At 43.1% G+C, this 71,229-nt stretch overlaps 4 protein-coding genes across 6 annotated transcripts; 2 read left to right on the top strand and 2 right to left on the bottom strand.

Annotated features, from left to right (window-relative positions):
* The first annotated feature begins 8,588 nt into the window (after positions 1–8,588).
* On the top strand, positions 8,589–17,865 carry LOC117778255 (ETS-related transcription factor Elf-1-like). Of its 2 annotated transcripts, XM_034613706.1 has the most exons (7): positions 8,589–8,765; positions 8,942–9,068; positions 13,354–13,458; positions 13,698–13,853; positions 13,967–14,041; positions 15,398–15,593; positions 16,169–17,865. In XM_034613706.1, the coding sequence occupies exons 1-7, from the start codon at positions 8,706–8,708 to the stop codon at positions 16,740–16,742; spliced, it is 1,293 nt and encodes a 430-aa protein (XP_034469597.1). In that variant the 5' UTR covers positions 8,589–8,705; the 3' UTR covers positions 16,743–17,865. The 2 variants fall into 2 exon arrangements, with proteins under 2 accessions (XP_034469597.1, XP_034469598.1); XM_034613707.1 differs by lacking the exons at positions 8,589–8,765; positions 8,942–9,068 and adding an exon at positions 10,253–10,408.
* A 1,329-nt stretch (positions 17,866–19,194) lies between these two features.
* sugt1 (SGT1 homolog, MIS12 kinetochore complex assembly cochaperone) lies at positions 19,195–40,670 on the top strand. 2 transcript variants are annotated; one of them, XM_034613792.1, is made up of 13 exons: positions 19,195–19,324; positions 19,423–19,471; positions 20,147–20,237; positions 20,582–20,651; positions 22,258–22,328; positions 24,688–24,741; positions 25,971–25,999; positions 26,220–26,242; positions 26,505–26,601; positions 27,948–28,055; positions 37,937–38,027; positions 38,938–39,110; positions 39,885–40,663. In XM_034613792.1, the coding sequence occupies exons 1-13, from the start codon at positions 19,311–19,313 to the stop codon at positions 39,984–39,986; spliced, it is 972 nt and encodes a 323-aa protein (XP_034469683.1). In that variant the 5' UTR covers positions 19,195–19,310; the 3' UTR covers positions 39,987–40,663. The 2 variants fall into 2 exon arrangements, with proteins under 2 accessions (XP_034469683.1, XP_034469684.1); XM_034613793.1 differs by having other exon boundaries at positions 19,213–19,324; positions 19,426–19,471; positions 39,885–40,670.
* A 941-nt stretch (positions 40,671–41,611) lies between these two features.
* Positions 41,612–49,497, bottom strand: LOC117778305 (leukocyte cell-derived chemotaxin 1-like). The gene is made up of 7 exons (XM_034613794.1): positions 49,403–49,497; positions 49,027–49,167; positions 47,549–47,689; positions 46,816–46,929; positions 43,707–43,857; positions 43,214–43,326; positions 41,612–42,516 (listed from the first exon to the last, which is right to left on the bottom strand). Exons 1-7 carry the CDS (start codon positions 49,472–49,474, stop codon positions 42,292–42,294), a joined length of 957 nt encoding a protein of 318 aa, XP_034469685.1. The 5' UTR covers positions 49,475–49,497; the 3' UTR covers positions 41,612–42,291.
* Positions 49,498–50,816: 1,319 nt separating this feature from the next.
* On the bottom strand, positions 50,817–55,083 carry LOC117778645 (protocadherin-8-like). The gene is made up of 3 exons (XM_034614364.1): positions 52,162–55,083; positions 51,801–52,026; positions 50,817–51,688 (listed from the first exon to the last, which is right to left on the bottom strand). Exons 1-3 carry the CDS (start codon positions 54,610–54,612, stop codon positions 51,336–51,338), a joined length of 3,030 nt encoding a protein of 1,009 aa, XP_034470255.1. The 5' UTR covers positions 54,613–55,083; the 3' UTR covers positions 50,817–51,335.
* Between the last annotated feature and the right edge of the window lie 16,146 nt (positions 55,084–71,229).

Raw genomic sequence — 71,229 nt, 5'->3', positions numbered from 1 at the left:
TGTCATTTGCTCTTTTCTTCTTACATACAGGTGCAACGTTCTATCAAGGCTTCAACGCAATTTATGGAGGACGAGCAGTGAAACTCTAACGTCACTTTTATTGGTAGTAGGAGCCGGAAAGTGAAGATGAAAACTTGAAGCAGATAAATGCCAAAAGGTTAATGAGAGAAAGTGACCTGTTTAGTAATAAAAATTACTCTAAGGTTTTGATAAATTCAGCGTGTGAGCTTGGCTGGGATCTTCTCTTCACTCCACAAACACTGTGGTCTCACTTAGCCCACTGAACTCTGGATGGACCAGTAAGGCTCCATGTCCTTCTCCAAACAGAAACACACACACACATTCTTGTACTACTGTCTTCGTGAGGACACTCATTGACTAGATGCATTCCCTAGCCCCTTACCCTAACCTTAACCAGGACCTCAGAGATGACGTTGTGCCTCATTAGTAGGATTTAATTAGGAATTCGTTACCCAACAGTACAGCTTTCTGTACTTTGCTCGCTCTACAAAACCAAACAATGTAACTTCACCTCCGGGAGAAAAATGCATAGTGAAAAAACAGGTACAGGTGGCGGCGTGCACCTTAGAGTTGTTTGCTATCAACTGTAAACCGAGAGAGGAAGAAAACGCCAACCATAGTACTGGCTAATACCCTCATCAACAGTGGACAAGAAGATTTTCTCCAACCATAACTCATCCAACTGACACATAAATTATCTGAAGTTGATGCCGGTGAAGCTTTGCGCAAGTTTCGTCATCCATGGAAGGTTCAACTTCTTCGGCGCTGGCTGCAGGCGTGCTGCTAACGGCTGCTGCAGGGGACTTGGCTTTCAGGCTATCAAACACTGTTCAGCTTTTAGATATATTTTGTGTTTAACCAGGGGCAAATATTGCTGATACTTTTGAAAAGTGTAACCACACTTCAGATCGCTTTCAGCTCGCCTCTGACTCCAATTATCAACACCATTGCCTGATGCACACCTTTCCAGAAATGTAGCGTTGCTTGCTTCGTAGATACACAAGCGCATAAGTACAAATGCTTAGGCCACTTGCATAGACTCTCATTAGTTTGTACTCGCTCTCTCACTGATTGATTTAACAGGAATCAGTGCTTGGTTGTACCAACGTAATCCGGGCAGTACCCCTAAAAGTAAAGAGCTCGGTACCCAACCTTATATGCATGGGACTGGGCTTTGGTCCCCATGAGGTGTACTGGTCCTGACAAGGTCTTTGTTTATGCTGGAAAAGTTCCCTAAAGAGGCAACAAAAAAAAGTACACACACATACGTGAAGTATATTTGGACGCCACATATGGTTCATTCTTGCCTTCCAACAGTTTCAGGAGCCAGCAGAAAGTGCTGCAGCAGGGCTGGACCGGAGGGCTGATAGTTTTGGGTCAGGGTCTCAGGGGTTGGGGAGTGAACAGACATGGTTTGGCCTCTTTCACTGTCATTTTTTCTTTTAAATTTTGTATCCTCCCATTAGCATTTTTACACAGCAGGTTCAGCTGGACTTCCCCCCAGCAAATTGCATTCAAAAACAGCATTTGTATGAACATGATGTTTGACTTAACTTTCAAATATCTGAGAGGATGCACATAGCATTGTCTAGTATATCATAATTTCCCATCTAAATCCTATAAGCATTTAAACTGATATTTATTGTACTTGTACAGCTGTCTCTGTTCTCACATACCTACCTTCTTTGACTCTCCCGCCTGTCTTTTGATGTCATCTGAAAACACTGAAAGATATTTAACAGTTTAAGAGCATGTGCAGTGTTGACGAATAAGACTTACTGGCCTTCTTCATTTCAGAACATTTATTCTGAATTGATAGCATAAGGAGGAGAGCTTTCAGTCTGGCATAGCCTCTGCTCACATTTGGGTAGAACAAAGAAAATATGCTTTCATTATGAGCATGGACGGACATGTGTGTCTGTGAGTTTTTGCCTGTGTTCTGCTCAGCCATGGAAATACTTCAAGGGAAAAATGTTGAATCAAGTTCAAACTTAGACACACCGCCTACAAGAACACACAACAAAGGTATGAGAGCTGAAGTCGCTGCATATGCATGTGAGTGTGCACGTGTATGAGACTCATTGTCTAATTTGATGTTCTGTTTTTGGTCACACACAATTGATTTCACACTCATTGGAATGGTTGATGAATAACACTAAACATATTAATCACACCCCTCCACAGATTAACAGATGAGGCCAACAACAGGAACTCAATAGACTGAAAAACCACAGACAACAACTTTTTTATATATATATATAACAGGGGCTGTTCAAATTATCTTTGCAGAAACTCTTCCTAGGAACGTTTGCAGGAACTCTGCGTTTCCACCACTTCCTCCCATCAACCCTACTGTGAAGTCTATGCCTGCAAAACACATGAACATGTACAGATTAAGCACTGATCGAAGACGACTTTTCCGTGACTCGCTCACTGACTTCTGGCTTTCGTCTATGCTTAAGCGGTGTATGTCTCTCCGACCGAAGACTCCAGTCATGGGCAGTGACAGCACGGGCAGGGTGTGCACAGGCAGACAGGTTGGTAAGTGACAGACAGATTCGCCAGCCAATCATGTCATTCGGTTGATGATTGAAATGAATAGTTTCAGACGGCTTTATTAAGTGATGGTTATCTGGACGTGAAGAGGATTTCAAAAAAGTTTTTTCAGGAACAATTTATCAACCCTACCATGATTGGTTGAGTACTCTGCAACTCTGTACTCCTTACTTTAAGTCGAATATTTCGGGTGTTTTGAATACGCTTTTTTGCTAACTCAATAATCCCCTTTGCAAAGCAGTCAATCACGTAAGGAATTTTTACTGTAGATCCTGTTGTTGTCTATTATTGTTGTGCACTATTCTGCATTACCACCACCTGGTGGACTGGAGTGGAACAGCTTGTTGTAGCCTTCAGGTGATGAGGCATCTAATTTGCCTGATCTGAGATTAAGCAAATTAGATTATATTAGTCATCTCCTTGGGTTTATAGACCGTAGTAATCATTGTTACACTGTTTTTATTATTCATTTATTTGCCAATTCCTTTCTTGAATTATTTGCTCTAAACCTGCCTGTTACAGTTTTCCAGAGAGCAAAGTAACAGACCAGAACCCAAAGAAAGCCAGTTTACAATAGACAGCTAAAAAAACAAGCATATATTTACTTACTATTTGATCGTCTGGAACTCATGAAGTTTATTAATTTTGACAGAATTGTTCTCTGGCAAAGTTCAACTTTATAAATTCGGGGACAAGGGAAAATTGTTTGTTTTATGTTTTAATATAAGACTAGAAAGTCATAAACGATATATACATTTAAGATGACCCTTGTGCTCGCCCCAAAAAAATCTGTCCACCCAACCCTCAGCCAAAAGAAGATTTACAATACCCTCCAATATGTTTCCACCCTCTTCACACCTGAGAATTTTTCTACAGTCCACAATCATTTCAGCTTTACACAGTATGTATGTGATTCATTTTCCTGACAGGGCCCTGGGCTAATTATATTATAGTATCTTAACTAAATAAACTGTACCTGCTTTCCAGCATTGAATAAAAACAAACTCATTTTGTGATTATTACATCACAACTAAAACTGATTTTACCTCAGAGTTAGGATCTATTTAATTTCTTCTCAATAACAATACCACTCTCCATCTCTCTATCTCAAACACACACACACACACACACACACACACACACACACACACACACACACACACACACACACACACACACACACACACACACACACACACACACACACACACACACACACACACACACACACACACACTCACACTCACACATTGTAATAATCACACCCTGCCCTCTGCCACTTTATAAAAAAAATAAGGGAGTTTTGAGCCAAACCAGCACATTCTTGAAGTTGTCTATGTTGCAGAAGTGAGGGAAAAAAGAAATGAAAGAATGAATGGGAGTCGCAGATTATTTATTTATTTTTTCAGTCTTATCAGATCAACTCCACCCACTTACATGGGACGTATAGAGATCAGATGCATGCTTGCTGTTCCTGGCACATGTTTCAAAGATTCAAATGTGAAACTCCTGGCGTTAATTTGACTCTTACAAAATGAAATTCTTTGCCAAATGTGTCTATCTCGCAACATTATGCATACTCATAAATCATCTCACATTCTTCGGTGTTGAAAAGAACCTCTGGGGAGAGGATAGAACACAATTAATGGTGACTTTTGTCAAAGAACCAATCACGCATATTCCATTCTTATCATGTATTTGTGTACATGTGATGGCCGAGCACGATGCAGGATGTGCGACGAAGTTCACAAAGGGGATAGTTACGCAACAGCGGGTGTACAGGGACAGCAGGTCTGGCTGCGGAGGCCCCACTTCTCATGAGAGAGCTAATGACTTCCATGAAACAGTGGTGACAGTGATCGCATAGAATGTAAAAGACCCCTGAGTGTTAGTGGAACCCTCAGGGTGGATGGTCACATAGGCTTCTGTTCCATTTGTTGTTAGAGAAACCAAAGGAGGTCAATGAGGGTTTGGATCAGACTTGTTGTTAAGGGTGTCGGTGCAAGATTTTGCCACTAGGGAGCATCAGGGACTGGAGAAAGTGTCTATCCGCCTGGCTGCAAGCCTTTTTTGTAGGTTTGCCCATTTTCTTGTCTCCATTTCTCAGCCTATATTCATAACACTCACTGTCAATGGTGCCAAACAGAGCTTCATCATACTGCAAATCTTATTGAGTTTAGTGGAAGCAGCTCTAATGATTTAATATGCCATTTAGTGAGCTCATCACACACATCACACACTGGCTGTCCACCCTCATAAAAAACAAATGGTTGTTTGCAGATCAGCTGCATGGCTCTCTGCTGCTTTACATTGCAAATACGCCCATGTTTACATTTGCTCCACACTGACAATGATCACTATGGGTTACCTTGACTCACAACACAGGTAACCAATCAGATCTCATGGAGGGGGCAGTTCTCTGACAAAAAAAAGAAAGAAGAGGAAGCAATATCCTGACAAGGACTGAAGGGAGCAGGGGAAAAAAAATCAACACGATCTCCACAGATCTGAAGTATGTGTGGCACTTTCTGGAGACTGGAACAGTAACTGATCCCAGGTCAGGTCTGTGAGCACATGAAGGTTTATGTTTTGCCAAGAAGGGATGAGAGCAATTTCCGTTCCTCACTTGGATCCTCCAGGCAACTGCTGCTTTGCCACATACAGACACATGCTATAAACAAAAGGTAAGCCTCAAGCTTTGTATTCCATTGAACACATCTACTCTTTATAGTGGAAAAACATAATAACAACTGAAGAAAATTAGACTTTATTTTGTGTGACATGTGCTGAAGGGAAAGTGAAAGCATTTTCGAAGTGTGTGAGTTTCTGAGGAAGTGTGAGACTTTTTAAATCACTCTGCCAGAAAATAACTACTACAACATACAGCTATATGATTTTCTTTAAATGACAGCCACCCATACACGGGTGTGTTGTGACCACCTTAATTCCCTCAATCTCCTCCTTCCCTCTCTTTCCCCAAAGGTAGCCTATGACACACACACATACGCACACACATACGCACACGCACACGCACACACACGCACACACACGCACACACACGCACACACACGCGCGGCATATTTCACTGTGTTCATTTAACGAGGCCCAGTTACCCCAAGCAACAGGAGGGGCTTATCAGTGCCTCCCTCACTTTCCATACTGTTATCAGCCTGGCCTAGTTCACACACAGACACATACACACTCTGTGGCCTTTTCTGTCAAACACACCCGCGCTCGTTCTATCTCACTCGTTGAGTCGCTCTCTCTCCCTCTCTCCCTCTCTCTCGCACACGCAAACCGGGGAATGAATGTTATGGGGGCTTATCAGTGTCCTTAGGGGCCTGGCAGCCACTTCACAGACTCAGATCCCAGTGCCAAGGCCACAGAGACAAACCTATGTGACCAGAGTGCTGATGAACAAAGCCTCTATACTGTTAAAGACTCTTCAATAGAAGCAGCTGGCTGCGGGGCACACTAACAATGAGCATATGCACGTGACACAATGGCAGCCAGCAGTGGCTACAAGTCGAAGAAAGTTTCAGACACGCTGATGTTCTGTTGGAGCTGTGGCATCAAAAATGCCAGCTGCTCTCTGCATGTTTTGTGCTACATTTATTCACTGCCACTAGCATTAGCATGACAGCCTGACATACTTTACACCCAGAGCCTGATCGACAGGTTAGGTAGTGGAATGCAGCAATCAGTTAATTATGTTGAGCAAACAACTTGAAAAGAAAGTCAGAGTAGGTGTGTAGAGAAAAACAAATCAGTTCATGTTAGTTCATTTAAACATATCTGTGATTTGCTGTAGACGAGAAACGACCTGTAATGTATCCATTCATCCATTATCTATAAACATTGTCCTTTTATAGAGGGTCACGCAGGTAGCTGGATCAAATCCCAGCAGACATTGGGCGATCGCGTATCACGGGCCCAACATACAGTGACAAACAACCATTCACACTTACATTGAATTAGTCTCAATTAAACTACATTTGTTTGGACTGTGGGAGGACAAGCAAACTACACACAGTAAGACCCTGGATTTAAACCAGGCAATAACTTAAAAAGGGGAAAACTAGAATGCCACTTGTTAGAGCGCATACTTGCACCAAGGCCCAAAAGTCCACTTAAGTTCAATAAAGCTGCACCAAATTTCACACACTGATAGCTATCAGATCCTTAAATGTACCAAATATTTGTGTTTTTTCATCAAGATCCAAGAATTATTTCCTGGGGGAAATTATTTGTTTTAAATCCCGCCCCCTGATCCAGAGCCATACAAAAGATGTTTGGGTTTTTCCCTGACTCCTTCTACATCCTTCCACCAAGTTTCATGATAATATGTTCAGTAGTTTTTGCGTAATCTTGCTTGCAAACAATCAAACAAACAAGGAGGTAGTAACGGAGGTAATAACCATATTGCAAATGTGATTGAAAAAATAACATTAATACAAATGGTTTTGGTGTGAAGTGAAGTGTTCCTATGTTTCCCACCCATGTAGATTGATTTGAAAATATAATTAGATTAGTTGAAGGAAAAATATTAGAAATTCTAAATGGATATAGATTATAGATATATTATCATAAATTAGTTTAAATTGGTCTAATCAATAATCTAATGTTTCAGCTTTAATTTCTCCGTACATGAAGCATTGCATAGTGCACACAGACTATTATTGGCTACTGCCAATATTGAACTAGTCTCCATTTCCCTTGGATCCCACGTTGACGTTAATTTGCCAAACGACTGCTCACGCGGTAGGAAGTCGAGAGCAAGGGGGTCACTGCAGGCAGAGATGCTGGCAGTGGTTTGGCACAGGAACTCAGGAAGCGGTGCCTCTAACTGAGCTGTGCTTCCTGTGTGATAACTGACCCAAACATGTTGTGGCTCCATGACACACACACGAAGACAAAGAAAAAGACACTCGCACTCTGCCTCATGTGTAACAGCTGGGGTATAAAAATATTCTTTTTTAAATTGAGGACAAATGGGATCAAAAAACAAGAAACTCAGTGGTTAAACTTAGCATCTTGGAAACAGCTGGTTCACAGAGCAAAACCTAAATGTTCATGTGATCTTCGACAGAAAGAAGCTGAGGTTAATTGCAGTTTCACTTCAAGGCTACACTACTTCACTTTATCAGAATAACTTTAACGTGGAGTCCAGAGGAGCAGGGCAGGGCCGCAGACTCAGGCAGGAAATTAAAAGAAAGGACTGAAAATGATTTAAAGGAATTAACAGTGAGGTGATGGCCAGACAGCGAGAGAGGAGGGGAAGAAAAACAAGCGAGGGGGAGAGACTAATGGAGGGGAGTTTGTTTCGTAGTTCTGTACTAAATGACCACTTCACAGTCATGTCGTCAGGAATGTGCTCATAACGGCCTTAAAAACCTTGAACGTTATGTTTCAAGCTGCACACCAGTTGCCTCCCCCGTACTCGTACAACACACACACACTCATGCACACACACACACAGCCCAGGCACACACACAGCCCCGTCACACATTGCAGTGCAAACGCTTCCTTCCTGTTGCTGGTTTAGCCTCTTTTAGAGGCAAGATAAGAGCAAAAGAATGAGATATATGAAAGAGGGAAGCAAACTGGACTGTTTTCTCTGCGCCTCAGATCGGCCTGACCACATTTCTTTATTTGGATGTTAGCATATTTGTTTTAGTTTTTTTTAATCTGACTTTCGCTTGCTGCAGGTGTGTTGTTCTCACTGCGTGCTGGGCCTCGCACATTTGCTCTCGTTTCTCTTCAGGTTCTGTCAGACCACACGACGGTTTAGCAGTCCCCGCTTCCTCATCGAGAGTCGAAGCAGAGCGAGCGAGCAAGAATGAGTTTCCTGTAACGTCTCTGAGTCTCTGGTCAATTAGTTTACTCACATCACTCTTCAGTGTTGATTCACCCTGCATGGAAACACAGCAGCCTCGACGGATCCTGGTGGGAGCTCTCTGGTAGATCTGCTCTGACGGCCGACGGGAGGTTCTCTCCAAACACTGGACCTGTCTGGACACAAAAAAACATCAGACCTGTTCCGTTATTAACTTCTTCAGAGAAGAGCTGCGATGCTGTTTTCACCCAGTTAGAGTTGCAAGTGTGTGTTTGGGATATACAGTACAACCATGCTGCAGCAGTCAGAGCTCATCTTTGACTTCGCCAGTGACCACATTAACATGTCACAGGTGAGTGTTGTGTCTTTATGTGTCTCGATGCGAAACAAATCACAATCACACTGTAATCTGATCTAATTTAATCTGATTTTAAATTTGTGTGTGCTGGAACACACATTTCTGAGGAATCAGTTGTTCATTAATTATAATCTGGTGTAATCTCAATGCATTTTCTGTGCGTGTTGCAGTTGGTCAGTCACTCAGATTACCCTGCGGTGATCGTGGAGCAGGTTCCTCATCCACACCTGCTCTCATATACAGGACTAGCGTATGAACAGCCACACACAGAAGAGGATTACCAGAAGATGCTCAAAGGTCAGTGAGTGCACACGCACACACACACACACACACACACACACACACACACACACACACACACACACACACACACACACACACACACACACACACACACACACACACAGGGGTGTCTCCATGGCTTCAGGTAACATTACATTGATTTCCTGGGAACTTACTATCAATGTCAATGTCAATGTCAAATTTATTTATATAGCACATTTAAAATTACTTGGTTGACAAAAGTACTTTACAGGTGTAATGGTACAACAAAAGGACAGTAAAACGTAATACATCATAATGCAAGTAATACAAATTAAATTAAATTATTAATTAACCCTAACCCCCCTTAAAATACTATAACCATAACCCTAACCTTAAAGCATGTCCTAAACTTTAATGATTTATGTTATTAGGGCTTTTTGTCCCCATTAGGAAGAGAAGTCCCCCTAATGTGGCTGTGTAAACAGATTTAAGTCCCCAATTCATAACAACACTAACCTTAACCTGACTAGAATTCACATCTGACCTCTAACCTTAACCAGGAGCTCAGAAATGAGGTTTTTTTCTCATGATTATCAGGCTCTGGGCCTGACAAGGTTAGTGTTTGTGTTGGAAAAGGTTAAAAAGAGGCTGTAAAATTGTGATCACACACACAGTTGTGTCTCCATGACTTCAGAGAACATTACATTGATTTCCTGGAGACCTTAACCCTAGTTACTACTGAACTTGACTATCTGTAACCCCAACCTAAACATCAATCTTAACTTAACTCTTAACCTATACTTTACCTTAACTATAAAACATATCATGGGATCCTGCTTTTAGTCTCCATAAGGAAAACATGTAGGCTAATACCTGGACCACACACACACACACACACACACACACACACACACACACACACACACGGATGTGCTGCAAATAAGCCATAACTCTGTAACGACTACTATAGAAGGAGGGACATCACAATAATACTACTGTACAATATCAGTACAGAACACAATCACAGGTGACACTTACTCTAACCTTAACCGTAGTCACCTAACCTGCTGCCTCGTGCTCATATCTTTTCATCATTGTGACCTTTGCTCTGAGAACTCTCATGATGTCTCACCCATGGACTGTACATAAAAAGGTGTCACCAGGTACGGGAAGAAATAGCCCGGGACCGCGCATGCGCAGTCGGCCCTCTCGCACATGGACCACCTCCGCAGAAATCCCGGAAGTGAAACAAAACATCCCGAGCTTGTGTGTGTGGGAGAGAGTTAATGAATCATATTAGGATGTAGACGAGGTGACGTCTGGCTAAGGGACACATGCTTTAACCTGTGCCTCGCCGCTGCTGCCAGTTCAAAGTAAGTTTCCCCGCTGTGCCGACCGGTTTTGTACATTGTGGTGGTTGGAGGGAGCAGCAGCTGGGTGTTGGGACATGGCGAGGCGAGGCTCACTTAGCACAGTAACAGCAGCAGAGCAGCTCGCACATACGTGGAGCATGTGCAGGACGTTCACTGCCGTTGAAAGGCAGCGGTCCACCTGTCGCGTGTCTGTGGACAGGTCCGGTCGGTGTGACAGCTCGCTGCTGGGGTTTGCTCTGCGGCTCAAGGTGTCCGAGCTCACAGCTGTTAGCTAGCAGATGTTTTCTGACGCTTCAGAGCCGCCGCACGTCACATGTACCGATGCGCACAAAACTGTAGACCCCCCCCTCCCCCTCTGATCATGTGTGGACTCGAGCACATACATGTGGTGAGATGTATGCTGATTGATCAGTGGAAGAAGTTCACATCTGATTGTATTGTTTATTGTGGAGTAGAAAAGATATAAGTATTGTCTGTCTAACTGTGTGCTCATGTGTATTGAGTGAGGTTTATTGGCTGTTTGGAGCCATAACTAAGATTGTTGATAGATCATATAGCGAGTTGTGTCATTAAAGGTCCAGAGTGTAAGATTTAGCTGAAAGGGATCTATTGGGAGAAATTAAATATAAATTAATCCTAGTGATGTTTTCAGGAGTGTGTAATCATCTATATTGTTTTCTTTACCCTTGAATGAGCCCTTTATATTTAATTACTTTATATTTACATCAGGAGCCGGTCCTCTCTATGGAGGCCGCCATGTTTTTTTACAGTAGTCCAAACTGGACAAACTAAAAACTTTTGAGTTTTTATTACAACTGAAGGAGGTTCTCTTTCATGTTTGATAAGATAAAATAATCCTTTATTTGTCCCACAATGGGGCAATGTGCAATATTACAGCAGCAAGAGTCAAAAAGTAATAAAAAAAGTAATAATAATTATCATGCAATACTTAAGTGTACGGATAATGATACTTAAGTGTATGGAGATGAAAAAAATATGGAAAAATATGAAAGGGGAGGGTGAGGTGAGGGGTATTCAGCTGCAAAATGCAACTTCCCATGTGACAGCATTGCAAAATCTGAACGTAAAATCAATAATTCTTGCTTTCTAACTCAAAGACCACACTCTTGAAGAGAGATAGGAAAAAACCCATAGACCCTCTGACTTTTAAGTTTATTCTGAATCGCAATTAACAGGTGTGAAAGGGGCCTCAGACCACAGTCCGGACAAACAGACATAAATTTTGTCCCATGAAAAGAGGTAGTCTCGGTCCTGATCAAACTGAACCATGCTTTAGTTCATTTTTTGTGTGAAAACTTTTTTTTGTATCGTGGTTAGCAGGATTGCTTGTAGTCTTCATTTTAGCGACATGGACGTTCATTTTGTGCCTTGAAGTAGGTGATGCTGGGAGTGAAATTATAGAGATATTACAGTGTCAATGAAAGTAACAAAATTAACCAGTTCATTCATTTTCCTTATTCAAATGGCAAGTCTACTTTTTTTTTTAAATGCACTTTATTAAAAAAACTTAGGAGCCCACGTAGGTGATGACGACAGGACGTACTTATGTCATACAACGATAAATATCTCACTTCACATTTATTTTTGGACAGATTTTTGCTCCTGAGAGAAGGTTGTGTTTTTTAACTCTCCTTTATGAGGAGAGAATGACACAGAACATCTTACAATCTGAGGTAGATCAATAATGTGTCCTCACTGTGTTTCCACAAAGCATCAGCATTATGTTGATATATATTGAACCTTTGTGATATTGCTATTGACGAAAACTATATTACAATAATAATTGATATTGTTTTATTTCCTAGCTTTTTTATCTAGTGTATTAATTTCTCTAACAATCTGATCATATTCCAGCTAAGTTAGAGCGACTGTACAGGACACACACTTCAGCTCCCAACCAATTCACTCATGAGACAGGAAAATTAGAAAAAGGAGAGGATAAAATAAATGCTCAACCGCTGTCTCTCCAGGCGGCAAATGCCTACTACTTTAATAAAGAAGCCTACATTGACAATTACTGGATCACTGCAGCCACTGATTGATCTTAGCCACTGTCTCTACATTGAATTACTACTGAACAATTACAGGAAAAGCCCATCCCATCTTCAGAGGGGGGGCACATTGAAGGGTTGCTTGAACCCTTCGGTTTGGTGTGCAAGGTTAACATCACATAACAATGTTGTAACCACTGCACATGTAGATAGTAAAGGTTTATATACTGGGGGATTTCCGATTTCTGTCACTGAAATATTTTGCGTCACCCCAGTAGAAAGTAGGTGAATAGAATTTTAATTTCTGATGCTTATAACCAGGTATAGGTGATATAGATAAAGTCATCTATATTGAAAAATATAGAGTTATAGCAAGTTAATAAAATGTATCATTATAATGTCTATTTTTCATCAATCCAACAAGTTATATTCAGTAGCATCAGTAACAGGCCTTTTGCAAGAAGGTATTTTGACAGGTATTGTATGTCAGGAAAAGCAAAAGTGTTACTTATAACATTAAAAAGGCGGAAAACTGAAGCAGCTGAATGATACCGGTCTTTTGCTATTGTGACACATCAACATGTCTGGTGTGAAAAAGGCCTACTCTCAGGTGAACTACTTTCTGCAGTAGGAAGAGTCTATTTTAATAATAGTTTAGTTTATCCAGAGTAGTGAGACATTATGGAAAGATGTATTGGTGTTGAATTATTTTTACCTTACCTTTAGCACCACAAGTGAAATTCCTTTTGGCCTCATTGTATTTAATGGAAGCAGAAAACACACATAACTGAAATGAGAAATAGTTACATTTCTAGATACCAATGAAAGACAAGAATGTGTTTAATAACTTGGTTAAACATTTTAACAAACTTTCTTCTCCCTGAAGTCCACCCTCCTCCACCCACTGAACATGTTGTTGTTCTTTGTCTAAAGTGGAGCCATGTGAAAGTGGAGAAGAAGAGACCATGGAGACGCTTGTTGCTGCTGACTCGCTTCTCAACATGGACTGTTCTGACACCCTCTCCCTGGAACACTATTGTAAGTACACACACACACACACACACACACACACACACACACACACACACACACACACACACACACACACACCTGAGTTAACGTTAGTAGAATGCACACCAACAGAGAGACGATGTCCCAGTAAAACCTCACCCCCTCTTCTTTTTGATGTAGGACATGTTTGACTGTGGGATGTTATTTATAGACACAGTGGTCACAGTGCTGTTCTCTTTCATTACATCTGTTTATGCCCCCTGCAGCCCAGACCTTCCTACCATCACTGGGTGATGTCATCACAGCTCCTGTTACCCAGGTGACTGTGTCAGCAGAGGGGATAGTGGGACCTGTTGACCACTCACAATGGCACTCGTTGCACACAAAGAAGCCTGCGGCACAGCTGCAGACCAGAAAGAGAGGTCAGCCACTTATTTATTTATTTTCTTATTAGAAAGTCTTCTATGATTATAGCTTGTATGACGATATTAAATATCTCAGGTTAATTATGTATTTTTATTCTTCATCAACTCAGGTAAAAAACGTCGACATCGCAGGGCAGAGTCTCCCACACCAGACATCACAGTGAAAAAGGACAAATACAACAAAGGTACTGTGACAAAAAATTGTAAAGACACTGTCAGACATTAATCTCATTACTTAAGTTTTATGGGACTTACGTGTTGGTCACATGTATAAATAAGCGTCAGAGTTATGTTTACGTAAAAATGTCACAACAGCAGTCTCAGTACTGAAGGGCAGACTTTAACGTGTACTATAACATTTACATAACACTTTGAATACTGCCATGGTGCCATAAATACCACAAGGCTGCAGAGATACAATCTATACAGTGCAAATTAAATGCACTGTCTGAAGGGAAGCTGCAATTTATTATAATCTCATGCATATAAAAAAAAACAAGGTGTAAGGTAAATTATACTTTACAGTGTGTGTAAACCACACAACACCTTGAATCAAACGTTTATGTTAATGTGAATTTAGTGGCAAGTGACAGAAAATGTGATCATTGATCGATCATTTATCAAACAAAAATAGCAAAGATTCAAATGTTCAGTTTTTATTTCATATATATTAGTAAACTGAATATCTTTTGGGTTTTGGACAAATAAAGCAAACAATCTAAACAAGGCTGATTGGACTGTGGGAAACTTTATCAGCCATTTTTCATTATTCTTTATTTTTATATAGACATTCAGTTATTGTGAAAAAAAGAGCCTAACATTTTTATTTTTCCTTCATGATATCTGTGAAAGGAAAATGTAAAACATCCCTCCAATCATGTCCCAAATGAGTGACATAAAGAAGAGACTGAAACTGCGATTTTTGGATCTGAATGAGTTTATTGCAGTCTATATGTTCCCCCTATGGGGGTCACTAGAACCCCAAACCAAATCAATGCCAGTTAGGGCAAAAAAAACTAGCATTCACTGTGAACTGCTTGGATAATGAATAAATAAATAAAATGCAAGATATACTGTATCTAATGTCGAAGTAGTTTAAATTAGCTATTGTAATGATCTAAATGTTTATACCGAATAATGAAATGTTATTTGGGTTATCACTGTAAGAAGCGTGGGTAAACATCCTTTGAACTCATGAAAGTCATTAAACTCCTCAGTGAAAAAACAGAAAATTCAGCTTTCAAAGCTTTTTAGCTTGTGCACCAGGTGACAAGTATCACATTGACATGTTGCTCTTTCTGTAAATGTCATGTCATGTCTAAATAAAGTCAGAGGGAAGTTTTATGTAAACGCTACAGATGCCTGAGTGTTAAAAGTCAACACATTAACAGAAAGATGAGGACAAAAAATTCTGGGTCCAAAAAGGGATTTAGATGGCTCACAGGGGATGAGTCACTTTTGTAACACAGCCTTTACAAAAGTAATTTTCCATGTTGTGTCCTTGTCTTTCCTTCACCACGTTTCCTGTGTTTGTGCTTCAGGAGGAAACACGCTGTACCTGTGGCAGTTCCTCATGGAGTTGCTACAGGATCGACAGGTCTGTCCCCGCTACATCAAATGGACTAATCCCCATGCAGGCATCTTCAAGCTGGTTAACTCGAAGGCCGTGGCTCGACTCTGGGGCAAACACAAGAACAAGCCAGATATGAATTATGAGACAATGGGCAGAGCTCTCAGGTGTGCAACACACAAACATAACATCACATGTTTATAAGTCACATGCTGTTATCCTTATTTCAAAAATGATGATTTAACCAGACCAGTTTCCCAATAATGATTGATCAAGAGCATTGCTTTAAACACTCAGTCTTTCATGTGTTTCTCAAAGCAGTAGTTAAGAATGAGAGCACGTCCATGCTGGTGGTCGCCTCTTAAGGAGTGTTGAACACCACTTTTAAGTAACATAGTATTTTAAGATTATTTTAAGTAAAGTATACAATATAAATACAAATATTTATTAAGAAATTATTATTAAATACATAATTTTATTTTACAATGCAAAAACTGTAACTGTGACTCAATGCTATATATTAAAAGTACATAAATCACAAAGAGTAGATGTTGTAAACAAAACTATAGAAACAGCTGCATTCATATTATTGAGGAATCAGTGTCAGTGATCATGGTAAAAGACTAAATGGACAAAAACAACATGGATTTTACTCTATGAGGAACAGGGGCTTAAAAACAGTTCTGACTAAATGTGATGCTTGGTTTAAGTTTGTTAATGTTGACTCTTTGTATTCATGTAGGTACTACTACCAGAGGGGGATACTCAATAAGGTGGAAGGCCAGCGTCTTGTGTATCAGTTCACCTCTCTGCCAAAAGACATGATTTATATCACAGATGTAGACAGCACCAAAGAAGGAGAAGAAGATGATGATGATCACTACGACAATAGTGGCAACGATGAAGGTGTGAGTGATGACACTGATGACTGCGCGATATCCTCCAGTGACCAATCGGTGGAGGAGGAAGATTTTCCACCACCACAAAAGAAGATGTCATCTAGTAGCTCCGTGAGAGCCCCAGCCGCTCCGCGGACCAGGCCGGCGCCCAGGCCTCCAGGCCAGCGTGAAACTGTCCTGCGGCCCACCAGCAACAGCCTGATCCAGGAGCAGCACTTACCCATAGTGTCTGCTGAGATGCTGCGGACCCTCCAGAACCTGGAGAAGGTCCAGTCCCTGCAGCCCGCCGGTCACGCCTCAGTCTTTAAAACGGCTCAGCTGCTGGGGAGCCTGTACGAACGTCAGGCCGCCGCTGTGGTGGCGGTCGACATCGTGGGTGCACCCGACATGCACGATGAAAAGTCCCACCAAGGGTAGAAAAAGTTCACAAGTAGAGACTTCACAGCTGGTGCCTTTCACTAGCTCTGACCAATAGAACAGAGCAGCCCACAACCAAAAACATGCACATACACTCCACTGTCTCAGGTCCAGTTACAGAGCTGCTCTTTGCTGCGGCATCGAGTTCACACCAGGGCCTTTATATCATACGTGTGTAAGAGCAGAGTTATTGATCTAGGATTAATTTTGTATTTCAGATTTTTTTATTCAAAGGTAACAAAGATAATTCTAGCTCAGTCCTTCCTTACTGGCGTTTGAGTTTAGAGGAAATTGGCAGCGATCAGTAGTTTGACTTCTCAGAAGACAGGCAGACTATAAAAGTCCTTAATCTCAGCCTTTTGTTATTCTCTGTACAAGACACCAAAGACAGACATGCACTGGAATCTACAGTCTCTCTGCAGAAACACGCGCTGCTTGCACGTGGGCTCCACTGTCATGGAGCTAATTACCTGATCTGTGCACACTGTGCCCTCCGTCTCTGCCTTTTCTCTCGCTCTTCTCTTTTTTCTTTTTACCGTCACATGCTGAATCATTTCTCTGCCTTGATGCACTAAAGTTTACCGCTGCTGTATGTTTCTTCTCTTAAGTGCCTGAAGATCTCAGACCACCCTCTCCCCCGCTTCCGCTGTTCCTGGAAAATCGTGAGGTTGTTGAGGGAAAACATTCCATATTATTGTATATTATTTTTTAAGATTACTGAATTATGTTTGTATTGTGAAATGTTGAAAAACAAGGGATCACTGTTATTTCTAGAATAGGAATTTAGCACTGCTGCTGTTTATAGCTGATGTATGTTCAGTGGACCTCGCCTTTTGTTGACAATCACCAATGAAATTATGTCATAGCCTTACTTAGCTACAGCGCCTCCTGTAGTGTAGCGTCTATGCCACGCACATATTCCCTTTAGTTACCACACATTGCATAAAGTACAGCATATGAGTGCTTACATGGACTTCTAAAGCATATCTTTGTATTGTGTGTTATATACTGTATGTTTGTGAACATGCTTGACTTTGTGCCTTGTTTCCATTTTCTCCCTCAGGTTTGTAAAAATTTGTTTTGCTGCAAAGACTCTATGCACTCTATGCAAGTTAGTAAGTAAGTAAAACAACCGGCCCTTTATAAAGAAGTAATGCTGAGTTCAGCATTTTCTCTTCACTTGATCTTGCTTTAGCCTCAGAAACCCAGACTACAAAGTTCTCTTCACTCCAAATGCAAACTGCCGGGTAAGACTTTTATGCTGGCGTCTGTGAGGCTAAACTTGGTTAGGAGATGTTTCAAACTGTGCCTTTGCCCCTCCCTGGAACCCCCTATGCAAAAGTGCTTTTCACTTAATGACAGAACATTTTTTATTTTGGAATCCTCCTCACTTTGCCTTATCTGGAGCTCCCTTGAGATTTTTACGTTTTACTGATTACAGATTTGTGAGCTTGTAGCAGAGGGAGAGGTGGAGTTTTTGTTGCTGTTCTTCGTATGGTTGCCTTCGTATGTTTGCCTTCAAGCAGGTGTTGAAAAGAAAATGGTCGATCATACGAAATAAACTTAATTTTGTCTGTGTGAAACTCGTCCCTGCTCATTTATTCACCCACATTTTGTTTACCAGCATCACTGGTGGAAAGCTCATTTACTAAAGTGTTCTAGGTAACACTTGATTTTTTATGTTACTTAATATTTCTTGTGCGCCACATGTCAGAGGGAAATGATTTTATTACATTTACATGTAACTACAAATTGAGATTTTACTTGCCAGATAAGTATTATTGTCATACAACATGATGCATTGCTATGGGTGAAAAGGTTCAGGATTAAAATAGGGTCATATTTGCAACATCATTAAAAAGCTGCCCATATGTTATCAGTGCAAATAATCCAGTAGTTTAATATTTACAATTATTTAGAATCTGACATTGTAATATTTGTTTGCTTTAATACAAATAATCCAATATATTAAAATCTACAATTAATATGACTCTTACATGCTAATTTGTATTGCTTTAATGCAACTAATAAAATAATCTAATATTTACAATGAATAGACTGACTAATTTGTATTGCTTGAATAACAATGATCAAACAATTTATAATTGCAATTGATAATAAGACCAACATTATAATTTACATTTCTTTTATAAAAATAATACAATAGTTAAACATGTAAATTTAATGATAAGACTAGGAAATTGTCTTAGTAGACGTGTTTTTAATTATTTTAAAAAAAAATTGCTGCAAATATAAAAAGGTGTAAAAAAAAAAAAAATTGCACAACCGTATGATGTTGAGGTATTAACGAAGCAGCTGAATACTTGCTCCACCCTTGACTGTTATCAAGTTGAGTTTATCAATGAAATAAAACCAGGTGTATATTTATGTCTTTAGAGCTGTGTCGCTTCACTGACTCCTCCAGGCCGATAGGTGGCGCAGTGACGGTGGGCGCAGTGTATAGTCGGATGTTGACAGGCCCGCTGCTCGGCTCCAGCCATCACGTTTCCAGCTGCCTCCTCATCGAGAACTTTCCGTGACTGCAGAGACTCTGTCCGCGGCGAACACATGGCAGCCGAAAGGCAAGTTTCACCAAACACACCGGGTAGTTTTTAAAGTATATTTGAATGTGTTTGTTTCCATTCGGCTGTTTAATGGTTGCTCTTTATTTCCGCTTTAGCAGCTTCCCCGATAGCTTCATTGACGACGACCCACAGAAAGCTCTGGAGGTAAACACAGCATTTAGCTAACCACAAACACACCACAAGCTCGTTAACTCGATATGTGGACACTCTTTCTAGATGTCGCTTCAATGTTAACTTTGTCTGACGAGACGTTTCAGTATAAAGGGCATAATGTGTGGTGTTGGTGACACATCTCTGGTGTTAGCATAGGTTTTGCCACTGTTACTAGCCTGCAAAGTTAGCTAACGTTTCCTTTTAGCATCACTTTGCACGTACAAAACAGGTCATCGTAGGCTACATCTGGAACATCTGGAACCGAGTAGCTTTGTTTTACTTTGCCTTTTGAAAATGCAACATTTCCAAGTCATGAGCAAATTTCACAAGCACATTTTTAGATATGTCAGCCTGTAATCACCCGTGCAATGCCATGTCAGCAGATGGTAATATAAATTATTTACGCCTTTACTGTTTAGACATTGTTTTTTAACGTATTATTTTAAATACACTCCTTTTAGTGACTCCTGTATGGAGAGTATTACAGTTAGCATCTCATTTCAGGTTATACATTACTCACCCATCAGTGCCTCTGAATCGCCTCTTCCACTCTTGGATAATTCTGTTCGGTGTCATTTGCTTCGTGTTACTTTTCTACCACTAACACAAATCTTTCTAAATTGGCACAGAAGTCTGTCAATTTAAACGCCTCGTCTTTTCTTCTAGGCACTGAATGAGGCCTTGGAGGGAGACTCTGACAACGCTGAGTGGTTTTGCCAGCGTGCTTATGCCCACATCCTTCTCAAAAACTACAGCTGTAAGCCCACATACTACATGAATTGAAAATAATGTTCAGGAAATAGCCTTTAAAAATAACTTTGCATGATTATACTTGCTTGCAGTACATATGAATTTCTCAAGATAGTCTACAATATTGTGTTTATGTATTTTATTCATACAACCTTGTGCAAAATTAGAATCAAGTATTTGTCTCCTCAGACTTCATAAACTGCTTATTAGACACAGTGATCCAGAATGTTGGTTAGGGTAATGAGTTGAGTAATCTTGTATTACTTTGTGTTCACTTTGTTGAATATTAGTCTTCTAAATGACATAGCTTATATACTGTATAGTAAAAATGTATTTTCCTTTTTTTGACAGGTGCCGCTGATGATGCCAAAAAAGCACAACAGCTAAAACCCAGCCTTCCTCTGGCTTTCATGCGAACAGGGTGTGTACTGCTTACTTTTACACAATAATATCAGATATTAAAGTGAATAAGGTTTTTCCTGTTGCTTCTGACTGATGAATTTGATGAATGTAACATTAGGACAAAGTTCTTATTCTTGGTGATTTTAATACCTATGTCTGCTGCTGCCTCCTCCTCCTCGTTTATCTCAGATTTTTTTTAACTTTTAGATTATTTTAGTTTGGCCCAATATGTCAAGCAGCCCAGCCATGTCGAAGGGCACACTCATGACCTTGTACTCTCCCATGGCTTTTGTGTGGGCAATGTGAACCTGATCAATTTTTCAGACTCAGATCATAATGCAGTGCTCTTCCAGGTTCCACACCTCTCACTTGACTCCAAACCTCCCACTATGTTTTTCTTCCGCCCACTAAACTGTCTCTCTGTTCCTCACATCTGTCAGGCTTTTACTGCTTTCCACACAAGTTTTACTTCAAGTCAACAGCAGGCCCTCTCTGTTGAAGATCTTGTCAGTGTTTTTAACATTGCACGAATATATTAAATTCTATAGCATCCACCTGTCCCTCTAACTTTATTCCCTCTTTTTTTTTTAGCTATTCCCCTAAGACTGGTATTTTCCCATACCATTTTAAACACGCTACTGTTTATCCTCTTTTAAACAGCCCTCCCTAGTCCCCTCTATTGTAAGTAATTTTAGACCAATGTCCAAGCTTCACTTTTTTCGACAACAGGCTGTTTCTAAATTTGAATCCTCCCTGACCTCACCTCTTCATTTGACAATAGACCAGAATGTCTTGATCAGCTGTCTGAAAACGTTGTTGGTATCAGAGATGTGGTGCTGGATTGGTTTATCTCCTGTCTGTCTAATAGGTCCTTTTCAATAATGGTGGGAGGTGCTTCCTCTTCTTGTGTGCATTCTCTTTTGTGGGGTACCCCAGGGGTCTATTTTGAGTCCTCTGTTGTTTATCATCTATATGCTACCACTGGGGCAAATAATACATAGCTATAGCGTTGACATCCATTGCTACACAGACGATATACAGCTGTATGTCCCGCTACAACTTGGCTCCATTGATGTTTCTTGCATTATGACCTGCCTTACTGACAATAGAAATCGCATGACCAAAAATGTTTGACAATTAATCGACTCCAAATCAGAAGTCATCATAATTACCCCCCTGGCCCTAGTGCTAGCGACATTAACAGTCCCTCTAGTTTGGGTGACTTATCTAATAAAGTACATAGAGAGGCTGGCAATCTAGGTGTTATGTTAGATTCTGGCATTCATTCAATGCTCAGGTTACCAAAGTGCTGCAGTTCTGCTTTGTCCAACTGACACAGTTAATCAGGTCTTTCCTGTCTTTTGCAGACATGAAAAAGGTCATTCACACTTTTATTTCTTCCAGGCTTGACTATTACAAGCCTGGTATCAATAAATGAAACATTAAAACAATGAAAAACACCGCTGCTAGGCTTGTAAGGCGCACAACGAGAAGCGATCACATTACACTTGCTGCCCTTCAGTGGTTACCTGTGAGTTATAGAATTGATTTTAAGATTTTTCACTGCTTGTTTTTAAAGCCCTCAATGGCCAGGCATGTAACATGTTCTTCTGTCCCAACTGCAGAATAGCAGAGTACTACCTGAACCACTATGAGTCAGCACAAGAAGCCTTCAATCAGGGACAACAACTCGATGGTGAGTAAAGCCTGATTTGGCCTCGAGTACAATTTTTTTTTTTTATCGTCCAGCTTGTTACCAACCCGTTTGCAGCAGAAACCTGCTTAATTCACTTCATTTAATGCAACGCTCTCCACTTGTGTCCTTATGATTTCATTGTATTGCTTATACAATGACCTCAAAATTCTTTTCTTTTTATATGGCAGGTATAGTTAAAGTGTTTTACAGGATACCTCCAATATTTTGTAAAGTTGTGTAACAACTACACTAAATAGCTATGCGATATACAAATTATATCAAAATGCATGTATCACAGTACCAACATTTTTACATTATTACCATTTAATTCAAGGCTAACCTAACTCTGAAGCAAAACAAACAAACAAACAAACTGCTGACAGTTGGAGCAGATTGTCCAGATAATACACTTGCCGTTGCACGAGGACTCTTCCTCAACCATCATATTTTATTTCAGGTCTCTTTTTGTTGTGGGCCCTTGTTTACAATCTTGTTTGAATTTGTTTTTAAATACTGGACTATAGTGAAAACTGATAATGTCACTGATATGCTGTGTCATTGTTAAGATGTTTGATAGTAGCAGCAGTAAATCTTCAAAGTAAAGACAATACTTTCCCCAATAGTTTGTTTCTGGTAGCAGTTGGACAATGTTTTATATAACTGTCCATTTGGTGTTGTAACAGATGTAGCTGCATGTTTGTAACTGTATATGACTGATATATTTGACTTTGCCATGACAGATTACAAATGTCAAGTTGGCTTTTTAAGTTGTAAAATCCAAATTTACAGCAGAATTTAGGCAGATCCACTTTAAACTTCCTCTCTTTTAGAGAACCATAATTTTCCATGTGTGTTTTTGCGTTCCATTCTGATTGCATGTTCATAAATACAAGTGAACCCACTTTTTATATCTTTTCACTTATTATGAAAAAAGCTCAAACTAGAAGGGTGCTTGGAGAGCGCAAATGTCTGCGAAGGCTAGTGTCATATCTATCATGTTAAAGTAAGTAGGGAAAAAAATGTAGATATGCCCTTTTATCTGTATCTTGTCCAAAATTTGTTGGGCTCTCCCTTGGGTGATGCCCCGTCCCTCCACAAAATTACATGGACATTTGTTCAGTGGTTTTTGCATAAACCTGCTAACTAACATCGTGCTCTCTTTTTATTCTTTTCTCATTAATTCCGTAAGCATTTTCAATCTGTTATATGTGATAAGAATTTAACAAGGAAAACAGCGGTTAAATATCATTAAAGTACAGCCTTATTAAATTATCATAAAAGGCTATTTTAGAATCCTTTTTGTGGTTGAAGCTGTTACATCACAGTGTCCAGCAGGGCTTAATGGGTTAATGACTTTGTTTCTTGTTGTGTAATGTCAGTTCATGTGGGATCAATGTTACAAAAGAGCTGTTGATTCAGGGCTTGAAGACCAAAAACAGGGATTCCTCCAAGATGTCACTTAAGGAAATTTTTAAATCATTAACTTGAGTAATGTTCGTGCAGTTTTGTACAAAACACAAAAGCCGCAACAACACACAGATACTCACTGCATATCCTGTGAACATGTACAAGAAAATGCTGTAGCTATGGCTATAACAGCATCACTGTCATTGAGAGTTAATGGATTTTAGTGGACAAATTTGAAATATTTATTTCATTATAAACAAGCTCTGTTATGAAAGATGTTTTTTGTTGTTGTTTTGGACTATTTCCCCTACAGGGTCCAAGTATCATTTAGAAGCAATCAATGAATCTGTGGTCAGATTTAAATCAACCAAAAATTGTTTTTAAAAAAAAGCAGGGTTTCAGATTGGTCTCAAAAATTTAAAGTAAAAAAAAAAAAGAGAGTAAGTAAAACTAGAATTTATTTATCAGAATTTAAAGTCTTAAATATGTTAAAATATGATGTAATAGGTCTTAAATTAGTTTGAGTAGCGCTTAATACATTAACGTTATTTTAACGCTACTCCTGTCGCGCTTTTAATATTTTTTAAAGAGATGTGTTTAGCATGCATAGTTTGAAATGTTTCTGTTTTTTGTAGTTTTTTCTCAACAATATTAGATATTGGCACACTGTTATAAATCTACAAACAAAACCAAAACTTTTTTTACTTAGTTTTACCCACCCCCAAAATGTATTCCCATTTCCTTTAAGAAATTTCTCTTTGGAAACAAACCTGTTCAATTTATGACTTTGGCATCTCCTGCACTTAGTCAAACAACTTCAGACCTAATGCCCGAAAATCTTTTCTCTAAATGATCTAATAATACTGTATTTAAAATAAACCTACATATATATATATTATCTTGAAAGAAAAGGTAGAGTAAAAAGATTTATTCCTTTCTGTATTTTCCACAGTTTCTGACACATCATATGAGATTTGGATCAAGCGTTGTGAGGAGATGATGGGGGGTAAGTGAAACATTCATGTCTGTTTTAACTCGAACTATATTTGGAGCAGATTGGTTTAGAATATTAAATTCATGGGGATATTAAACAGTATTTTATTAAAATGGTTGAATTAATTTATTCAGAATCTTCAAAAGCATTAAATGTTGTTACACAATATTCCCTTTGGCGGCTTTACTTTAAAAAGTTTCAGACTTTCAAGTCTATAACCAGTCGCACTCTTCTTTGCAGGGTTTTTATGTAGCTGCTATCAAACATACAGAATACAGATACATACAGATAAGCGTACATACACCCATGAATCTACAGTTTGTGCACATAGTGGTAGCATGTTAAGACAGAGCTGCTTAGTCCAATAAAAGATGCATGCCATGTCTGGGCGGCGTGTTTCTGTTGCTAGTGATGCCTGGGCCCTCTGGATCGTCTCAAGTAAACAAGAGCATGAGTTTTGACAAACGCGCTTCACACCCGCATGCACACGTACTCCCAGGAGCGGTATGATTCATCAGAGTTAACTTAACTGATGTCTGAAAGCCCCCGATGAGACCCAACCCCTTCATAAGCCTGCTCAAAGATGGAACACGCACACACACATACACCCCCTTAAAACTTGAAAGTACCCTACTTGCATTTGCTTACACTCACACCAGGAGCAGTCGTTGTTTCTTCTTGTGACAGTATGTTTACTACCAACACGCATACACACACACACACAGCACCTCACATGTGGCACCCTGCTTGTATCAAAACACACAAGCAGAGACACACTCACAGTCACACAGTCACCTCACCATTTCAAACGCAACCTCATTAAGACATCATCCCCCCCCCTCTCTCTCTCTCTCTCTCTCTCTCTCTCTCTCTCTCTCTCCCCCCCTCCCTCCCTCCCCCCCTGCTCTCTCTTTCTCTCTCTCTCTGTGTAATGAAAGCAGTGAATAATGTATGATAGCATGCTGGTAAACGGTGATCAGCTTTGCTTGGTCTCACAGGGATTATAATGGGCGTGGATGGACCAGTAAACAAACTGGTGGCATGGCATTGAGAGTGTGTCTTTGTGTGTGTGTCAATGTGGAGGCACCTGTGTGCTTTTGTTCATCTTTTGACAGATGGGTCCAAAGTTGTGTTCTTATAGTTTGTAATAATCATATTTAATTGACTAGACTTTGGTTGAGATGTTGTATGAAATGCATCCACCTGCACTACAGTCAACCTCTTCTCACTGTCCCCTCTAGATTGGACAGAGAACGGCAGCGAAAGCAGGGTGAGTTTCTCTGCACGACCACCTGGGGGCAATGTTGCTCTCAGCATCAATAGCCAGCATCAGCCTTGAGTGAATGCTCGAGCTTTGAAGAAGAAATCTCTACCAAACGGCTTTTATGTTTTTTTACTCATTTGTGTCCTTGTTGTTTCATCCCTCTGTCTCATCACGGCATCCTCCTCTCTAATTGTCATCCTGTCTCGGGTGCTGAATGACCCTGCAGACACCGGCGGTTCCACCTGTCAAGTAAGTATATAATTGTAAATATTCCTTATCCAGGCATCAGTTTAATGTTTTTACTGTGCCTTTATTATGCCAGCTCAATATTTAACCAAGCCACAGTGTGTCAAAGCCGCTCCACTCCATATAAGTGTGTAAATAAATTGTGCATAGACAATAACAACAAGCTGCTTCTTGATCATTTCATTTTTTTGTTTCTACATTGTAATGATCACATCAGTCGTGGAAATAAAATTTCTGATTGCTTGTATGTGTGTGTTACTTGCAGACATGACTGGTACCAAACAGAATCTCAAGTCATTGTCACAGTCATGGCGAAGAATGTACCCAAGGACGGTGTGTGTGTCAACTTCATGGAAAAAGAGGTACAAGCACATCTTAAATGTAGGATTGAAGGGGTGTGTGTCTGTGTGTAAAAGATACAGAGATGGGTTGGCTCTTGGGTGTTTCCTCAGGGGGGCCCATTAGGTGGGTCTCACACACACACACACACACACACACACACCCCCACACCCGCTCCCCATGGATCCAACTATGCCTCCAGTGGTGCCTTGTTAACATTGCCCCCAAAGTACAGATCTAAGAACAATTTACCCTCCCCAGCTTCTCCAACCTCCTAATTGTCTGTAGATAAAAGGCATAACTGATCTAGGATCAGCCATCGAGCCCTCCGGGGACAACCATCTTTCTTTCTCTTTTTCTCTTTCCCTTTCAGTCTTTCCATTCCTCTTTCCCGCTCTCTGAGGGGTAACTGCAGGGCACCCCAGGGAGCAGCTTTGTCTTTCCTAATAGAATAACAAACTGAGTTTACCCCATTTCAGAAGTAATAGTTCACTCGCTCTGAATCACACAGTCACTTGTTAAGCTGCCTGTGTGCTGCGAAGTACAGATAACTTCATATATATTTTACAAGGTCAGTTTATACAAAAGAAATTAAAGATGAAAAGCAGTGGTTCCAGTTATTTTCCCTGGTGGCTCAGTATGCAGCAGCTGTATACCTACAGACGGCGCAGAAACTCAACTGGAAATGAATAATACGGGTTTAATCGCTTTGTGGAATTGCCCAAAAGCTACTTCAGGTAACTTTCTATGCTTTTATCCTCGATGAACTAAAGTTTTGCATTAATTTGGCATCAAATCTGAAAATTCCACTTTCAGAGAAGCGGTGGGCGTTAAATCGCACTTGGTTTTAGGTTTGCGATGAAGAGTTTAACACAGCACACAGTATGTTTTTAGTTTTTTTATGTGGAAGCAGCATGTGCTAAATGATGGGTTTGTAAGCAGTGTGAGGATCTGGGCCACAGCCAAGCCCATGTCCCTCTAAACCAACACCCCCTCCCTCCTACACACACACCCAGTCCCAGTGAGTGACAGGCTGTTAGCAACCCCCAGTTGATAACTGGTCACACTGTGGCTGAAGGGGACAGGACAAGGATACTCTTGGCTGTCACACACTGGCCACATCAGATGATTGTTCACATGCTGACAAAAAATATTGGTGCCATGGTTAAAGATCAAGGGTTGTTATTTTTTTCAATCTAGTCTAAGATTTATAAAACTGATCTGAAAGAATGAGTAATTTAATTTTCCTGCTATTGCCTCATATAAAACTGTACAACATATTTGTATGTGTTCATCGTTCCTCACTTCTAAACTTAATGGCAGTCAGCGAAGGCTAATGACTAATATCTGGGATTTTTGGTGTCCGCAGCTCAATACCATGATTCAGTTGGCATCAGGGGAGAGCTACAACTTTCACCTCAACCTGCTGCACCCCATCGTCCCTCAACAGAGCAACTTCAGGATCCTCACCACCAAGGTACCACACCCATCCTGTTCAGTCATCTTTATTAGAGCTTAATGTGCTACCTTCAAATCAAAGGGGAGTCCACTGTTTAGGAATATAATGTTGATTTTAGCATTTATGAGTTTACTTTCTGGCATAGATTGTCAGTGACTCAACATATTTACTGAGACAGAAGTCATGCTCATGAAGCAGAATCAAACACCGTTTGTGAGAGCTACATGCTTTCAAAAGCAGCTGTTGTGTTAAAAGTTCCATCGTGCACTAAAAGACTTATCAAAGTGTTGTGATGTGTGTTGGTTGACTTTGGAGCATAAAGAACAAAAAAACGACAGCTGTTTACCTTGATGGGATCATGTTAGCCACAATTGACCAAACCCTGATGTGAAAAAACAAATTAAAGATGAATATATTATATTAATCTCAGGGCGTATTCACCCCTGAAAGTCCAAACCAAGGTTCATGTCTTTGTTACATTGTTTACATTTGATCTGGTTAGTTTTGGTTTCACATTGTAATTTAGGTAGCGCCATAGACTTACATGAGTCTACCTATATATGACATTGATTGGCTTTGATGTGTCTGATGTTGGCCTGTTGTTGATTCGGCTATTTTTTGAAGGAAGTCCATTTACAAAAAGTTATCTTTTTATTTGAATGAAGAAAATGAATGGATCGGTTCACTTTGTTAATTTCATTGCCGCTGTAATAACATCATGGTATCACTGCCAGCATCACCAACTTCAGGTTCAGTGCTCAACACTAGTCCAAAATGAATGTTCTCATACAAACATTATACAGGTATTTCCTTGGGGCAGGGCACTAAGCCTGTGGCAGACACACAGGGAGCGATGCACCTGCCCCACCAAGTCCGCTTACAGTTTTCATTTTCTGTCTTTTCATCTGACTGTGAAACAGTTATTCTTTCCAGTTCTAACTGCTCCTTTCTGTGTTTCTATCATTGGCGCACTGCACACTGCCAACCGAATCGAGCCAAAGCGAGGCCGCCATCACATCCGCCTCTCCATACATTGTCTATGTTTACAAATTCTGTTTACACAAATGTCCGATGACACTGTGTGTGTGCGTGTGTTGGGACGGGCTGTCTTTGAGTCAGAGAGAGAGATAAGTGGGCAGCAGAGTCGATGTTTGTGTTTGGAGCCGTTACCTTTTCCTCAAATTCTGGGACTATCATACAGAAGCTACACAATTATTTTATAGTAATCAACTGCTTATAATGATGAATTCGGCCCTGGACAAACATGATCACAACAAGCGGTTGACAGACGTGGCCGCCTCTTAATTTTATATTAGATAACATAGGTGGCAGCATCGTCATGAGCGCATTCCTGGAATCCTTGAGTGTACATTAGAACATTATACTTCCTCTGGTCCTGTCATGAATTTTTACCAACCTGCTTCTCACATGCAGTCCTATCAGATCTTTTTCTCAACAGCGAGCTGATCTGTCGTGGAAAAAAAATTTCTTTACCACTTAAACAATGTCTCTCAGCCAGCATAAACAGACAAGAAAGAAACATTTTTAGGTCATGGAAACACTTTGGCTCAAGTTTTTGAAAGTCAATGAAAAGTCATTGGATCAGATCAGAATCAGTGGAAGAGTGGACGTAGCTTTGACTATTAAACATGTCAGGGAACATTTTTATGACACTATAAAGAAAATGTGATATAGTAATGATGTAGTAATGTCGCACACTGGAGAAACGCAGGCACTTCTCCGCTTCTCTCAAGTGCAGAGCATCAGACGTCAGATAACAATAAAAAAGGCAAAGCAGAAAATGATGCAGAGTTTAAGCAGCTCACTGAAATTGTGACTGATCATTACTTGGGTTACCACTCTGAGATTAACATCTTAATCTCTTCAATAATTTAAAGCCTTATAAAATAGGCTGTCACCACCTATAATTCCTTAACGCTGGTAAAGCTCGTTGTAGCGGGAATAAAAATGAGAAAATCCAATCTTGCTGCATACAGACCAGCTCCTGTAGAGACATTAGCACAGTTCATCTGAGCAGCTAACCAGAGATTCATGCATATGCACAAATCCTCACTCCTACACACACACACATCTATTAGTGCTTTAGTTGCTGCGAGTTCCTCAGCACTGTTTAAAAATGATTATGGGCCTAATGAGTAGGTAGGGCACTTTTTTACTATAGACTAATTAGTGTGTTATTGTACAGAATGTGGGCTAATGAGTGTGCTGGCTGAATGTGTGCTGATTCAGGGTTTAGACCCACTGTCAGGTTGTAGCCTGTGGATCAAGAGGCAGGTTTAGTGTGAGTTGCGTTGATTGTTGTTTTAGTCATCAAGGGGAGGGATTTGTTTTTCAGGGCACTAATCTACCTGGCCTTGTCTGTACAGTACAGCTTAAACCTCTTCTTTCTTCCCTGGGAATCCTGTGTAAACTTATTCTGAGTGACAGTTGTGGACAATCTTTCCAGAGTTTATGGACAGAGAGAGAAACTTATATTACCCTGTTATAAATTGAGTTCAACAAAAATCAATTTATTGGATTGGAATTTGTCAGTAAAATGATAGTTTGTATTGTACCCACTTAACCACCTCATCTGACACAGCCACATAGGTCATACTCAAATAAAGGGCTTGGTTATGAACTGTATTAAGAATCAATCAAGGTCTGTTGAAGGTCATGACGGATTTATTATCTGGTATAGTGGGTTTTTTTTATCCAGTTTTTGATACTTTTTAACTCACACCAAATTTACGCAGAACATAGCATTTGTGCTGCAGTTCTCAATAAATTATCCGCCTTATCTATGTATATTTAGCAGCTTATTATGCAGTCGGGTCCTGGACTGATCCTCGGATGCAGTTTGAGGATTTTGCCTCAAGAAAGTAATGATAATGAAGTCATCTTCACTCTACAACATTTACTTCAACCAAAGCACAACTCCACACAACAGAAAAAGTGTATTACTCAGGAAACTATGATATTACAATCTTTATTGCTAGTAGAGCACACAGGCCACCTGCACAATTGTAGAGGAGTTGAGTAGTGGTTTAATTGCTCCGACAATTTGTACCATAACCCATAACGACCCAGAAAGGAACTACCTGGGACTGAACCCGACTGAATTTTAAAGCTGGTCCCAGACCCATGCAGTCCGGGAAACACAAAGATAGTCTGCCCCAATTTCACAGCTGATTGCTATTGACAAGTTGATGTTAATTTGCAAATAGTCAAAACGAAACGTTGTGTCTTACCTAACAAACTTAGCAGCTATTTCTCCGGTTAATCAACTCGTTATTTTAATGTAGAAGTCCACTTGGTAACCCTAACCCCAAAATAGTTCATTTTATATATATATATATATATATATAGTTCATAGTTCAATTACAGGACGTTGAGACAGCTTTAAAGAATAAAAGAAGAGACAGGAGATGCTTGCAGAACTGCTTCCAGTCTTCACCTCCGATGAAATAAGAGAAACAAACTAGTGGGAAGTACTTCACCTGAAGTTGGAGATGCTGGTAGTAATACCATAGTAAAACTACACTGGCAACAAAATTAACAATCAATTGGTTCATTCATTTCCTGCATTCAAATGTAAAGACTATTACCTGCTGAATTGACAACACACCAACGTCAGATGCTCGCCTGTCTACAAATCAATCAATTTGTAGTATAGGTAAACACACCCCACACAGGTGATAAGGACAGAAGGTACCTACAAAATCTTGAGTGCACTCCCTGAATTACAATGTCAAACCAAAGCAGACTTTCAGATTTGAAAACTCCCTAACTTTAATAAAAAAAAAGTAACAAATGAACTAACTTTATACATTTTATGCAACATTAATGTGATGTAAATGTTTCCAAATGAATCTTAACTATGAAAGTCCCAAAACAAACCAACCCCCAGAGCCTCTGACAGCAACACTGATATTTATTTTAATTTATTTTACAGTGAGGCTTTAGGGGAACGAAGGCACAGCACGTTCTCACAAGTGCTGGAATTGTGAAGAAGAGATGTGGAAAAATTTGATTAGTAGCCTTAAATCTGTATTGTGTGCATTATATCCACCGGCTCCACTGTGCCGAGCAGAGACTGACCTGCACAGAAACTGCCCCCTCTCAAAAAACACTCACTCACTTTCTCACTTTTCCATGGCAACAGCAGACACTGCATACCAGAGGTGCACGTGGGTTGCAGCTTAAACAAGGGCTCAGTCTTAGAGAGACCACAGCTGAAGATGGTCTTAGACTCCCTCTTATCTCTCGACACTCACTGTCTGTTCTCTCTCCACCTCATTTACCTTCTTTGTATATGTTTTGTCAATCTCCTCATGCCCCCTCACTGACACACACACACACACCTTCAGTCTTTGTCTGTTTTAGGCTGATACAAACACACACACACACACACACACACACACACACACACACACACACACACACACACACCTCGAGGATAACGAGAGAGAGTGCTGAGCCCTCCTCCTCTCCCACAAAGCCCTGACTGTTCCCTGGTCCACTGGGTTCCTTGGGTACACATGGGCCCTGCATACACATACACACATATAACACCAACCTCATACGTCCTTATTGGTAAATATAGCATTCAGAGATTCAAAACAGCATAAAAGCTACTAACTCATAACAAACTACAGGTGAAATTCATTCACCACAATGTAAGAGACCCCAACACACTGAGCAGCTCTCTCGCTGCACGTCTCATTTAAATTTTTTGGAGGCGTTTCATTTTCCCGAAGCCAAGGAGCCACTGGGGAGAAAAAACATTCAAATGAACAACGGCATCAGCAAATCAAGTTTCTCCAGATTGGCATGCATCCCTAATGAACGTTTCTGAAAAAACTGCATTGCCCTCGGAGCTGTTGATTCCCAACCAATGTCAGTCTGTCTGTCTCTGTAATAGCCTGCCCTGCACTCTTCGCTCCACAATGTTTACGCTTCATCTCCTCGCTGTCTTTAAAGACAACTTAGCAGCGGAAGGCTAAGCTGGTCATGAGCGTGCACGATCGTACACACTAACACACACACACATACAAATACAGAGGCTAAACAGTAATCTTTCAACACACTTGTGCCATTTAACCAAAGTATTTACTGTGTATGTGTGCGCGAGTGTCGTCTGTAGCACATCATCTTCAGTGCGACCCCCTCCTGTCCTCCGCCATGACAGACATTCCGACCGCAGGGGTCAACGCGACAACGGGGAGCCAATTACACACCAGTGTGTTTGATCAGAACAGACGGCTGACACAAACACACACACTCAGTCGCGTCCACGCACACACACACTCCGCAATTTCAGATCCGGGCTCACTCGTCCATTCAGTTCCAAACTCATCTCTTTTCGGCAAATAGCTAAAGTGGCGTCTCCCCTCTTTAATTTCCATGCCTGTCAACGTCTAAGAATGTTTATATTTATTTCATTTATGTGCTTTTTTCGAGTTTGTTTTGAAATCCACGGGTATCTGGAAAAATGAGGGAAAGGATGCTGGGTGAAGAGTCATGGCAGGGAGAGGGGGGGGTGATGGTTACAAACACATGTGACAAGCGACACAGGAACCCAGTGCCCCTCTGTAAATTGTGTGTGTGTGTGTGTGTGTGTGTGTGTGTGTGTGTGTGTGTGTGTGTGTGTGTGTGTGTGTGTGTGTGTGTGTGTGTGTGTGTGTGTGTGTGTGTGTGTGTGTGTGTGTGTGTGTGTGTGTGTGTGTGGTATTCTATAGTTCAGCCCCTGGGGTCCTGTGGGTGGTGGCCCCTGTGTGTGGCTCTGCTGTCACATCCCTTTACGAGCCATCGCTTCCCCTGTCACGCACACAGAAAGACACACACACACACACACGGCGCCTGGCCTGCCATGTCCCTTAAAAGCCAGGAAACACAGATGTGGCAGCAGATTAATGTTGTATGGCCCAGGAGCACGCATAGAGGCCAACACACACTCACTTTGACACACACAAAGGGCCTCGGCTTGAGCTCTGCTGCACTTAGCTCTACAAAAAACATTCCTGACAATAAACGGCACCTGCAGCACTGGCTGGTATTATATATTAAGTTGATAACAATTAATTTTCCTGGTCTGCAGCGTTTGGTTCTGTCCGGCTCCCAGACTTTGTCTCAGCCATAAACCTTCTATCATTATGAACAAATCCAATAAAAACAGTCCAACGGGCGCATGATTTGCTGCCGTGTTACAAGCCTCATTAAAACCAAAAGCTCGACCAGCTCCCCTGGTTTGATAACTGGACCAAGATAATTTTAGAATTAATATCAGAATATGAAACTTTATCCACAGGGGTAAAGAAGAATTTTGACCACATGATAAAAAAAGCCTTAAGATCTAAAGAAATCTAAGATAACTTAATCTGAATTACAGGCTCTGCTGTAAAAGCTATATTAGGCTGAACTCCAATTAGCACTATTTTCCAGACATGTCTAATAAATCAACACTTTGATACCTGCTGAAGTCTTAAAAGCACGAGGCCCCTCACAGAGCTCAAAGGATCTGGGCCCAGATTTAAGGTGCATATATCAAAATAACTCAAATGTACTTTATTTCCCAACAGTAGCTGCTTCGAAACAGCTGATCAGCAGGTTTTAATGAATCGCCATGGAAACACTGTCTTATACAAACATATACTGTCCATATCATGACATCTAAGAAAAACTTGAGAGGGCAGATGATCTAAAAATACTACATTACCCATGAGACTCTGTCACGCTGGCCATGGAGGAGTAACCGGAATGTGTTTATCAGAACTGTATTAAAACTTAAACTTCAAAGGTCATCTGTGGCTCTCTGTGGCAATTTAACAGCTTTTTAATGGAAGAAATGGTTGTGTATCCCTCAAATGATTTGTGGTCTTTTTCAAAACAAATTGTGTGTATATATACATGTACACAAACATTTATTTATTTTATGCACTGGTATCAGAATGGTTTTTGATATCAGTCCAGGTATCGGAATCAGAAGGTAGAAGGAAAAAATGGTACTGGAACATTTCTCATGTCAAAGAAAAGCATCAACTTTTCTTACTGAGAAGAATTTTTATTTGAAATAGAACTAACTCATTCAATCAGTCATCAAACTAGTTGCCTATTGTTATACATTTTCTGTGGATCAACTCATCTTTGCAGCTCTGCACAGTAAATCACTGCTGCACCTTAGTGGATTAATGCATCAGTATAAAGTGGAAAGTGAACTGATTTTAACTATTTAACATATCATCACTGTAAACTTTCTTTCCGCAATTTGCGGGGCAAACACAAACGGGAAAAAATCAAGCTCATCATGGTTGAATGTTTCTCGGTGAAATACAAGGAATTTTGAGGTTAGCTTCTCGTCTTACATTTTGATCTAAACAGGATTGCACTATTTTTACTTTTATTACAGAGCCAGATATTTTGTTACTCGTCATTTGTATTGATGATTCAGCCAGGAAGGTTTCATACAGATGCTTTTGAAGTGCTCTAACAGTCTGTGCAGAAAACGAACAGGGAGGTAAAGGTTACCTCCAGAATCCTGGGAGCTCAAAATAACTCCTTCAACCTCAACTCTACAGGGGTTGACTAATATGACCCACGTTTGTAGGAGTGCGTGTGATGGATGCTTAGTTACTTTAAAACCAAACTCTTCTTTCATGTCATACCCTTTTCATTTACTCCCAGTATGTACAATATACGTAGTTCACAAAAAAGATTTGCCAAACTCGTGTTCCTAACGGCCACATTTAAAGGCAGGCTGAAATGCCATCCATCATAAAGAAGGTTGGGATGCAACGTGTTATTTAAACATGGGTGTAACAGCACACATTTTCATACAGTCTCTCCTTTAAGATATACATAGTGTTTAATAGCATTTTCACACACACTAAAGCCATTTTCAGATAGGAACTCCGGAAAATGTCCAGACAATGGGGTCCAGACTGCGTCCGCAATTTGCCTTTCACATGTGAAGAATGCAGCTGGAGGATTTCGGGTCAGACGTGTTCTCAACATTACAGAAATCTCCAGAGGGTTCAGGCGTGGGGTAACACAGGAGGCAGGATATAAAGTATAAATTCTGCTCTGGAGATCACTTGTTTTTGTTTATAGCACATCAACACCGGAGTCGTCTCTTATCACCTAAAGCTCTCGAAGCTCGTCGGCTTTACAAGTTGACATCTTCATCTGCGTCTTCTACGTGTACGGCACCTCGTTCTCCACCAGAGAACTTTTTTTTCCCAGTTTTGCATCTGACACATTTGACACCTCATCAACACGCCCACTCGCATGTGGTGAATTCCCCAGAGGTTCTCCTGCTGTGTTCTCACATGAGCTCGCACTCAGACACCATCCAGAGGTTTACTCACAGGGGCTGGCAGGAGAAACTCTGGGAAATGTCCGCAGCAACTGACCAGGAAATTTGCATTCTCACATACAGCCCCTCCGAGTATTTTCAGGAGATTAACTGGAGTACAGTTCTTGTCTGAAAGCAGTTAAAGTGACTTAGTAGCTGTTTGAAGAATGGAAAAGGTGAGGTTGAGAAAACAACCTTTCTTACTGTCTAAACTCTGTACCTCTGGATCAGAGCATTAAGTGAGAATGTGATAATTAGCTACAGAAAGCTGTTCGACGATCTGACATGTACTCTGATACACACCTTGTCTGTGTCTGCAAGTATAAAAGACATGGTCTACTGTTACAATTGCCCTTGCAGTGAAAGATCGGTTGCAGGTCATGTAGAAATACAAACTTTGATTTTGAATTAAGAAAGCAAAATCTAATTTTGTGCGCACATAAAAATGTTATACGACGCACTCTTGAAGGATTGGAGCAGCAACCTGTATTCTCAGCGGAGGTCTTCTTTTTTTAGCTCCACAGTCCTTCGCAGGTGAGCCAAAAAAAAGTTAATTTCGGACACTGCACAGATGCCTGGCTGTGCACGGGGACCTTTGTGGGGCAGAAAGCGCTGACACATACCAAAGCTATCTATCAGAGCACTGCCACTCGCACTAGCTCATCACCCTCGCTGGGGGAAGGCAGCAGCGATCATGCTGTCTTATTTCCCTCAATCTGCTCCCCTCACTCACGCTCCTCTCGCTGCCAGTCAGCCTCTCTGCCTGTTCGTCTCTAACCTTGTCTACCTCTTGGTTCTCCTTCTCTTCTGGCACCCTCATAAATGAATCATCACATCGCCCAGCAGAGCAGAAATGTTCCTTAATTGCACCGACATAACCAGTGCTGTCTTTCATATCAAGCACAGGCATACACACATGCGCACACACTATTAATGGGTGGAAGGGGGTATGTGTGTGGGGGGGTGGGGGGGGCCCACATAGTGCTGCAGCTCGCGTGTCTCGCTGGTGTGTGCCCTGTCAACGCAGCTCAGTGTTAAAAGTGTGTCCGTGTCCTTCCTCCACTCATTGTTTTCCTCCTCTCCCACGTTCTCCCGGTGTAATGATTTGGATCAGATGCTGCTGTGTGGAATTAGGATCCCCCCCCTCCACCACCACCCTCACCCTCCTCTCCTCTCGCTCCCGCTGTCTCTCACACTGGCCCTCTGGCTGACAGGCATCTCGTTAGTGCACTATGTCTGTCAGTGAGGTTTGAGATTGAGCTGTGCCCCCGCATATCCCCGATGTCTCTCTCTCGCTCTCTCTCCTGCTCTCTCTCTCACACACACAAACACACAGACACATTCGCGGGCTGAGTTGACGGCCGCTCGGAACAGACAGTCGCTCTCTCTCTTTGGCCCCAATAATAATCAGGTGTCCTGTACTTTTAAGATGTCACATTAATGGAAGTGTTATTCTTGTCCCTCGCACCAAAGCAGGCCATTTTGTTAAACATTGTTATCTCCCTTGTTCCCTCTCCTTCCCTCACTCCCCGTCTCCTCTTGTCAGGTGGAGATCAAGATGAAAAAGACAGACGGCATCAGATGGGAGAAGCTGGAGGGAGAAGGACAGGAGTCCAACATCAAACACTTCAATCCGAGTCAGTCCACGGCTTCGGCATTTATGCACCTTCCCCCAGCTTTCCTCCTGCCTGTGCTCTCATCACTCCTTCTCTCCCTCTTTCACTCAACCTCCTCTTATTCCTCTCTCGCTCTCTCTCACTCTCCCTGCAAAGATCAATATAAGCGCCTGTGTTTGTCTGTTCGGCACTAAAATGAGAGTGGGCAGTCGGGCCCTGCTAGAGTCTTTCATTAGTCTGACTGCAAAAGTAGGCAGGAAGAGCGAAAGGTATGACAGCGAAATATGACTCAGTTTTTCAGCCCACACGTTCCTATTACTGACAGGATTAATTACTTATGTAAGTGTGTGGAGCAAAAGTTAAGTGGGCAGCCAAACTGTCCTCTCTGCACCCGGCTCACCCTCTAGGACGCCCTGTTGATAAGGGACCTTCTTATAACTCAGACCAGTGTTACATTTAAATTCGATATTTGACATCTGACTTTGTTGGATCACTTTGCTGTTTGTGTCCACACTTGGCCTGAATACGTCTGTTGCTGTATTTATGTAAATCTGTGTCTGGATTACATTTCTGGCTCTCCATCTCTTGTTGGGATTATAGTGGGCGTATTGCATCCCCCCAAAAAAATACACTTCAAATCACATTGTGATCCTTCATCGTCTGAGTCGGACGATTCTGTAACAAATTGAGTAAAACCCTGTCTCATGGTGAGGAGATGATGAAATTTCAAGTATATATTAAAACCTGAGCTGTTTCTTATAGCAGTAACACATTTGTTATAGTGTTAATAGTAATGCCACTCAGCGGCTTTAAAATCTTTGACGCTGCCTTAAAGCTAGGGTTGGTAATCCTGAAAAAGCTAGCAAGAGCAGCCTACAAAATGATTGGTTGTGTTTATCACAGTTTAAACACTGTTTCCCTTTTCCATCAGATCAGTACCCGACATCATCCAACCACGCCCACAAATGGGACAAGATGGTGGTTGACATCAGCGAGGAGGAGAAGAGCGAGAATCTGGAGGGAGACGCTGCGCTCAACAAGCTCTTCCAGCAGATCTACTCGGACGGTTCCGACGAGGTCAAGCGAGCCATGAACAAGTCCTTTGTAAGTTTTAATTAAATAAAGTATTCAGGCACCCACAGTATCCATTACAGTTAGTTTACACTTAATGAACCAGCTGCTTTCAGACACAAACTGAAGTCTGGACACAATTCTTTTTTGTTAGTTTTTTCCAAGAATCGTGTTTCCTCAAACTCTACAAAAATAAACAGAGTGTAATATTATAGATAGAAAAATAATGTTGTTTTCCTTAAATTAAACTATAAACAGAGCTGTCTATTTTATACCAGTAATCCACAAAGTAATCTATTACATGCAGCGTGGACTGATGCTGCAGTGACTTAGTGTAATTAATGAGTTTCCGCCGGAGTGTTTTTATTTATTCGTGTGGAAGGACGCGTAACGGTGTGTGATTGCAGTTAAATTTTGATTGGTCTGAATCAGCATTCTGTTATTAACCTGTGACATTATGGATTTGCTGTAATTTCCTGAAGCTGACAGTGTTTTAACATTCATGTCAAGTAGTCGTCTCCATTTGGTTTAAACAACCCAGAGCCGAAGACCTTTAGGAGAATAAAGGTCAGCTCATATGGAGACGAGCACTTTGAATTTTTTGACTTTTCAGCTTATTATGGGAAAAGAGGAAAATTAAAAAGAGGTCCGAAAAGAAATCAACCTTGACCATCAATACTTATGGAAAGTTGGTGCAGAGGACTAATCTAAGCCCTGAGTATTTTGTAAGAACAGAGAAGGTGTTTCATAACTACTAATGTAATGACGGACGGTTCCACTGTTCTCTCTCTATCCTCCCCGGGGCAGATGGAGTCAGGTGGTACGGTCCTGAGTACCAACTGGAAAGACGTGGGCAAGAGAAAAGTGGACGTGAACCCACCAGACGATGCCGAGGTCAAGAAGTACTGAGCTCTTCTCAACCCCTCTCCCTACCACAATTTTTTTTTTGTTAGGCGACATCTTTCTTCACGTTTGTCCATCTGAGCTCCAGCAGTGTCCTGCTGTCCTCGGCCTCTGTGGCCGTGCACTTCCTCCCCTAAGTTACGTTGTTGCTCTGGCGCCCCGCCTGAGTGCAGGGACCCTCGGTGTTCCCACTGTCACAAACCACACAGAGCCCATTGTCTTCAGGTGCTGATAACCAGAGGGAGTCCGTTAATCAGAATAATCTGTTGAACAGATTGATTTCCTTTATCTGATTTTAAAGGCCATTAGACCCAAAAGGGAAGTAATGTCCAGATTAACATGTGACTGACCGACCTGAAACACTCAAATTCATCCATCAGACCCTCGTTTTCTCTCCTAGTTTTGTCACAACGCCTGAAGCCTTTTGTATTCGGAAGCCTTTATGACTCTATTATCAGCACTTGTATAACAGTGTAAAAGAACAAGTTGAGATGTTTTACTGACAACAATTAATTCATTTCTTGGCTCATACAGTTTTCTTCTGTGTACACTCTGTATAAAATCAACAGCAATACTACTCTGCAAACTGACTAATCTGGAATCTGTGTGACTTGTCAGCCAGTGGCTTTGCTTTGGTCGTCCCCAACTTCAGTGTAAATAAAAGATTTGTTGTTTGGCTCAAAGATTTCACTGCGTTTTATGGTTTGTTGTCTGTGGAAACTGTTTTGGACAGGTTGGAATATCTGAGAAGGGATCCATCAGGCACACAAACAGCAATACATTATGACAGGGAGCCATGCTCGGTGATTATGTGCTGGGAGGGATGAAATGTGGCATTAGTGATATCAGTGCAGGCAGTTGAGATATGGTTGCCGGCTTGAGGACATGGTTTACGAAACGCGGTTTCGATTGTCATCAAGTCGGATAGTCCCCGGAGTTGTTTGGTCAGCAGGCGGGGATGCGGCCCCGAGGTCGAGCGGTGATCTACAGTAGCAGATTTGGACGAGCAGCCGCCTCCCCAGTTCTCCCACCACATACTGTATGTGCAGGAGCTGGAACTGTGAGGGGGCGTCCTGCCAAGGCAAGAGAGCATTAATATGGATCAGCCTCCTAACCGCATCATCAAGCCTCTCACACTGAGTTAAGTGTTAAATTCATCACACATCGTTTCATCTCTCGTGACGATCAAACGCCCATTTGTGGCTCTGGATGGAACTCTCAGCCTCACACACACACTCCTCCACTATCCCTGACACACACACAAACACACCGCCCCCATCCTTACCCCCTACCCCCGCCTGAGGCGGCTCTGTGACATCAAAAGGAGCTAAGCGCTTTGCATCGTGGGTAAGATCTGGGAGCGTGACGGCTACAGAGTCTTTAGTCTCATTAAAGAGTTCTAGAGCCACAACTCTAACATTAAAGAACTCTGGAAACTTCTTTCAGCTCACACCTTTAGAGCAGCTACCAAATGTGACACTTCTCAAAACTGAATAGTCTGAAAGAGAAGAGACGAGGGGTGGGGGGGGGTTCCTAAATAAACCCACTGCTCTGTTGTAAGCAAACTGTATTTACAGGGTGTGATAGAAATAATTCGACCAACAGCATGAAAAAAAGGTGGGAGGCTCTCAAGTTTACTTAAAAAAGTTTATTCAGTGATATTGCACGTTGAGTCAGCTCCTTCAATGCAGGTCAAAATACATTGAGATGAGTTTGTGAGAGAGCACGTACAGTACATTGTTTTCATGAGTTAAAATCACAGCAGTTAAAAATAATGAGGGATGAAAAGTAAAACTAACAACAGACGCTAATTAAGCCGGCCGACTGCTACTGAAAAAGTACGGGTCCCTATACATTTATTTACATCAGAAAGCAAAGGATGAAAGAAAAGGTCAGCTCTATGAATACAATCTCACCTGCTTTACCTACAGATACATGTTGTGCTGCTGTGCACATAATTCAGTGAAAACAGGTCCGCTGTACGTTCTCTCGACAGCGTGTCGAGCTGTAGATAAGGAGGATCTGACTGGAAAGCAGGTATGTTTTTTTAATAAGAGAAGCTGTGCAGTGCTCAGCGACTGCAAACCTTTATATGTGAGATCCCGGTGTCCTAGATTCTGTTCCATGCATTTATAATGTGTGGGCACGGCTACTGATGCTGCTCATCTTTCTACCAATCTGCTCTGACCAACAGGTATGTAAAGGAAATGAGAAGCAAAACGTTTCCCCTTCATCTCCCTTCCCTCGCAACCCCATCCATCCCTCCCTCCCCTCCCTACTTTCTTCAATCCCGGACTCAGGTGGGGGGTGTCTACACCAGACCCAGGATGCGGGCCACCCACCAGTTGCAGGGCATGATGACTCTGCAGGCCACCCTGCACCCTCTGTAGTGGTACGGCCACGGGTGGTAGCCTCCGAGCGGCTCGCAGATCCTCTGGCAGTGGGTGTAGCCTCGGCGGCACTCGGCACAGCACACGCCCTGGTGATCCAGCATGGGGTCGATGTTCATGTTGCCCTGCTCGCCCTCCAGGCCTCTCTGAAAGGAGACACATGGGAGGTCAAGGGTGCACGGTGTTAGCGTGCTGTTGTGTCATGTGGTAGCTGATGTCTTCAGCAGCAGCGAAAAGCTCATTTCGAACCAATTAATTTCGATTTCCGACAGTCGGGGTTGAGGAGGAGGGGATGATGTCAGACGTGGGTTTTTGTTGTCAAATATTTTCTTTTTCTACGTAGCGTTCGCCGTCTGCCCCCCCTCTGTGGCTGTCAGGAGCATGTTGCATGTTGGGGGATGCTTAGAGTGTGTAGGGATTAGTGAAAGTGGGGCCCAACATAGGGGGTGAGGTTGGAGGGTGTATGTATGGGAGTCTCTGTGTGTGTTGTGTGCACATGTGTGTGCACGCGCTCAGCAGGGCAAAAGGGCAACAGGAGAGGAGGGGGGATGTTGTGGAATTATTCATACCGTCTCAATGCTGAAAGGAAAGCTTTGGACAGCCTCACACAGCAAATGCATGCACAGAAAACACACCCACGCATACACTCAGATTTGCAGAGACAATCCAGGCCCCTATGCCGTGACCCCGGCATCTGCTGCCGCTTGCACAGCTGTGAGAAACCCTCCCCGGCCGCAGCCCTCTCAGGTGTCCCTCAGATCCGAACGGACAGTTGTGAACACTGCGGCGGGACGCAGACAACAGAGGGAGAAGCAAAAGTGCGAGTTCCTTCGTGTGACTCACCTGGTAGGGGTTCTCTGGGTTTAAATCTGCCTCCACGTTCTCCTCCTCCTCTGCCACGGCCCCGGCTGTCTGGCGGCGCTGGCGCAGGGCGGCTCTCTTCTTCCTCTGTCCGCCTGCACACATCACAGTCTCACATTCTGACAGCAGACCGAATTTAGGAGCCGAGTGGCACTAATGTGGCCTCGGCTCCTGATTGCACAGTCGTTTCTCAGACGGACTTTTTGAAGGCGTCAGATGAAGTAGAATAAAAAATAGTGTTTTGAGAGCTTCTGACCTCCCAGCATGCTCAGAAGTGTACAGTCTGCGGCTCACACTTCAAAGGGACTTTTCTTTTAGCTTGTTTTTCTTTCCCATGCTTGAACAATGGCAATGTTAAATGGAAATGCTTGAAACCGTTTGACCCACATCCTCTTTGTTTTTACAGAGCCTGAAAAATTGAGTCTATTTCACTTTTCAGATTTGTATTTTCACGTCTTAACCATGAGGTGCTTACTGGTCGAGTAGGTGGGGCGGAGCCAGAAGATGGGCAGGTCTCCGCACAAGTCCTTGATCTTGTTGCTGAGGAAGGCGGAGTCAGAGAGGGGCGTGTCGGCCGCCACCCAGATCAGATCGTCCTCAAACTTGGCCGGCATCACCTCGTCCTCCTTCAAAGAGTGAAAAATGTGAGAAGGAAAAAAAACATCACTTGAAGGCATAATATCAGGGTTGATGATGTATCTTGTTACTAGCCTTCCCCTTTAAATAGCCCACACTCCTCACACTCAAATCTAATCTGCATTAATGCTGCACCGTTAATGCTCCTTATAACAACATAAAACCAAGCAGTAAAAAGGAAGCCCAGGAGGCTCTAGTATACAGATCCCCCTTGCATCAACATTTAGCTGTACACACAGTGTCAGGACTCATCAGCAGCGGAAGGGGAGGGGAGATGCCCTGGATGTACAGGTTTCTGCAGATAAACTAATGAGGTGTCCGGAGGGGAGACTGTGTAAACATATGTCCTCTGTATCCACAGCCTGCAGGTACGAGGGGGAATTCTGTGGGGGATGATTTGGCCCAGAGGCGTTTGTTCCTGAGGGCTGCACTGCAGTCGCCACAGACATGTTTAGGGAATGTTATCCGCCAACCTTTCTGAAATGCTGCTGCTGTTTTTTTTCCCCCAGCTCAAATGATTTGCTGGAGGGAGAAATAAAAGCGGGGGTCCTTCTCCACTGCTTGACAGATAAGAGTTTATCTGACCCACTCTCTGTGGATGGGGACGCGTGTGTGTTTGTGTGCGTTTGTGCGTGTTTATGTGTGTGTGCGCGTGTGTGGTTATCTAACCCAGATTTGCCATCACTCTAAATTATAGCAAATGACCAGCCTGCAGCAACCATTATAACAACATCTTCCTGTCTCCTCTCTCACTCACACACACAAACACACAAATGTGAACCAAACGATCATTTATGAGGCAAAAAGAGAACAACACAAACACACAGAAAAGCACAGACGTGGAATAAATGATCGTTTACGAGACAGAGAGGCAATAACAGCAGCCCCGCATCATAATTAATTGTGTGTGTGTGTGCGTGTGTGTGCGCGTGTGTGCGCGAGCTCGTGTATGTGTGTGACTGAGTGTGTGTGAGTGTGTGAGCGAGAGTCAGTGTTTATGCATTCATGAGGGTAATTCCGGCGATGTGGATTTATGTGGATGTGAGGCTTATGCAGAACTAAATGATTTTAATTATCAGACAGCCTCAATTGAACAATCACAGGCGTTTGTGAGTTGTGATAGCAATCCGCACACATATGGCACCGTACTCACTGTGTGTGTCTGTTGTGTGTTTGTGCATGCGTGCGTGTTCTGTTAAGTGATGGGAAACCACATATGGAAATCACCTATGTGTCCTTGGTTTATCATTGGTTTGGGTGATTCATGCTAACGCCACAGCTCACATTAGTAATATATCAGAGGTGCGGATTTGTAGTATATATCTAAAGCTCAGCAGAGAACCGACAATGCATTAATACAACTAATAGTATTTATAATGGATATATTTGATAAGTTATAACAGCTAGCTTTAGTAATGGGCTGATTTAAGATTTGCCTCATTAATCAGCTATACGTGATTTTTTTTTTTTAAGACAATGTTTTGGGTTGCCAGATTTGAGATATCTCGTCATGTATAATTTGTATTATCTTTTGCACAAATGGCTCGTGGTTAGAAATAGAGTCCGACTGAAATGGAATTGTTGGGGACGAGGAGAAACATTTAATATCGATATATTAGCAAATATTACATTTTTTGTGTATATGATTGGTTTAGTTTCTCTTCCCCTCTGTCTGTCGTCACAACATTTGTACGTAGCATCTTTTATATGGATTGATTTTAGATTAATGTATTTTTGTTACTCTAAGCATATTTTTCTGCAGTATTTTCATTAACATAAGCTCACATTTGTATGGTCAGTTTCAATGGTTTGGTAAGTGATCAAGTCATTCAGAACGAGTGCAGTTGTCAGTGTTTGTAATTCATGAATAAAGGTCTCTTCCACTGCAGTAATCAGTCACATGTACAGTTGTGTGCAGCTCTCCTCCTGAAGGTAAGTGGTCGAATTGTCCAAATCACATAATCCACTCCAATTATTCAAAGAGTTGAATAACTGAGTGGAGATTCAGTAACTGTCACTGTAAGCATGCTACACGTCTGTACAGTACATGGTTATCCTCTTAGGTTAGCATGTTAGCATGCCTGTTATTATGGTTCATCCTGGGGAGAACATGAACGTCTACACCATGGTATGTGCCAATCCATCCCATAGATGTTGCGATATTTCCCTGAACAAGTAGAAATTTAGACCTGATGCGAGGAGAAGAAGTCGCGGAATCAGCTAAATAAGTAGGATTCTAAATAAGCTAAATAAGTAGGATTCACCCTCTGGGGATCATGAGTATCTTGCAATTACTCGTCTTAAAGTAATAAATAGGTTGTTTCCGAATATTCGATCCTTATAACTCACTTGTAAAGTATTTCGTATTAGACAGTGATACCGAACGGTCCGTCTTTATTTGAAAAGATCCTAATGGATTGTCCAGTTTTAGCTTTGAACATCAGATCGAATGATTTCATTGCACTTACAGGTGATGCTGGATGTTTATGTTGTAATTACTTGATTAAATAGGTTTCAAAGAGTTAAACACTCAGACGTGTGTCTTTCCCTTTCCACTGCAGGAACACACACAAGTATGCACTGTCATTGGTTCTGCTGCTGTTTACACTGTTCTCCACCCACTTTGGGGCCAGGTTCCTGGAGCTAAATATAGGACGGTCTCAGGAGGTGATGCTGAATCCTGGAACATTCAACCTCTGGTGAAATGACTGGTCAAACTCGTGTGTCATCACATCAATAATGAGGATTGTAACAGTGAAGAAGCTCAAAAAAGCTGCTAGATAGCAATTGGTTAAATGCAGTTCTAGACCTTCACATGATCTTTAAAAGCTCGGGTTCTGGTAAGCTCCAGTTTAGGAGTTTTCACATTTCTACAGTGAGAAAGAGCTATTGATAGATTCTCAACTTAAAGAGATTCCACTTTCTCAGAAAAGACTGGACCAACCCACCAGGTTGAACGTCATGGATTCCTTGTTGAGAGTCTCCACGTCGGGCAGACGAGCCTTCACCTGGGTCTTGATGTAGCACTTCTCTCCTCCTGAGAAGCGAATCCCTGTGATGCCCTGGAGTAGTGAGAGAGGAGAGGGCACAAACAAGAAGCTGGAATTCATAACTCATCACAGAGATCGTTGTGTTGTCGTCTGCAGGCGTCTGGGACAACACATCTGCACATTGAATGCAGCATCACAGCCAAACATCTGCAAACATGATTTAGATTAAACATCGGGGGGTGGGGGGGGGGGGGGGGTGATGTAGCTTAGCACTGTATTCAAGATTTAAAATGACACTCATGGGGACAGTATGATTAAAGGTCAGAATTTAAATTGTTAAGAGGCCAAAACTGCTGCTTCGCTAGTTTGATTGGCCTGATTTGGACCGCTTTAATTAAAGGTCAAAAACCACCAGTCCGAGTTTAATGAAAATTGGAGGGACGATGCGTCTTGACTTTGATTGGCCCACAGGGGGACAACATGTCCACTAGTTCTTTGTTTGTCCACTGCTGCAATGAGCCAGTCTCCCCACAAGGGTCTTTAAAGTTTCAACAAATCTGATCTCTTCCTCTCCAGATTGCTCGTAGGGAGAGACGGCGGATGTCCAGCTTGATGACTCTGCTTTTCTGCTCTTGCTTATTCCTCCTGACAGTATTATCATTACTTTTTAATTGTTTTCAGTCCCACTCACAATCTCAAAGTCGTGGACCTCCACGGCCTCCTCCGCCCCGCTGCTGGTGCTGAATCTCTCCATGTTGTTGGCCGTGTCGATTTCCATTGAACCCTCCTCCACTTTGCCATTGATGCTCATGCTGTAGTGGACATTGTAGACCTGAACACACACACACACACACACACAAGGTTTCAGACTGGCATGTAAGGTATGAGAGTCCCGAGAGTCCCCCCCCCCCCAACAGCCCTCTCCCTTTCATTCTCCCTCTCTCCAATCTTACCCATGACTTCTCTTCACAAACCTCTCCTCTCTCAATTTTCTCCTTCAGACACACACACATTCATTCACGCTTGTTTAGGAGAATACAAACCTTACACCTCTGGGTGATGATGACCCTTCTTCTGCAGAGCCTTTTCATCACGTCTTAATAACATTTTCAAACTTCATAATGGAAAAAAGGAGAGAAAACACCCAGAAAGCTGCATTTTTTCCCTCTCGTCTCTTACACCTCTTGCCCCTGGAGCATCAGCCGGACCAGAGAGGGCCCCCCCACCCCCCACGCTCACCCCTCTCCACCCACCCACAACCCTCCAACACACACACACACACACACACCACATACACACAAGGACTCCATTCACCAGGCTTTACCTCAGACGGTATGAAAAAAGAGTTTAATTTACATTTTGCTGTTTGCCTACACTGCAAGAAAAAATTCATCTTGAAGAGCGGCTTCAGTCTGCTGAGCATTTTTAATTCACACTAGTTAAAAAATCCACCAGCGACGACATAATTTCACTTGTTTCCAATTCTAAAGAGCTTGTTTGAACAATTTCTTCCCTCAAGTGACATGATTTTTTATTGGATGGGAGTACGCATGAGAGCCGTTTTCTTCTGTGGTGGTTCTCTCTTGTTTCAGAGAAGTTTTTGAAAGGAGAGAAAACTGCATAGGGGGGAAAAAAGGGAATTATCTAGCAGATCAGACCGACTTTGATTTGATTTTCGATCGAAAGCCTTGAGGGAGTATAGCCTGTAAAAATCACTGGGGTGGTGACATGAGCTGAAACTTGTTTCACTTTATGGAAAGGCAAAGTAAGAAAATCCAACTATTAATGCTCTCTGAAAACTCACATCATTTTACAATAACAAGTGTTAACTTGGTACAACCTGTTAAATCATGTAAGCTGTCCTGATTTAAACTATCATGCACAAGATGCAGACACAGAACTGTCCTCTGCACGTGGAAAAGTGCATCTTTATAAACCATGGTCTGTTTTTTTATGTAAAGATCTATGCAACTTAAATTGTAGGCTACAGTAGAGGATGAAATAAAGACAAGAAAAGAAAAATTAGGACAAGATAAAGTAAAAATACATGTGGTCAGTCAAACCCACATACAGCCAAAATAAGAATTACAATACCCTCTCTCTTCTCTGACCCTCCTCCCTCTATAGTTGACCTTAAAAGTAAGATTTATGATAAAATATCATCCTTACGTGTTTTTCATTGTTGTTCCAGAAGTAAAAAGCTCCAACTGCCCCCAGCAGAAGCAGCAGGGCTCCGGCGATGAGCACCGCGATGCCGGCCTTCAGGAGGCGGCCGGTGGCGGCGGGCTTCACCGCCACGGCGGAGTAGGCCTGCGCGGTAAAACAGATAAACTCCAAAGTGACAACACTGTCGTAAAGAAGAGATGCTTTCTGACAATCTTTAACTATGATACTGAACCTGACAAGGTGTCCGTGTTATGATAAATTCACAGCGACACAGAGACGGTTTATGCAACTTTTGAAAGGTCATGAAATAGATACAGCCTGTAGGATGTTGGGGCCCCGACAGAGGCGCAGGGGCCCGGGCGATCCCAGCGACACTCACCGGAGGCATGAACTGCTGCAGGTCCTCCGGTCCCGCTGAGGCGATCGGTACTTTCTCTGAGCTCCCGGCCATGACTGCAGCCGAACACCTGAGGAGCCCCGACTCCATTCACTCCTCTCTCCCCCCTCTCCCCCCCCCCCCCCCTCTCCCTCCCTCCCTCTCGCTCCCTCCCTCTCTTCCTGAGGAGGAGGAGGATGGTCACTACAGGTTTTGCCTTAATGCTCTCTTTCACTAGAACTGTGCGTAACCTTGACAACTTTTGTGCCTCTGAATAAAAGTCAGGTGAAATCGAACACCTCCAGCGGACGATCAGCACATTATATATATTTAAAAAGTGTTGCGTTCCCTCACGAGAGAGTTCATCGCTCTTTCTCTCTGAAGACCACGTGTTGGCTGCTCACGAGTCTGATCCCTGCTGTGATCCTCAGAATTTTCATATCAATAAGTTTTATATGACGAGCCTCTGTGGGTGGACCGCGATGTATTCATGAACATTAAGGAGATGACGGAGGAAGGGAGAGGGTGAGGTTGTCTCCTCGAATCACCCTCTCACACCCCCCTCCCTCCCTCCTCCCTCCTCCACAGACTGCTGCAGGTCAGAGGGGACTCCGGCGGAATGTCGCACGCTTTCTCCATCCTACAAACAGTATGTTAACATGACAGTGTGCAAAAAAAGAGGCAGCCCACTTCGATCTTGATCCCCTCATATCTGCGGGAGTGAGTGAGTTCGGGAGTGTGCCCTGAATGCGTGATTATAAGCAGGGTGATTACGTAAGGAGCGCACCGAGCGCTTTGGCACACAGACAAGAAAACATCCGGACAGAGGAGCAGGAAGCTTTTATTCGCAAGGACTCCACGTTCTTTAACAAATCTCAACTGTATTTGCCTGTTTAAAACAGCTCCTTTTGTATGCATGTGACTTGTTTTTCTTCTTCGAGGCGAACCCTAAAGGGCGCCTTTACGCACAGCCACTCTCATTACGGATGTGTCTTCCATGCGCACAAATCAGGTGGTAATGATTGATGTTGTGGAAAGCTCAGCATATCTTTGTTACTCGTATTAACATGCAGGTCTGCAGGCGGTGAAATGCACCTATTAGGTCCACCAAGATGAAAATAATAACTGTGGAGGTTGCTCTGCTCCTGTTACGCGTGAGTGATTTGCTGGAAAACCTTGGCGTCTGCTCTGGCACCCCACCAGAAAAACCATGTTCACAAAAGAGGGGAAAAAACGAAACTGACCTTCTTCAGTGGGCTGCAAGGACAGAGGCTCACTGCTGCAATAACAGCGACGCCTGTTGGCTTTTACTACAGCGACTGGCCTGACTGATAGGCTGTTCCTGCGAGGCATTCACAAACAGCCTGCTCACCTCTGGATCGTAACCTCTCAGAACAAAACACACACAAGTCAGCTGCTCAGAACAGTATTTCAAAGTTTATTTTCTCTCCGAATGCTGTGATGATAAAAAAAAAATCTGTACATCGACTTATTATTGCATTCAAATGATTTCATTATAATCAGCTTCATACATTGCAGGTCACCAGCCCTCACATTTACCAGTTTCAGGGGCCATTTTTAAATAGTCAGCATGCGTAAAGATCAATAATTACAATTCAAATTTACATATCTTTGCTTCATTATTACTTTTATAAAAAATAGAATCTCTGTATGTACAAAGCTTGCATATGATACACTTCATGTCCAACAAAAGTTTGTGATTGAATGGACTTCAAATGTGGCTTTTACATTAAAGACAAAAACGCACAAATATCCAGTTATAAACTTATACATAATATGCACAATCAACAGCAACAAATAACTTCAAATAGTTACATTATTCTCCTCGTCAGTTAATCATAAATTAAACATTTGAATACACTATACATTTCTTTGAGAGTGAGCTTATAAGTGTTTGTGTGTGCAATTGTCTGTTTCAGGCCTCGTTGTTGGGGCAGTGTGTTGGGGTGGGGGTGTACACCGGGATGGTTATGTCACTGATCTCCTGCACCCTCACAGGCCTGGGGGGGGTGACCAGGACGTAGTCGTACTCCCGGTGCAGCACTTTCTCGTACACGCTCTGCAGCCCCAGTGTTTTGGGGATTTGGGCCTGGTAGTAGTTGTCCCTGCGGTTGGGGTCCCGGGGAAGGGAGGCCGTCTTGGGGAGGCTGTTGAAGGAGGAGAGGGTCGGGGCCGGGGAGGGAGCCGCGTTGGCCCTCACTGCTGAGGGGCTCCAGCAGCGGTCTGAGTGACCCAGGACCTTGCACTCACTGGTGCAAGCCCACAAAGCTAAAAGAGACAAAGAAAAGAAAGTGGAATTAGATTTAAAGCCACAGCTCATCGCCAAACTCACATAACCTTATACTTTCATTCATAAGTGGATTGTTTTGCATGTCTTTACCATTTTGGCCGCCCATGGGAGGAACCACTGCTCCTTCTTTCTTCAGGCCTGTGTCTCCACTGACATCACTGTCACTGTCATTGAAGTCACTGTCCCCCTTGCCACTGTCTTTGCCACTAAAGGCCGGGTCCCTGGCAGAGATGGTGGTGTAGGAGTTCCCCTTCCAGATGGTGATGGGCCTCACAGCCTCCTTTCCGTTCCCGTAGCCAGGCAGAGTGGAGTAGCCCTGCAGGAGGACAGAGGAGAAAGAAAACAGAGGTGAGTTTCTGCTGGATGAACACATTGCAGAGTGCAACCCACATCTCCCCTCCCCACATCTCCCCTCCCCACCTCTCCAAAGTGTCCCAAAGGGGCATCTCACCTCGTGTTTAGTCCCTCGGAGCTTGCTGTTGTTGTCTGAGTCATACACACAGGGCACTTCGCTGCCGTCCTCTGAGGCCGAGCATATGTCACTGCCCCCGGGGTGAGCCGAGGTGAACCCACCGGGCTGGCTGCTGTAGGATTGTCCGTCAAAAGCCGCTCCTGCCCCGTCCCCGTGGAGGGGGAGAAGCGGGTTGTCCACCACGTGGGTCCTGCCCCGCTCCAGCGTGCCCTTCTCCCCGTACGAGTCGCTGTCCTCCCCGCTTTTGTCCTGCTTGCGCCGGTTGCAGGTGGTGGCGATGAGGATGATGGCGAGCAGCAGCAGCGTGCAGCTCCCCGCGAGCACGACAATAATCACCACGGACAGGTCCCACTGCGCGTGCACCTCGTCCCCGCCACCCGCCTGGTACACGGTCCGGTCGCTCGGCGGGGGGCCGGCGATGATGAGGAAGCGGAGGGTCGCGGTGGAGGTGAGCGCGGGCCTCCCGTTGTCACTCACCGTCACGGTCACGCTGAGGGTCTCGTCCACGTCGTGGCTGAGCACCTGGTTCAGGTAGATCTCCCCGGAGGCTTTGTTAACGGAGAACACGGAGGGTTCGCCGGTGGCCAGCCCGTAGGACAGGTCCGAGTTCACGCCCTCATCCGCATCCCGCGCCTCCACCCGGGTGATGACGTAGCCGGTCGGCGCGTCCCGGGGCAGGAGGATCTCAGCGGAGCCGTTGTTGAGGGGCGGCTGCGTGATGATGGGCGCGTTATCGTTCTGGTCCACGATCCTCACATACACATTGGCGCTGCCGGTCAGGGGCGGGGAGCCGCCGTCACTCGCCGTGATGCGGAGCTCCATCTGCTTCATCACCTCATAGTTGAAGCTCCGGAGCGCGTAAAGCGACCCGCTGGCCGGGTCCAGTGACACGAAGGTGGAGATGGGGGAGCCCATGAAGTACGTGTCCGCCAGCTTGTAGCTGACCTTCCCGTTTGACCCCAGGTCCATGTCCCGCGCCACGACCGTGGTGATGTATGCCCCAGGTGCGTTGTTCTCCACCACCGCCACCTCATACACCGATTTACTGAACACCGGAGCGTTGTCGTTCTCATCCGTCAGCCTGATGGTGTACTGAGTGATGGTCCTGAAGGGAGGGGAGCCCAGGTCCTCCGCCACCACCGTCAGGTTGTACTCGGGGATTTTCTCCCGGTCTAACGGGTTGGTACTCACGATCATGAAGCTGTCCTCGTAAGCCTGCTGCAGTTTGAAGTGGTCGTGTCCGTACAGGGTGCAGTGCACCTGCCCGTTAGCGCCCGAGTCTCTGTCCGAGGTGCTGACCAGCGCCACGAAACTCTCTCTGGCCGCCGCCTCGGTGATGTACGCGATGCCCGCCGTGATGGACGTCATGGGGGTGATGGAGATCTCCGGCGCGTTGTCGTTAACATCCTGCACCTGCACCACTATCTTGCAGATGGCCGGGCTCGGGTTCGGACCCAGGTCGGTGGCCTGGACGTCAAACTCGTACGTGTTCTTACTTTCAAAGTCAATCGGACTCTCCAGGGTGAGCCGTCCGGTCTTCCTGTCCACTCTGAAGAGTTGTAGTATTTCTGAGGGCACTTGGTTCCCGAACCCGTACACCACCTCCCCGTTCAACCCCTCGTCCGGGTCCTCCGCGTTCAGGTCCAGCAGGAGGGAGCCCACCGGTGCGTCCTCGGGCAGGTCCACGGAGAAGCTGTTCCTGTCAAACACCGGGCTGTTGTCGTTGTAGTCTTTCACCTTGATGTTGATGCGCGTCGTTCCGGTGCGGGACGGGTTGCCGCCGTCCATAGCCACAAGCTCCAGCGCGTAAGTCGCCTGCGTCTCCCGGTCCAGCTCCTTCATGAGCACCAGCTCCGCATATTTAACCCCGTCGGCCCTGCTGAGCACGTCGATGGAAAAGTGGCTGTTGACGGAGATCTGGTAGCTTTGGATGTAGTTCACCCCAACGTCCTCGTCCACGGCAAAGTCCAGCGGGATCCGCGTGCCCACCGCCGTGTTCTCGGAGATCTCCAGACTCGACTCTTTCCGGGGGAACTCGGGGGAGTTGTCGTTGATGTCCTTGACCTCCACCTCGACGTGGATGAGTTTGAACTGCTCTTTGGAGAAGCTGACCACGTCGAAAGCGATGAGGCAATGCAGGATGTGTTTGCAGATCCGCTCCCTGTCTATCCTCTCCCCGATGGTCAGCTGCCCGTCGCTCTCCCTCAGACGGATGAAAGAGGAGTTGAACTGTTTCATCATCCTGAAATTGTTCCTCGAGCCTCCCGAGGAAGAGGGAGCGGAGGAGATGTCCTTGGCCAAGTTTCCAATCACTGTCCCTGGTGCGTCTTCCTCAAACGTCTGATATTTCACCGTTTTTCCTTGTGTGACAGCAGAGAGGCTCAGCAAAGAGACGAGCACCAGCAGCCCGTTCCACCCTGTTTCTCCCATCTTGACACCCTCACTCCAAAAATAATGGGAAATTCAGCTAACTGTCCCGAAATGAGTCCAATTGAGAGTTCAGGAAAAAAAACACTTGCAAAACAGAAACCCCTTCCCGACTCCTGTCGACTCTCCTGTCTTTTCCCTATAGCGCCTGTAATAAATATTCCATATGTCTTTCAATGCGCACTCTGGATGCGCTCCGCTCTCTCTCTTCTGGAGGTGTGCTGCTCTCTCAGCGCAAGAGGGCTGCAGTGTCTGCAGGAGGGTTTATAAGGCGAGGCATGCAAATGAGCCGCGCTGTGACCAATCCGGGCGTTGAGAGGGGAAAAAAGGGGGACTTCTGAAAGACCTCTAAAACCCCGTTTAGAGATTCCTGGACTGTGCGGAGTAACTTGGCACCCGAATGTCCGGTCCGAACGCGGGGCTTGATTTAATACAGCTATAGTTCCCGTTGCTTGTTTATGTTCTTCGGGCTGTTACATGAGTCTGCGCACCGACACATGGAGGGGGAGCGCGGAGATGCGCAGTGTCCCTGAGATAGAGGACAAAGCATTTAAATAGGAGTGTCTGTTAAGGGGATGCGTTACCCCTTAGGCGCACTTTCACTGTTAAGAGATTTATGCTGAAACTCGGGCTGGATGGATCCCCACGCACGCACGTGTCCCATGTAACCCACCCGTGTAAAGGCAGCCACTGGCACGCTCAGCTGTCCCACTGACCTCTCCACCTCTGAGAGAACTTTACGCACAGATATGGCACTACTTGTAATTTTCCTCAACCACAGATCCCCTCCATCCAGGCTGATTTCATTTAATACACTTTTCACAGACTCATAATGCTGAGGCAGCTTAACGCACTGAATCATTGCAGTGCCAGAGAATCATAAGAAAGGAAATCTGTTGTAACTGGTGGTAATAGCATCATCTTAGAGCTCATTTTACTTTCATTAATACATTCCATAAATGTGCTTTTTTGGCCTTCTTTTATTCATCCCCCTGGTGTGTTGTATTCCAGTAATTGTTTGCCCAACAGATCATATCTGAGCCAAAGAAAAGGGACTCTATCCATTTGAACATTGATTTTATTCTAATTCGGTCTCAGATCAGATCAACTCACGAGATGTCTTGTGCGCGCAAGAGGGGATTTTTTTAATTAAAGCCGGTGTAACGGCTCGGTTTTAACACGAGACTCTGCCTGGCCTCGGCTGCCAGAGCAGAGAGAGAGAGAGAGAGAGAGAGGAGCAGGTGAAGACGCACATGCACGCACGCACACATACACTGGCGGGCCACGCACGCGCTCACACAGCCTTCCACGAACCCGTTACAAATGGGATTTGGCTGTAAACGCAGGGGGGATTTATCAGGATTTCAATAGTGAGATTATATCAAAGGCGCATGAAGCCCTCGTTAGTAGCAGGCGGGATAATGGCATGGCAGGGTCTCCCTTTACAGCCCGTCCATGCCGGCATTGTGGCCCCTGAGCCGGTCTGTGGGGACCCTAACCCCCGCTGCCTCCATGCAGCCCTCTGCCTAACTGCAGCATAATGAGTCACAGCCACATGCAGCCTTTGTATCGCCCCCTCCCCACCCCTCCAGACCGGCCCCGGTCCCGGCCACGACTCCTTTCATTACAGGGAGATGGGAGATGAATTGCCCTGGACATCAGGGTCCCTCCTATTAAAATACATTTAAAAAACGACCGGGGCCCCGTCACGGCTCTTTAAGAGATTTTCTCATTCTTCACAGTGGACTCTCCTTCCCTCTCTCTCCCTCCTCACACACGCACATGCACACACGCACAGCTTTTCCAGGGGCAACACTTGCCTTGCAGTAGAAGCTAATATCAGTTGGCATGTTCTATAAAGAACCCATCTGCCACAGAAAGTCAAATAGGAGGCACCTGAATGGGCGACATCCAGTCAAGCAGCTTGCATAGTTAGACACAGTCAGGCCTGTCCTAAAGGATAAGGAGACGTCATTCTGCAGCAATTACATCAAAACAACATCATCAGCCTTAAGAGGGTGTTTTTGAGATATCGATGCCACTTTTTAACCTTTATTCAGAGTTTATTAAAAAAAAAAAAAAGTGTAGAAAATACATGAATAACAAAAAAAAGAGGGCAATCATCACACTTTAAAAGTACATTGGGATTAAAACACATAAGGACTTTTGAACCAGTTCTTACGAAAACAAAATTAGATCTCAAAGTTAAGGCCCTTATGATCACATTTTCTGAGTTGGTTCTAAACATAAAATTATACATAAAATTCCCCAGCAGAGCATGGAAGGTGGAAACATTGCGTATCACAAACACGTGGATTGCACCTGTCCATCTTGAAAGCACTAATACAATTTGGGATGCGTCATTATCTGCCACCTGAAGCTCTTTCAGTTTAGCATGACTATAGCTGCACCACAGATGCGCTGTGTATGGACTGCAGTAAGCTCTACACAGTGCTATTTTAACATCAGCTATTCACACAGGAAATGAGCTTGTGCATATAGTTTGCACTGAAACTGCTCATCATCATCATCATCATCATGATATGATTAATCATCCCTCACGATGTAACCCAGATGTTTTACTAAACATTTAGGACTTGGTCAGTATAAGATGTGAAAGGATAAAATATATTGTGCGACAACGAGTTTAATGCAAAACCTCTTTCAGGGGCTCCACAGCGTCATGAATGGTCCATTCTGTCCAGTCTGTGGTTTCTTTGTGTGTTCGGAGACACACATGGACTCTGACGGTATTTTCTCTGCACACAAAGACAAGAGCAATCAAAAGCAAATCACACGACATTGTGTCTGGTCTCGTCTCGTGGATTAAAATCTCTGCACGTGCATGTGCGCGTGCATTAGGGGGTCAGTGTATTGGCTGAAGTGGGACACCACGCACACCCAAAAACAGAATAATTCCCTCCCGTGACCACCGTGTCAATCTCGGCCGTCTGCACGCGAGTTCAACAATAGCAGAATTAGAGTTGAGTCCCTGAAATCCATTCCATTCTTCACGGGACATATTAGCATTTTTCTTTAACGTATATAAATACATCTTTAGAGTGAAGCCCCCTCCATCCCTCCCGCTCATCCTTTCTTTCTTTCCTCCTGCATTGTGAACCCATTTGCTCTAGTGATCGCCGGGTATTTTGGAGGTCTGAAGCCCGATCCCTTCGCCTCTTGTTGGGGCTTAACTCTTTGAGATGGAAATGGCCGATTTGGACTCTTTTGTCCAGGAAGATAAGCGGTGGACGAGGGGGAGAGTTGGAGAGGGGAGCAGGGGGTGAGAAAGGGAGAGATGTGTGCGTCTGTGTTTGTGTAGGAGAGGAGGGGGGGGGGCTCCAAGATGATCGATCAGCGCATTGAAGACCCCCCTCCATCCATCCAAGCACCCAAAACCCACCACCACCACCACCACCCACCCCTCTGCTGCTAACCTTTGCTTAACTCGCGTGCCATCACAAGCGCGGAGTCCTAATTGGTTCCCAGCACTAATTATCCAATTATCGCCTCTCCAGCATGAGGAGCGCACTCCAGGGCTCGTCTGGCTATAATGGCCTCGTCCTCGAGACTATTGATGGAAATGATTAGGAGTGAATGCGCCCTGCATCGGCTGTGCAACACTTGTGAAAGTTGTGTCGTGGCCTCGGGGTCTTAAAAAAAGAGAAGGGTGGCACTTCACTAACAGAGGCTAGATGCGCTCATTCGACTTGTATTATCCCTCAACTCTCATCGAAATTGGAAACATGTTAAAGGGCTCTGCAGGTTAATTAGAGCCTTTTGTGTAGCTCTTAACATCGTTACAAGAAAAATAATGCTAAGGCTGTGAGTGGAGGCTCGGACACTGCATAGATGTTAAGGACACAGTGAAAGATACACTTCAATTGCTTGGTGCAGAATATTTTTTAAATTAAACATTGACATTGATTTCTTTGCCTGATTTAATTGAATTCAATTACTTTTTATTTCATAGCGCTAAATAACCACATATAATATCTCAAGGCACTTTACATTGTAAGATTGAGACCTTGGAAGTTCACACAGCTACATTTCTATCAGCAACTGCCTGTTTTCCCTCTTTGACTGAGCTGCTCCTCTGGGGGGAAAAAAAGTTTCATTGTTATTGTGGCTGAATAAACATGAGTTGCTAAAGTTTGACCAAATTAAATCGCAATATCATCAGGTCTTAAAAGATTTAAAAATATGTTGCAAAGTGAAGCCTTCATGCATCTCATCATCTGTCAGACGTTGTGATGGGTGTTTAAATTTGTTTATTTTCATTTCAAGTTTAAAGTAATGTCTGTGCAAGTCCCTGATGGAGACCCAATATTATACCTCCAACAGAACCACATTCAGGGTGGGCGACCATCTGCCTCGACCGGTCGGGTTGAGCCTTGTTGTTGTTAACTGTCACATTTGAGCTCTGTCACACTGATTATTGAAGTAGAAATAATAGGATTCACAATTATGGATAATCTGATGAAATTCATGGCTCAGTAAATATGTTTAATTCAAAGAAAAACATCATGAGTGATGATTCGGGATGAACTGTTGGACACATTTGTGGATTGTTCCAACGTGTAGCTTGCAACAGGCTGCAGGGATCCAGGAGTTAATAGAGCAGCAGGCTCGGACTGGCACCAGAATGCCACCAGATTGACAACGTCCAGTTCCATGAAAACATTTATCCTCCTTCCTCCATCTCTTCCTCCTCTTAGTTAACTTCTGCTCCCATCCATCAACCCTTCCAGCCCATCTGTCGCTGATTGCTGCAACACTTTGAATAAATTCCTCCCGACGAAACAAAACGGTTAACATCTCATGAATACAGCTTTTTTATTTTTTACACCCCTCACGCAGATTGAGTGGAAACTTTAGGGGCCAGAGGAGTAACTACTGCAAAGAAATCTGTGCGCGGACACTCCCTCTGCGCTTCCACTTCATTACAGGTATTGTGCTCGGGAGCGCGCAATCTGTGCGGCAGTCCCCGCCCGGCCCCGCCAGCTTTCTAATGAGTTTCCAATGATGATTTAGTCTCGCACGGCCCTTTACCCCAATGCAAAACTGCAAACTCCGCCCACCCCCCCTCCCATTCTTCCTTTCACTGCCTTTGAGTCTCAGCAGCTTTTGTCTGTAGAGCTGTTTCCATCACTGCACTCTGGAGCGGGGGTCAGTGGGAGCGCACATAAACATTCTCACATCAGGCCTGAATAAAGGAGCTCTATATGGGGAGTTATGGGACCAACTTTAGCCCCCTGCTTATGAGTCTGGAAAGGGGGGGGGGAATCAGAAGCTGATCTGAGAATGTCCTGTAAAATACAAGTGTCTCCAAATGCCCTATTTTAAAAGGCAACTTTAAGTTATATAGCGCATGAGTTAATGTAAGGAAAGGCTTGGGGGCTGTGTGTGTGTGTGTGTGTGTGTGTGTGTGTGTGTGTGTGTGTGTGTGTGTGTGTGTGTGTGTGTGTGTGTGTGTGTGTGTGTGTGTGTGTGTGTGTGTGTGAGAGAGTGTGTGTGTGTGTACACCTGATGGCTGCTCCATGCCAGATTGTGTGTGCTCTGGATGAACAGATGGGGGTGGATGAGTTAAGAGAAGCATGGAGGGAGGGAATGGCAGACGTCTGGATATCACTCATGTGAAGTTATGTCTCTTCTTCTTCTTCTTCTTCTTCTTCTTCTTCTTCTTCTTCTCTCCCTTTGCGTGGCACGTCCCCTGCGTGGATTCAGAAGGCTTCCGCATGCAGATGAGCTGCATCTGATGCTGCTGTGGTTGATGTAGCCAAAAAAAGCAGGTTGGTAGCCATAAGTGCCTGTGATAAGATAATCCATCAATCAATGGGACATTGTCTGGGGCTTACAGGGATCTATAGAGAAGACTTTTACAGGCCAAATGGCTCACTTAACATCCTCAGGATGAGAAATTAGGAATTTTGTAGACACAGCAGTAACAGATGCATTACACAGCATTACTGCACAGAAAGAGATGGATACACAGCTGAACCATGCTGCACTGGGACAGTGTTTGCGTCAGAGAAATTAAAAGTAACACTTTGTAAGTTGTGAACAGCTGCTCCAGAATCAGATCGGGTCCATCACACCGTTTATTTAGAGCTGACATGTGTGAGACAGAGAAAAATCAACGCTGAATATGTTGTCTTCACACATATTGTTTTTCTTTTTTTTTATATAGCTGTGTGACTCTATGGCAACATCCTCTTTATACTGCAGAGACATGACATGCTCCAATGATCAATTCCTCAAAGAATTTCCTCTGCAGTCTACCACAGCAAGCCCATTTTTACAGTGAGCTTATACCATTTTATTTTAATGATACATTTCATTATCACAGACAAACTTTGCAACGGATTTCTGAACTTCTGGATGATTCCCATCATGAATAAAAAACATTTTGAGGCTTATTAGCTCTTTAACTTTAAGCAATAACCCACTAACCTACTTTATAGACTCTGTGAGTCACACAAGACAATCACTGAGTGCATTAGCAGCCAAGGTGGAAACGCTTCTTAAACTTGCCTGTTTGATAGGCAACAGAACTCCCACTCTCACTTACTTTGTAATTCCTCTCTCTTATCTGTTCTCCCACTTCTCTTCCATCTTACCTTCCCCTGCACCCATCTCCCTTTCTCGACTTTTTCCTGGCTGTTTCAAGTCCCTGCAGCGCTATTTAGAGCATGGCACAGACCTATATTAATGTGACTAAAGAGGATTGTACAGGTAACGCTGGTCCAGCTGGCGGTAAAATCAGCCATGCAGCTCCTCTCTCACAGAGCGTTGCGGCTCCCTGTTTATGGAGTCACCCTCCATAAACAATGCTATATAATTCTCTTTGAACATTACAGCACATGCCTCATATAAACCAAAGCAAAATGCGAGGGGACACCACACACACCCACACACAGGAACACAAGCTCAACACACACACACACACACAAACACACACACACACACACACACACACACACACACACACACACACACACACACACACACACACACACACACACACACACACACACACACAGGAGGCAGGCTGCACAACCACAGTATTATGTGATCAGTGTGTCCTCTGCATGTGCCAGCGAGACTTTGAAGGGAAGGCATTGTTTTCCCTTGGGAGTAAACAACCACCGAAGACAAATAACTATATTCATCTATATGCACCAAAACGCCCCACACCAAAAAAAAAAAAAAAAAAGATATATCTCTGCGCTCACTATAGAGCTAATCAATATTTCAGCAGCCCGGCCTTGATTGTTCATGCAGGCCATGAGAAGGCTAATGAGGCGAAGCTGCAAAGACAATGTGTTCCCCAAAGTAGGCTATCTACTAAAGGAGAAAATTATCTTTCAGATCTCCCGAAACAGTCACGCTCACCCGAGGACGAGACGCTAACTGAAGTGAACCGCTCGAGACCGCCTGCCACATGACAGCTGATAAGTCCGAGATGGTGGTTCCCCTCCGATCAGGTGTGTCAAATTCCTCACGCCTCTCACGCCATTCATCGTCAGCGCTCCGTGAATTGTACCTAATGTGGGAAATGTGACATGCACACAAATGAAGACTTGATGGTTTGACCCAGAGTTGCGATCTTGGAGGTGGGAGATTTTGTTTGTTTGAGTTTCAATCGTGGCAGGGGTGTTGCAGCAGGGCTGGCAAAGCCAGACATTGCCTGGGGCCCCTAGCTGAGAGGGGGCCCCTGAAAATGCCTGATCCAAAAGAACAACAATAGTGTGAGAACTCCCTTAAATTCTATAATCAGCTACGTACAGGAGACTGAAAAGACACCATGGTCGGGAGCCCCCTAATTGAGGCCCTGTGCCACAGGCTTTCTGCAAAAAGCTTCATAATTTTAGATGTTTGGTTGAAATCTAAAATATCAATCATGTATAATGTCTTTCTTGGGGGGGGTTTGGTTTGGTTTGATGTAGAGCCGCACTTTTGCGTGGGGCCCCTAAAAGTCCCTTGAAACGCTCCTGTTCCTACAACGCACAGATCCAAATATCCAAGGACTGGACATTTTGTGTTTCTTTCCGTCTGGTGCTACCTCTAAACTAAAACAGCATTTTACAGTTCAAAGTATCTCCACACTATATCTAAACTATATGAGAGTTTTCGCTCTGTATCTAAAAATAATCTCTGTTCAAACTAACGCACCTGTAAAAGCATATCACATGACCTCTCTCGTACACTGGTCATGTGTGTGCAGGTGTAAACAGGAAGATAATTGTCTACTTTGCCGTTTATTAGTGGTTCCAGAAAATATGAACAAGTAAAGGGGCGGAAAGTAACACGAGGGATTTCTTTGCTTCGACTGATGAAGTTGTGGAACTGTTACTGACTGTAAGTAATACCTCTATGAAACCCAAATTACCTGGCATATACTGGCTATTTAAATGCAGGTAAACCTTCCAAAAACCTGATTTACTCCTTTCCCATTGCCAGTAGAGGAGTTTGCCTTTTTTCCCAGTGCGTCATGTTTGATGGCACAAACGCACTGAAAATGTAGGCGCTCTCCAACCTCACCGTCTTGTCATTTCCATCACTGCCAATCAGAGCCGATAAAAACCTACATTGACCTTAGATTGTATTCATTCCCACTGCATACAAAAGTCCGATGTTAGTGGTTGTTAGTGGGGTTTTTGACCAGTGCAAAAGGGAGTTCAGGGGTAGCACTGCTTTGCATTTACAGTTGGTATCCCAGTCGAGACTGATAAGGCGTGAATGTGAGTTATCATTTCCAAAACATAACCCTGGGAAAACTACAAAGGGGGAGCACAACATTTCCAAAAGTCTCTGTTCTGAGCCGTCAAAACCTCATTGAACATGAGGCGTAAACGTAGCAAAACAGATGCATTTTAGAAGTAAATAGTGTGAAAGTTGCCTGAGGCTCTTATTTCAGAGGAGGGGGCGATTTCCAGGAGCTCATTGTCTCATAATCCATCTGTGGTTTGAATATCTAACAAGATAATATGTTCTTACCCTAACAAACATTTTTGCTAAGAGACAGTGCACACATTTTTTCAAAGAAAATGGGAAAAGCCTGTCTTTTTTTATTGAAGATAATCTGATTCGTTTTTAGATATTCTTGAATTTGATTCTGTCCCAAAGTTAAATTTACCGTCCTTCGCAATATATTTAATAGTAACAAGTAGTTGCATAAAAGAATAGTTTTTCACTAAAAGTGCACTTCAAATTAGACTTCCTTCAAATTAGACACTAAAATACATAATAACGCATGCTCATTATTGCATCCATGAAAATATGAGATAATGCTGTATCATATGTGTCAAGAGTTGAGTTTAAAATAAACACTAATAAAACTTGACTCCAGACTTGTGTTGTGTTATGAAATGCTAAAATAATGTGTTTTTGTTGTAGGACTATGGATTCAAGTGTTAAAGTTAAGAAAGGCTGTTAGCGTGCTACATTGTGGTTTCTCCATTTGCCATCAAAGCCAGAAAAAAACAAGCTATGTAAACACAGAGATCCTTGCAGGCACACAAACACACAGCAGGCAACACCCAATTATCTCCGCTTACAATAAATGAGAAATAGTCAAATTAGGATTGGGTCTTGGAAGTATCTTTGGAATATAAAAAGCAGAGGAAAACATCTTCACTCACAATTCCTCACAGACCCTCGACACAAAGGCAAATGTAGGCTATTTCATAAAACTACAACCCCATGTCATCAAAGACCTCCCTGCGGAGGCGTTATTCTTGATCGCTCCTCCTATCTAAGCGCCCTATTTCTCCACATAGTTTGCTACACTTGTCTCGCGTCACCAGGAGGAAAAAGCCCGCGTTCGATTCATCTTAACAGTTTGTGTGTCACTGAGAAACAAAAAAACGAGGGAAAAAAGGGTGAAACTTAAAAAAAAAAAAATCCGGCTTTGTTGCCAGAGAACAGAAGGCTGACAAAGTTTTATAGAGGCAGCCATGAAGTTCTGCCTCATTAGATAGAATAGCTGTTCTATATTCAGGGTCTCTGTGGGGCTAACAGACGCAATGAGTGGGCCAAACTCGGTTTGTTCCGCCAGGGCAAGGGCCTTTTTGTCTGTGTTGGGTGGGTGGGGCTGGCTGGGGGTGCAGGGGACAGAGCGGGCCCTTCAAACCCTTTATTTCCCTACAGCTGAGCCGGCTATGTCGGAAAACCACTGTATGTGATGGACAACACAAGAAACCCTGGAGGATTTCGTGTTCCACCGCTTGTCCTTAAATAATCTAATCCAGTTACATCACTGCAGAGACACAGATTGACATGAAGTGAGACGTACCACAGGTGCACATGACACATTATTTTCCCACAGCACAAAGGAAACCACAGTACTTCAGCTGAAGGTCTTTTTTTATATAACAGTACACTTTTTATCATTCAGACATCCACACACACACACACACACACATTCACAATCCTAGAGTGCATTTGTGTTCATACACAAATTAGTGCCAATGTGCCATTTCTTTCATCTTTACATCCATAATTATCACTCTTATTGTTTTCATTATAACAACTAGTCAGAGCTGAAACCTGATGGTACACAACGGTTCCTGGTCTCTCTCTCCTCTCGCTCTCCTCTTTCTTCCCCTCCCCCCTATCTCTCTCTCTCTTCTCTCCCCTCTTTTCCACCCATCTCTCCCCTCCTCCCTGTTTTTCTCTGCTCACCCCAACCGGTCGAGGCAGATGGCCGCACACATTGAGTCTGGTTCTGGGGGTTTCTTCCAGGTAATGAGGGAGTTTCTTCTCTCCACAGTCACCAAGGTGTTTGCTCATTGTGGGAACTTTGGGTTTCTCTATAATTTTTTAATTCTTGACCTTCTGTGTGCCTTGAGACAATGTATATTCTTATTTGGCGCTATACAAATAAAATAAAATTGAATTGAATTTCAGATTTAATCAAATTTGAGATTTTAAGATTTAAAAATGTTTAAAGCATGTGATTTGACCATAACTCCAGATGTCAATACACATAAAATGTAATATAATTGTATGTGTGTATATATATATATAATGCCGTATAATCTGTGATCAATTCGAACAGTAATTTGCTGAATATCTCACTTTTCTGTTTTAAAGAAGTAGCTGTAGATTTGTTTAAAATGATCTGACGCTGTGTCCTTTTACTTTTTTCAGAAATGTCACAGAATTTCCAAATGTATGAAAAAAAGAGCCAATTTCCAATCAATCATCATAATTATCCTTTTAAGAGGCTGTAATCAATATTTTCACATTAACATTGGATCCTGTAACTATACTGCTGCTGCTTGAGAGAGGGGCATAGTGATAAAGTAGTACCTGTCTGCTCGCCATGCAGCATTTGAATATCTTTCAGCTCATTGTTTGGGTTTTGCAGCCTGTTTTTTGTGTCAGTCTCTCATTTTGTTTCCAGCAGCTGTTTATAGGAGAAGCTCTGATATAATGACTCACTGATTCACTCCCTGCCCAGTACCACACAGCCAACACGACAAAGTGAGTGCACGGTGGTGAACGTTGTGTAGCATGTAGCAGCAGAAGAGACATACATTTCCTTCAGGAATGAGGTGGAGACCCAAACAGAGCTAAAAGCAGAGTGGAGTTCAGACTCAGATTCATAAGAAGGACACATCAACTTCATAGCGTGATAATAGGCTGTCATTGTGTTTACAGCATATTTATGTACCAAATGTTTTTTAAAAATCAAATAATGCTGGTTTTTCATTAGATAATTCCTTGGCATATTCTCAATTTGAATATGAGAAACATTGATATCTATATTTATTAATCATTTTCAGGCCACTGTAGGCCGTCTGAATTATGTTATTTTCTAAAGGTCAGTATCTCCTTGACGATGAAAAGCATGAATTGCACGCCACATGGAGTGATAACACATCTTATCTATCCACTGTATGATAAAAAGGTTAAATATAATATAAGATTCACTTATCATGTTCTTTCATTAGATTAAACAAATCCATGGGCAAACCATTTCATCCAGAGCTAAGAAATGATGTGATTTATTGGATTTATATAGAGAGTACAGTCTTTTATGTGTTCGTTTCTCACATGCATCAAATTTTTTAATAAAATTGTCTTCAAACCCAGAAGAGGGTGGCACAGAACGTGTCTTTTTAAATCCACCGAGTGAGTTTAAGGACACATCTCAGAGTTGTCCTCCTAAAATAAGATGAGAGGATTAGGAAACCATCTCCAAGTTACTGTTGCATGTCTGTGTCCTAGATTCTGGCTGATATCCTTTGATTACACTGAAGAAAGCCACTCTGCTCTGGGCCAAGATAATGGGGAGAAATTTGCACTGTGTCATTATTTTCATCTCACTCGGCAATCATTTATTATAGGGCGGTATTTAATTGATAACTCTAATAGGCTCCATCTCTATTCAGCCACCCATTAGGGGCTAATAATGCAAATGTTATACAGGCTATTAGAGGTGTTTAGCAGACCTGTGTGTGGAGACGTGAGTGTTTGTTGGGCAGATGGACGCAGCTCCGGGGGCTTGCCCTCACCCCTGACCCCCTTACAGATGTCCCACAAACCCACGCCGGGGCTTCGTCAGTGCGTGGTGGAAAATCGGTAACACGCCGGAACCGACTTGTCAATGCGCAGGAACAATTAGGCGCGTTGGAGCGCCAGTCGTGGCTGCGCAGCGGCGCTCGCTGCTGCGCAAAACACGCAGCGATTACAGCGCGGATGAAAGAGGGAGAGGGGCCATGCGGTGCCTTTCTCTCGGGGCCTGTTTGACCGATGGCTCTCGGCTGAATGGAGCTGTGGTGGTCATACATAAATTAAGAGGTTAAGTGAGCCATCAGGAACAAATGTTTGCATTTATTAACTCAGGATAATGGCTCCCAGCAGTGAACCCGCAGCCTGGGTTTACTCTTTTCAGCGTTCCTGAAATCACATCCAGTTTTGTGTAGTAATCCGGACAGGCCAGACTATATTCACCAAAATCAAGTGTGAAGAATCCACACAAAGACTTTCTCTAGTTATTGATTATTAATCCACTATATCAGCAGAATGTTGCACCAGAGCAGGATGTTCAATAAAAGCGATTGTTTCCATCATTAATGCGGAAGATGGCACACGAATTTCCTTCAGGATTAATAAAGTAATAATAGATAAGGGTCTTATCGTATTTGATCATATCTCATCTTATCTTATCTTATCTTATCTTATCTTATCTTATCTTATCTTATCTTATCTTATCTTATCTTATCTTATATGATCTCGTTTCGCATGCAACCAGGAATCACACATCACGTATGCAGCAACAATAATAAAATAATAAAAAAGCTCAGTACACTGCGACTTCATTAAGACATCAGCGAGTGGGACGTCCACGAGGCTCGTTACGCAGAGCTAACATTCCCCCTCACATGTGAGGAGGGGTCCCGCAGGAATGCGTGAGGCAGGTGTAAATTTAAACTGTTAATGAGGCGCGTCAAAAGCATCAAAAGCCGCGTCGTGCTGAGCCATTCTGCCATTAGTCCGCACACACGAGACAAAAGCCACCGGAGAGTTTTCCTCGCTAAACGGTGCAGAATGGCTCGGAGCAGCGGGAGTCACATTGGGGCCGCAGACCCCCGCAGGCCGCACCAGGCCGACCGGCCAGCTCCTCTGAGTTCACAGCCTAACGAGACACATGAGGGCTCTGCTGCCGGCCACTGGTCTGCTCCTGTCAGCGTGCACATCCATTCAGAGGAAACCACTTTCTAATAAGATATAGATATGAGGAGTCATAGTTATAATCATGCCTCAAACATGACTTATCACCATGTGCTCAGCTCCCATGTCATGCAGTCATCAGGAAAAGAGTTAAAGAAGTGTCAGATCATTAAAAAACATTGTAACTATCTGAAATATAAGTTCAGATATAAATATATATCTGAAGCAGTGGTGGGATGTAACTATAGTACATTTACTTTGTTACTTTATTTAAGTACAAGTGGATTCATTTTCATGTATTTTTCACCTTTACTGCAAGACAAGAGGGCAATAGGTCCAGTGATCCAATCAGAAGAAGAAACAGGGAGTCAGCTATAGACTGTTGCACAAGAGAATAGGCCAAACTCCTCTGCAAGTACTTTTACTTTCAATAATTTAAGTATATTTTAAAACAAGTTCTTAGTTTAACTCAAGTTAAAAGGTTAATGTGTCTACTTATTTGTACTTTTGCCGGAGTGATATTTTTGAGTACTTCCTCCAACTTTGAGTATATGTATTGTAGAAAGAAATGTGTTAATACCCATGTCAAGTACCTGAAAGGTGAACTTAACTGAAGTGTAAGCTGGTGTCCGATGGAAAGTGTTGGTTTTTACCTGTAAACCTGTAAAAATGGTAAATACTAGTGGTGGTGTACATCAGTGATTTAGGACATTTAGCACCCTGACGGCCCGAGGGTGGGCCATCACATTTTTAACACACTGACACTTGCTGCTGTTTCCAAATTCCCACCATCACTGTCATCACCTGTCACCACCTGAATCATCATCATCATCATGATACAGATGCAGCGAGCAAACAGGTAGAACATGCAGGTTTGACCGTTGTTTTGGACGTTGACACTGGCGTCATCACCAAAAGCTCTCACATCTCACATCTTCTAAAGGTGTATGACTTCTTTTTTTTTTATCCTGAGATATTTGCGTTCTTCCAGTTTCACGTCTGTCACGTGTTAGAAACGTCATCAACACACCCACTCGGCCTGGCAGGGGAAGTTCACGAAAATATCCAGAGCAACTGACTCGGACATTTACATTTTCACATATGGAAAAGTTCAGAAGAATGTCTGGACTTCATGTCTGAAAGCAGCTTCTGTGACATCACTGTCGGTGAGGGATATGAGGCTAATGTTATGCAGATTATATTGGTCAAGGTGAAGCTAATCTTAAAAGGAATAGTTTTACATTTTGGCAAATCCACTCGCTCACTTTCTTGTTGAGAATTAGATGAGAGGACTGATTGTTATCTGAGCTCAGCATAAAGACAGGAAACAGCCCGGCTCTGTCCAAAGGAAACAAACTCCACCTGTCAGCAGCTTTAAAGCTCAGTAATTAACTCACCATATCTCATTTTATGAAACTGAACAAAAAAAGTGTAAAAACTGACAATACACTGGGTTACAGAGGCTAATGTGGCAGATGATGATGTCTTGGCTCCAACCTATTTCAAGGGAAAATGCAGATACTCTTAGAAAGTTACTGGTTCCAGCCAATAAATAATCCAGCACTCGTAAATCTCATTACACTTTTTTAACAAAGTAGATATAAAAAAAGTTATAAATGAAGTTCACAGGTACTCGTTTTACCTTTGGACAGAGCCAGGTGGCGTACGGATGTGGGCCACTTCAGGTAATGATGCAGCACTTCTGGCCTTCTTATCGCTCTGACAAAATAGATGTGAGCCTTAAGTGGCCCACTTAAAATAGCTAATGTTGCCCATATATTCCAACCTCTTGGCAAGGTGTAATCTGAATGTGAACCTAAAGTTGCCCATGTGTTAAATGTTGAACATGGCTTTACATGCATAAAACTAATTCCGGCCACCTTTGGCACATTTGGTTAGCATGTGGTATTGCCATGGCTTACTTGTGCCACAGATCTGGCAAACAGGAGCCCCGTGTTATGTGTGCCGGATGTGGGTGAGTGGGATATGGGCCAAAATCTGGGCCAAACCAAACTTGCCGGCTGTCCCCCTGTTTGCAGTGTTTGTCCTGACTTGGTGCTGACACATTAGTTGCTTCAACATATAACATACATGTAACAACTATAAAAATCCATCTCACACAGGAACGTTTCACCTCAATCCCCAATCCGCACTGGCTTTCAGCACCAATCAATAATAAATATGAACAGCTCTCCGCCAAATCCAGAAGCTGCTCTTGTGGTATATAATAATAGACCAGTATATTACCTGAAGCCACTGCTTTGATGAAGTGCAGCAGATACTGACTCGCTGGAATAATGGATTATCTTTTCATCTGAATAAAATTTACATCATCTATCACCTCTAAAGCAGAGAATATACTGTTCTCTGCAGAAGGACCTCCCTTTTCATATCGCCGGAGTGACCTTTTCCACTTTATTTTAATATCAGTGCGAGCTCGCAGATGCATGTGAGCGGAGAACTTTTCCTTCTTGTTTCTGGCAAATGGAAACCAGACATGAATGTTCCCTAATCCAGGGCAAATTGTCCTACGGCAGGAATAACATCTTTGAATGATGAAATCCAGCACGATTCCCTTTGGCAGGCAAATTCCCTTAAATCTGTGCATCTCAGCAGGCACGTAGGGGTGGGGTTTGGGAAATTAGGTGTATGTGTGTGTGTGTGTGTGTATGCCTGTGTGTGTGTATATTTCCCCAAGGGCTGATGAGAGGCTTGCATGTGCCTTTGCGTGCTTGCTGTAGGTGATTACATATGTGCGTGTCTTTTAAATAAGAGACAGTTTATTCTAATGAGCTCGTGTGGCCAACTAGAGGAACGTTATATACTGTGCAGCTTTTACCCCAGACTAACAAGGCATGGTGCGCCATCTGGGCTAAGCAACACTGATCACAGCCATTAGACAAGTCAAAGGGCCTCATGAGGGAGGACACAGGGGGC

Source organism: Hippoglossus hippoglossus, chromosome 17 (genome assembly GCF_009819705.1).
Source record: "Hippoglossus hippoglossus isolate fHipHip1 chromosome 17, fHipHip1.pri, whole genome shotgun sequence".
NCBI lineage: Eukaryota > Metazoa > Chordata > Actinopteri > Pleuronectiformes > Pleuronectidae > Hippoglossus > Hippoglossus hippoglossus.
The sequence above is the reverse complement of the archived record's forward strand: the minus strand, read 5'-3'. Positions and strand labels throughout refer to the sequence as shown.

Excerpts from the sequence above, each read along its gene's own strand:
- LOC117778255 (XM_034613706.1), top strand. The coding sequence starts at position 8,706 with ATGCTGCAGCAGTCAGAGCTCATCTTTGACTTCGCCAGTGACCACATT. Across the intron at positions 8,766-8,941 it reads ACCACATTAACATGTCACAG|TTGGTCAGTCACTCAGATTA; the intron begins GTGAGTGTTGTG and ends TGCGTGTTGCAG. Across the intron at positions 9,069-13,353 it reads TTACCAGAAGATGCTCAAAG|TGGAGCCATGTGAAAGTGGA; the intron begins GTCAGTGAGTGC and ends CTTTGTCTAAAG.
- sugt1 (XM_034613792.1), top strand. Across the intron at positions 26,000-26,219 it reads AGAACGGCAGCGAAAGCAGG|ACACCGGCGGTTCCACCTGT; the intron begins GTGAGTTTCTCT and ends ATGACCCTGCAG. Across the intron at positions 39,111-39,884 it reads GAGCCATGAACAAGTCCTTT|ATGGAGTCAGGTGGTACGGT; the intron begins GTAAGTTTTAAT and ends TCCCCGGGGCAG.
- LOC117778305 (XM_034613794.1), bottom strand. The coding sequence starts at position 49,474 with ATGGCCGGGAGCTCAGAGAAAGTACCGATCGCCTCAGCGGGACCGGAG. Across the intron at positions 49,168-49,402 it reads TGCAGCAGTTCATGCCTCCG|GCCTACTCCGCCGTGGCGGT; the intron begins GTGAGTGTCGCT and ends TTTACCGCGCAG. Across the intron at positions 43,327-43,706 it reads CCGCCCCACCTACTCGACCA|GCGGACAGAGGAAGAAGAGA; the intron begins GTAAGCACCTCA and ends TGATGTGTGCAG.
- LOC117778645 (XM_034614364.1), bottom strand. The coding sequence starts at position 54,612 with ATGGGAGAAACAGGGTGGAACGGGCTGCTGGTGCTCGTCTCTTTGCTG. Across the intron at positions 52,027-52,161 it reads TCCGAGGGACTAAACACGAG|GGCTACTCCACTCTGCCTGG; the intron begins GTGAGATGCCCC and ends GTCCTCCTGCAG. Across the intron at positions 51,689-51,800 it reads TCCCATGGGCGGCCAAAATG|CTTTGTGGGCTTGCACCAGT; the intron begins GTAAAGACATGC and ends TGTCTCTTTTAG.